General features: G+C 42.3%; 2 protein-coding genes across 2 annotated transcripts in view; one reads left to right on the top strand and one right to left on the bottom strand.

The window, feature by feature from the left end:
• LOC106571552 (opsin-5) overlaps positions 1 to 6,075 on the top strand; it is a 15,789-nt gene extending 9,714 nt beyond the window's left edge. The window contains exons 3-6 of the mRNA XM_014144706.3: positions 2,835 to 3,005; positions 3,182 to 3,516; positions 3,702 to 3,946; positions 4,154 to 6,075. Coding sequence (XP_014000181.1) covers positions 2,835 to 3,005; positions 3,182 to 3,516; positions 3,702 to 3,946; positions 4,154 to 4,220 — 818 coding nt within the window. The 3' untranslated portion in view covers positions 4,221 to 6,075. The remainder of the gene's footprint in view (positions 1 to 2,834; positions 3,006 to 3,181; positions 3,517 to 3,701; positions 3,947 to 4,153) is intronic.
• A 22,103-nt stretch (positions 6,076 to 28,178) lies between these two features.
• On the bottom strand, positions 28,179 to 69,602 carry ptchd4 (patched domain containing 4). The gene is made up of 3 exons (XM_014144588.3): positions 68,778 to 69,602; positions 65,878 to 66,358; positions 28,179 to 33,840 (listed from the first exon to the last, which is right to left on the bottom strand). The coding sequence occupies exons 1-3, from the start codon at positions 69,375 to 69,377 to the stop codon at positions 32,159 to 32,161; spliced, it is 2,763 nt and encodes a 920-aa protein (XP_014000063.1). The 5' UTR covers positions 69,378 to 69,602; the 3' UTR covers positions 28,179 to 32,158.
• Between the last annotated feature and the right edge of the window lie 2,487 nt (positions 69,603 to 72,089).

Here is a 72,089-nt window from a genome sequence, read left to right as displayed (position 1 = left end):
AAGTGTGTGCGAGCAAGGCCTACCAACCTGATTCAGTTACACCAGCTCTGTCAGGAGAAATGGGCCAAAATTCACCCAATTTATTGTGGGAAGCTTGTGGAAGGCTACCTGCAACATTTGACCCAAGTTAAGCAATTTAAAGGCAATGCTACCAAATACTAATTGAGTGTATGTAAACTTCTGACCCACTGGGAATGTGATGAAAGAAATAAAAGCTGAAATAAATCATTCTCTCTACTATTATTCTGACAATTCACATTCTTAAAATAAAGTGGTGATCCTAACTGCAGGGAATGTTTACTATGATTAAATGTCTGGAATTGTGAAAAACTGAGTTTAAATGTATTTGGCTAAGGTGTATGTAAACTTCTGACTTCAACTGTATTACTTCAATTAGCCCAACTAACCGGTGCCTGTATATAGCCTTGCTACTTTTATATCCTCGCTACTGTATATAGCTTTGCTGCTATTATTTTTCACTGTCTTTTTACTGTTGTTTTTATTTCTTTACTTATCTATTGTTCACCTAATACCTCTTTTTTACTTAAAAGTTGCACTGTTGGTTAGTAAGTAAGCATTTCACCGTAAGGTCTACACCTGTTGTATTCGGTGCACGTGACAAATAACCTTTGATTTGATTTGATCATTGAGGGATCTGAAAAAACAGCACTTGTTTCCTGTGAAGTGGATGAAGGCGATGGTTTTCATTGTAATTCTCATACATTCTTATGACTACTACATAACTGTACATGCATACTATACAGTACCAGTCAAAAGTTTGGACATACCTGCTCATTCAAGGCTATTTCTTTATTCTGTTTTCTGCATTGTAGAATAATACTGAAGACATTAAAACTTTGAAATAACACATATGGAATCATGTAGTAACCAAAAAAGTGTTAAGTGTTTTAAATTTGATATTCTTCAAAGTAGCCACCCTTTGCCTTGATGACAGCTTTGCACACTCTTGGCATTTTCTCAACCAGCTTCATCAGGTAGTCACTTGGAATGCATTTCAATTAACAGGTGTGCCTTGTTAAATGTTAATTTGTGGAATTTCTTTCCTTCTTCATGCATTTGAGCCAATCAGTTGTGTTGTGACAAGGTAGGGGTGGTATACAGAAGATAGCTCTATTTGGTAGAAGACCAAGTCCTTATTATGGCAAGAACAGCTCAAATAAGCAAAAGGAAATGACAGTCCATCATTACTTTACGACATGAAGGTCAGGCAATCCCGAAAATGTCAAGAACTTTGAAAGTTTCTTCAAGTGCAGTCGTAAAAACCATCAAGTGCTATGATGAAACTGGCTCTCATGAGGACCACCACAGGAAAGGAAGACCCAGAGTTGCAGAAGATAAGTTAATTGGAGTTACCAGCCTCAGAAATTGCAACCCAAATAAATGCTTCACATAGTTCAAGTAACAGACACATCTCAACATCAACCTGTTCAGAGGATACTGCGTAAATCAGGCCTTCATGTTCGAATTGCTGTAAAGAAACCACCACTAAAGGACATCAATAAGAAGAAGAGACTTGCTTGGGCCAAGAAACACGAGCAATGGACATTAGACTGGTGGAAATCTGTCCTTTGTTCTGATGAATCCAAATTTGAGATTTTGGGTTCCAACTGCCGTGTCTTTGTGAGACGCAGAGTAGTTGAACGGATGATCTCTGCATGTGTGGTTCACACCGTGAAGCATCAAGGAGGGGGGGTGATGGTGTGGAGGTGCTTTGCTGGTTACACTGTCTGTGATTTATTTAGAGTTCAAGGCACACTTCACCAGCAAGGCTACCACAGCAATCTGCAGCCATCCCATCTGGTTTGCACTTAGTGGGACTATCATTTGTTTTTCAACAGGACAAGGACCCAACATGCCTCCAGGCTGTGTAAGGGCTATTTGACCAAGAAGGAGAGTGATGGAGTGCTGCATCAGATGACCTGGCCTCCACAATCACCCGACCTCAACCCATTTGAGATGGTTTGGGATGATTTGGACCACAGATTGAATGAAAAGCAGCCAACAAGTGCTCAGCATATGTGGAAACCCCCTCAAGACTGTTGGAAAAGCATTCCAGGTGAAGCTGTTTGAGAGAATGCCAAGAGTGTGCAAAGCTGTCATCAAGGCAAAGGGTGGCTACTTTGTAGAATCTAAAACATAAAATATATTTTGATTTGTTTAACCTGTTGGGGCTAGGGGGCAGTATTTTCACGGCTGGATAAAAAACGTACCCGATTTAATCTGGTTACTACTCCTGCCCAGTAACTAGAATATGCATATAATTATTGGCTTTGGATAGACAACACCCTAAAGTTTCTAAAACTGTTTGAATGGTGTCTGTGAGTATAACAGAACTCATATGGCAGGCAAAAACCTGAGAGGATTCTATATGGGAAGTGGCCTGTCTGACAAGTTGTTGTTCATCTTGGCTCTTTTTATTGAAGACTGAGGATCTTTGCTCTAACGTGACACTTCCTACGGCTCCCATAGGTTCTCAGAGCCCGGGAAAAAGCTGATCGATATCGAGGCAGCCTCTGGCTGAAACACATTATCGCTTTTGGCAAGTGGCCGATCAGAGTACTATGGGCTTAGGTGCGTGTCCGAGTCGACCCCATGCTTTATTTTCTTTCGTCTGTTTACCTAAATGCAGATTCCCGGTCGGAATATTATCGGTTTTTACGAGAAAAATTGCATAAAAATGGATTTTAAACAGCGGTTGACATGCTTCGAAGTACGGTAATGGAATATTTAGAATTTTTTACTGTACATTCTCATGTCTTTACAGCACACAGTGATCATCTGAGGTGGTAACGTCTCTGTGTTTGCTCTTGAAGTCACAGGGAAACCGTTCTTTGTGGCGTCCAGTTTCTCCCACCGCTGGCTGTTTGGCTGGGAGGGCTGTCGTTTCTATGGCTGGGCTGGCTTCTTCTTCGGTGTTGGCAGCCTCATCACCATGACCGTAGTTAGCCTAGACCGATACCTCAAGATCTGTCATCTCAGATACGGTACAGTGGGCTATGCTCTCAGTTTGTGTTAGATTTACAGTAACACAAGACCTTTATTAGAATGAATAATTAGCACTTTTGAGTGATCTGTGATATCTGAACGGTTTGAATTAACACTTTATTGTAATAATGAACCAATAAATGATCAATCCCTCTGCCCATAATTCTGCCCACAGGTACGTGGCTGATGAGGCACCATGCCTTCCTGTGTCTGGTGTTTGTCTGGCTCTATGCAGGCTTCTGGGCCACCATGCCCCTGGTGGGCTGGGGCAGCTACGCTCCAGAGCCGTTTGGCACCTCCTGTACCCTGGACTGGTGGTTGGCCCAGACCTCCGTGGCGGGCCAGAGCTTTGTCATGGCCATCCTCTTCTTCTGCCTTATCTTCCCTACCGGCATCATCGTCTTCTCCTATGTTATGATAATCTTCAAGGTCAACTCCTCAGCTAAAGAGATCTCCCACTTTGACTCGAGGAACAAGAACAGCCATAGCCTGGAGATGAAACTGACCAAGGTGTGTGTGTGTGTGTGTGTGTGTGTGTGTGTGTGTGTGTGTGTGTGTGTGTGTGTGTGTGTGTGTGTGTGTGTGTGTGTGTGTGTGTGTGTGTGTGTGGTATGTTTGTACACGGAACCTCACCTCAGAGATGCTTTTACTATTGTGAAACAGACCTGTGATGTGGTTCTACTTGTGTCCTCCAGGTGGCGATGTTGATCTGTGCTGGTTTCTTGATAGCGTGGATCCCGTATGCAGTGGTCTCAGTGGTGTCTGCGTTTGGCGAGCCCGACTCAGTGCCTATCTCTGTCTCTGTGATCCCCACTCTGCTGGCTAAGTCCTCTGCCATGTACAACCCCATCATCTACCAAGTTATTAACCTGAAACGCTCCTGTGAAAAATCCTCCTGTTTCCAAGGCCTGAAGAAGTGTACACATTTTAAAAAGTCAAGGTATTATTATTTTCTCTTCTACTTTCTATTCCTCTGAACAGATTGTAGAACAACAGTTAAAACGGTATAGTTTACATCTATTTTGTTTCACTGGTTAGTAGTTTGAGGTTAAACTGCATAGTTAAACATTTATCTTGTTTAACAGGTTACTAGATCAAGAGTTAAAACGGCATAGTTGAACTTTTTCTCTCGTCGTATCTCCCATAGGTTTTACACCATTTCTGGCTCACATAAAGACAGACCATCCGTAAAAGAGTCTCACAGTGAAATGTGAGAAAAAGACAGTGATTCTCTCCTGTGAAATGGCTCTTGGTCTTTCCCCTCACCAATCCAATCACAACCCTGCTATCAACTGCTAAGACATTGACCACCGCTCACCACCCAGACCTACGCAACCCAGCCTTGCTGTATCTATGTTCCTGCTGCAGCAGCTCTCTGTACTCTCCTAACTCATGTCTCTCTCTGTGTTTACAGCTCAAGGCTGGCGCCAAGATGTTTTTTTACACTTTGTACAGATTATTTTGTACCGTGTACTCTTGCACCGGTGGCTTGCATAGTTTGAAGACATTTAAACCTTTATGTGCAGCTGTAAGATCTAAAGCGCTGTTCAGAAAGAGGTATGATATACTCTAAAGAGAGCTGGAGGGACTGTGGTGTTGGCGTTTAGCGTTGTCCCCTGCTTCAGGCAGGTCTGACTGTAGCAGCACTTTTCATCAATGATCAAAGTCATCGTATGATTCTTACTGACCCTCTGTGCATGTTCACAGATGTCGTTGACATCACGAAACAAAATAACATTTTAGCTCATACACAAACTGCACGGTCCACTGCTACATAACAGCCAGTGGATGAAGTGGTTGGACCAAATAATCAAGGCAAACAGCACAACAAAGTCTGTTAAAGTAGTTATGACTTATGTCTTACAGCACTATGTTTCTGTCATTGTTAACCATTCTGTATGCACTGATGTCAGTCTTTACGTCTTAGTTGAGAGCAATGTTGGTAGTAAAGGTTTAACCTATTCAAAGAGAAGTATATTCACACACAAGTAGTCAGAAATCCTTCACGAACAACAGTTACCAAAAACGTACATACAGCACCTTAGCTGGAATCCTTAATGGTGACATTGCCACGTCCGTTTGCGATATTTAAAGAAAGAAGTTACTGCAAACCACAAACACCGTTTTTTAATTCTCTCTGACATGATTGCACATGCAATAGAACGGCAAACTATGTACTGCAATTTGTTTTACCACGTTGGCCGACGCTCCTAACCCCCACTTTGTCAACAAAACAAAAACAAATATACCTAAGAGCAGCAATGAACAGGGTTCACAAGATTACAGAAAGGACACAAGATCAGTTGGATAGCAACCCAATGAAATTACATTGAACCAACATGGAATAGATATTGAATTGACGTCTGTGACCAGTAGGAAAACAAGCACTCTAGCATGTTGGAACTATTTCACATTGTCTAATGCAAATGAATGCAGACGAACCAGACGAACCAAGTTATTGCTCTAGTATCCTATGGTGCTACTGGTGCCAATGACATCTATAGTCCCACCAACTGGCCTGGTGCAGCCATTTAAAGTTGCAGTGACTTTATATAGAGCCCCACAGTGGAGGTGTCATAATACCCATAAAACCTACAGGGAAATGGTTTCAATCGTTGTCACAGGTGTTGTCATGGAGAGAAGACCAAGGCGCAGCGGGTATGTGGATACTCATGGTTTTAATTTCAAAAGAGTAAAGTATTCACTGACAAAACAATAAAGATGACAACAGCAACAGTTTTACAGGCTATACAAACGCAGTGCAAAAACAACTACCCACCACCCCAAAGAAAAACACACACACCTATATAGGACTTCCAATCAAAGGCAACTCAACACACCTGCCTTCAATTGGAAGTCCCAATCACCAACACAGACATTCACACACACAAAACTGCCACTTCCTGACCCCAAAACTAATACAATAGCTCCATCTGCTGGTCAGGACGTGACAGTACCCCCCCCTCAAGGTGCAGACCCCGGAATGCACCTAAAAAAAAAACTAAAAAAAAAACAAAAAAAAATATCCCCCTAAACAATAAGGGAGGGAAGGGAGGGTGGCTGCCGTCAACGACGGCACTGTGCTACACCCTCCCTCCCCCAACCCACCTATCCTGGAGGTGGCTCAGGTGCGGGACGTAAACCACGCTCCACCTTTGGTGTCGTCCACTTTGGCGGCGCCGATAGCTGCGCCGGGCAGACAGGCCACTCGGGCTGACCCTGGCAGACGGGCCACTCGGGCTGGCCCGGAGGACAGGCGTGCCACTCGGGCTGGCCCGGAGGACAGGCGGGCCACTCGGGCTGGGCCGGAGGACAGGCGGGCCACTCGGGCTGGGCCGGAGGACAGGCGGGCCACTCGGGCTGGGCCGGAGGACAGGCGGGCCACTCGGGCTGGGCCGGAGGACAGGCAGGGCACCCTGGCAGATCCGAGCAGGCGGGCACCTCTGGCAGACCCAGGCAGTCGGGCCACTCTGGCAGACCCGGGCAGTCGGGCCACTCTGGCAGACCCGGGCAGTCGGGCCACTCTGGCAGACCCGGGCAGTCGGGCCACCCTGGCAGACCCGAGCAGTCGGGCCACCCTGGCAGCTCCGGGCAGACGGGCCACCCTGGCAGCTCCGGGCAGACGGGCCACCCTGGCATCTCCGGGCAGACGGGCCACTCTGGCATCTCCGGGCAGACAGGCCACTCTGGCATCTCCGGGCAGACGGGCCACTCTGGCATCTCCGGGCAGACGGGCCACTCTGGCATCTCCGGGCAGACGGGCCACTCTGGCATCTCCGGGCAGACGGGCCACTCTGGCGGCTCCTGACTAGCGGGCGGCTCTGGCGGCTCCTGACTAGCGGGCAGCTCTGGTGACTCCTGATTGGCGGGCGGCTCTGGTGACTGTTGACTGGCGAGGCTGGGCTGACGCACTAGACTCCTGATGCGTGGGGCTGGTACTGGACGTGCCAGCCTGGAGACACGCACCTCAATGCTAGTGCGTTTAGCGGGAAACACCGGACCGTAGAGGCGCACTGGCGGTCTTTAGCGCAGGGTTGGCATCACCCCTTCAGGCTCGATGCTCACACTCCCCTGGCACATACGGGGCGCTGCTACTGCGCTTACCGGCCTGAAAATGCCAGGCCTCACCACAGCACCTACCCCAAAGCATGGGACCTGTCCAGTGTGTTTTCTTCCAAAAAGGGTACGGGGAGCTGGCCTGGGTCTCCCATCTCGCCACGCCAAACAGCCCTTGTGCCCCCCCCCAAAAAAATTATTGGGGCTGCCTCTCGGGCTCTACCTGCCTCCCAGGCAGGTTGACGCAGTGCACCCACAATTGCTCCCATGTCCAGTCAATCCTCTCCTCCAGTATTTCCAGCGACCAGGAATCCATCACCTCCCGAGCGCGCTGCTCCCAACTTTCCTCCTTCACTTGCCTCTGTCCTCTTCTCCGCTGCTTGGTCCTTTGGTGGTGGGTAGTTCTGTCACAGGTGTTGTCATGGAGAGAAGACCAAGGGGCAGCGGGTATGTGGATACTCATGGTTTTAATTTCAAAAGAGTAAAGTATTCACTGACAAAACAATAAAGATGACAACAGCAACAGTTTTACAGGCTATACAAACGCAGTGCAAAAACAACTACCCACCACCCCAAAGAAAAACACACACACCTATATAGGACTTCCAATCAAAGGCAACTCAACACACCTGCCTTCAATTGGAAGTCCCAATCACCAACACAGACATTCACACACACAAAACTGCCACGTCCTGACCCCGAAACTAATACAATAGCTCCATCTGCTGGTCAGGACGTGACAATCGTTTTTCCACCATTCACTACACAAAACACAGCCCTTGTTTGAAGTGTTTCTAAAATCCCCTATGGGAAAAATGAATGGTGGAAAAATTATTGGAACCATTTCCCTGTTTGACCGCTAGGTTTTATGGGTATTATGACTTATACTGTGGTACTCTATTCACACAGCTTCTAAGGGCACATACATAATGTTTACATACCAAATTGTATGGCCCCATGTTCATCGGTTCAGTTCTTATAGCCTCTAGTGGTGTAGCATGGCTGACTTTGAATGCAGAAAGTAATCATTCTCAAATTCATTACAGGTTAATTAATTGAGTGTATATACCAAATCTGGAGTCAATCTGATTCATGAGCATAAGATTTGTAAAATATTTGAAGCATTAGCATCTGTACTAACATGCATCTATATGTACAGTGCGTCCATATTTGAATGCAGCAACATTTCAAAACCATTAACATTAAAGACTGATGTAATGAGTCTAAATACAAAATCTGGAGTAATTGTGAGATATAGTTCACAAGGAGAAGACAATTGCAGATCATTTTGAGCATTAGTGTTACATATGCAAAGAATGAGTTGTTAACCGTTTCCTTGTATTTGGAGATAGCAATTCCAAATTCTGTTTAGTTCATCTTAGGAGTGTCTTAGAGGAGATGACAAATTTGAAGTTTATAGGCCACTGTGGAGTGGATTTACAATGGTTTAAATGGACACATGAAATCAGATGTTTGTACATTCCACATTTTCTGTCATTTTACCATATGTGCTAAAATGCCATATGTGCTAAAATGCATCTACTGGTATAGTGGGGCCATCTTTGAAAGAGTTCAAATACCAAATTTTGAGTAAATCTGACTTTTATTCCATGAGAAGAATACATTTTTATGATTATATTAAGCATTAGCTTTACGAAGTCAAAAAAAGTGAATTGTTCATAGTTTTGTTATTGTTTAAGATATCAATGCCAAATTTAACATGGTTCATCATGGTAATGTCTTTGATGAGTATAAAAGACAGGCCATTGTGAAGGGGATTTACAAAGGATTTAAATGGACACGTAAAATCTGATTTCCTGATTATCAATAACTCAGCCATCTCTTAACCAATCCCTTAGCCTTCCTCAAACTAAGTTATGCGATGTACCATGGGCCTACATACCGAAGTTGGTGTTATTTGGTTCATGAGAATACGTTTTTCAAAGGTTTTCCAAAATGTCTAAGATGGCAGAAAATCTATGGACGTCATGGGTCCTTGAGGCAAATTTGTTCAGCATGAGAAAAGACACCTCATTCCAAGGTTTCTCTAGGTCAAACATGGTGGAGGATATGAGGGTTTAAGTGAGATTGCTTATAACAGCGACATCTATAGGCCATCAGAACCCTTCTTTTGGACCAAGTTACTCAAGGCATTTAGTTTCTGTGCACCAAATTAGAAAGAAAGTTACCAATCCATGTTTGAGTTATTTGGCCATCTAAAAAAAAGATCTAAGAATAACGATAGCTAATAACAATGGCTTTGGGGCGGACAGTGGCGCTGTTTCCCCTACTGTGTATTCCATCTTTAACTCACATTGAGACAGGCCACAGGGCAACTTCTGAGAGTGTTCTCTTAGTCTACTCAAGAGCTGGAACTCTGATTAAAGTGTTTACATGTTCTAATAAATTGAAAGATTGCTCAGAAGTCCAAGTGTTTTAATCAGTATATGCTTACTTCAATTATGACCTTACGCCAATTAAGATAAGCAGAGTAAGGTGTTTACATGATAATGCCTTACTCTGCCTACTGCTGTAATCAGTTTAATATCACATTTATTAGTGTGCATATAAACATCCTAATTTAATCATTCACAATAATGTTTATCAAAAGTATTTTGCATGATACTGTGTGCACTTGTGTATGGGGTCCGGGCATTGAGATATATGCAAGAAAACAATCTTTAGAAAAACATCTAAATATTCAGTGGAAATAATTATCTTATTGGTTATTATAAAATGTCATACTGTCAATTTTTGTATTTTGAACCCTTCATCTCTACTCTAACTGAGATCTAACTCAGCATTCACCACACTGTAAAAACAAAAGCATGGCTGTGTCGGGATGTCCTGTCAAGGCCTGAAACATCCACAGACAGTGGGTGAAAGCAGTTGATGTGTTGAGAGGACCAGGTCTCACTGACCTCTTCAGAACAATGTAAAGGCAGAAGGATCAACACACCTGCACTCAGCCCAAGGGGCCTAACATTAGCAAGAGGCGTCAACAATATTTATTTGACAGTATTTATTCAAAAGCAATATCTCCTCTCTCAGTGTCTTAGTAGAGTTGTGTTTTTGTTGTTTGTATTCTTTTCGGTTTGTACTCTTTCACTGTTTTACTGATAATCTGATTTGATTTGTTTATTATTTTATTATGTTACATTTTGAATGATAGTATTAGGAAAGTTGAGTGATGTCACATGTTCTATAATGTTAAGTAATTTTCTTAAATGTTTGAGATGTTAATCTGTAAAAAAATACATGTCAACCAAGAGGTTCATATTGATGTCAAAGAGGTAATACGTGTATTTGCATATTTCCCATAGAGTCAACTGTAATGCTTACCTGTTATCACATCTTGTTAACGCACAAAAATGATGAATGAGGAAGGAGATAGCTAAGATGTCGTTATTTGATCTCAGGTATAGGTCAGTTTCTTTCCTTAGTGGGCTCTCTGTCCGTCTCCACTTCACAGTATTAGTTTATCTGCCTCTATTTTAATGAGGATGGTTTAATGAGGATGCCCTACTGTACTTCAACAGGGTTTGATTGTGTCTCGGGAAAGAAGGCTCTAATTCATTGTATTTTCCAAACAAAATATTTGAAACAGTTTTATTTTAATGTTTTATCATGAAGAACATGGTCTGAAGCAGCAAGGATAGTTGTCCTGGAGGAATATGTATCATTGCTTATTGTCATACTCTTTGTGTTTCCTATGAGCATGTGTAATATTACTACTTTCATACTACCTGTAGTTTGCTTTCAAGTACCATATGTCGCACCTTATACTTCATTCCACATTCTTTATTGAGGAATGAGTTTTTGTTCCTTTATTTGTAAAGAAAAGTACAGCATTCGATAGCAAATCTGTTGTGTTGAATAAAGATATAAGTGCAAATAAAGGTGCAGTTATGCACATATATTTAGTTGGTATATATATTTTATTCATTTTTGAAAAGGCAGCCTCATGAGGCAACCTACACCCTCATTAGGAGTGAGTAGAATGGTGCACAAATACTAAATAATCTGGCTCCTATGTAACTGAGTCCCATGACACTTCTACTGGAAAATCTGATTCAATCATCATGAATTACAATACACATTACCCGACAACAAATTTAACCTAAAATGTATAATGTCTATATAATATTAATGTAAAGCATATATATTTTGCAGCATTTTAACGGAACATTTATAAGGGCACAAGGTGAGACAAAATGCAGACACAGGAGACAGATGGTTGAGCTCCGATATTTATTATAACAAAAGGGTAGGCAAAAGGCAGGTCGGGGACAGGCGTGAGTTCATAAACCAGGTCAGAGTCCAAACAGTACCAGGCGATAGGCAGGTTTGAGGTCAGGACAGGCAGCGGTTCAGTGATAAGGTCCGAGTCCAAACAGTACAAGGGCATAGGCATGCTCGAGGTCAGAACAGGCAGAGTGGTCAGGTAGGTGGATTCGGCGTCAGGACAGGAAAGGGTCAAAACCAGGAGTGCTAGGAAAAAACAGAGACTGGGAAAAAGGAGCTAGGAAAAACTGGTTGACTTTGGAAAACAAGACAAACTGGCACAGAGAGACAGGAAACACAGGGATAAATACACCAGGGATAATAAGTGACACCTGGAGGGGGTGGAGACAAGCACAAGGACAGGTGAAACAGATCAGAGCGTGACAACATTTCTATGCTTTTGAGCGAGCATGGACCAAACATTTTATTGTCGTATTTAGTGGCTGACAATAGCACTTAACAGTATTTGATTTAATTTGGTAAACTCTCAAGATCTTGCTGTAGAAATGGATATGCAGTACAAGATTGCAGATTTTCCTCAATTTTAATTTCATGCTTTGGTCTACCATAATCAGATAGTCAACACAATCCATAGAGTTCCTTCTTGTTCAGGAGGAGATTAAATCTTTTAATTTCATCATTAGTTAGGAATCATAGCCTTTTTGCATCATACCCTTTAAATGCCATGCTTAAATGATCTCTGATGATCTGAGGAGATTGTGACATTAAAAGATTGGGTCTCCCCAAATTAAAACTCTTCTAAAGTAATTGTGACCTACTGTTATACTTGGCCTGCAGCGGATGGAGACTGGGTCACTATGGGTGAATATGCACAGATTATGTGATTTTGTGTAGACATTCTACGAATATGAATACAAGGAAGTAGCCAAACTCTGAATATGGCTGTAATGTTGGTCCTTGGGATCCTATTGTTTTGTAAAGTCTATTCCCTGTGGCTCACTGGTGATTTTATCAAGACGTGTACCAATTTAAGATTTTTATCCCGGATTGAGTTTGTGAACGTTGATGTGATAATATTAAGACAATCCCCATATTGCAAAAAAGTACACACATTTATTAAAAACCTTTATGTTATCAATTCTACTGTGTCTTAGCATCCTGACTCATCATCATCAATCATCAAATACATTTTATTCTTATAGCACTTAATGCAAAGTAATTAGTCATAAATCAACTTAAAAGCCCAAACAAAACCCAAGATAGCAAAAACTGACAATGAAAAACTCCCTTAGTAAGGAATAATCTTTCAGGCCCTATAGAGGGAGCCATCCTTCTAGGCTTTGAAGTAACTGAACACAAGCACTGCTTTTCACTCTGACTTGATGAGATGCATTGCTATTCCAATTATTCCAAACTTTTAGATTTCATCATTCAATTCCGCATGGTGGTGTGTTAAAAACATGTGGTGTTAAATAAAGAAATATATAGTGTTTTGTAGAAACAGCCAAGTGACATTTACCTCCAAATCTCCAGTGCACTGCTACTAGGAATAGCTGGCTCCCCCTCAGCATCAGACGCCTGCATAAGGACATCACTGGCATGGCCTTATTTCTATTACAGCATATTGGATGACTGTCATTGATATTCCATTCACCCAGCTCAATGTAACATTGATAGGTTTAGGCTACTACATGATACTGTAATTTTCCCTATATCCCATCATGAGGTTGCTACAACCTAGCCTTCGAATGAAAGAATACAATGTAGGTGCACAAGTCGAGAAAAAAATTGGAGTAAACAAGGTGACAGACAGTGAGTGACACATTCAATACCGACTTGCACACTCTTGCCTGTATCTACCTGATCTAAGGCGTGATCATTAGTCCAACAGCTGCAAACGAGAGTTTCTATTGGACAAACTCAGGTATGTTTATCCCAATTTATGTTCCGTTTGCTTTCGTTTAAGAAACGAAAGCAATTCAACAGAATTGGCGGAATTCAACAGAATTGGCGGAATCACCTGCACTTTTATAGCAGCCACAAACAAACAGCATGATAATTTCGCTCGTTGAAGAATTCCTTCTTGCATCTACGTGCTATCCTCCTCTCACCTTTTCCCTTCACAACACAACAGCTGTCTGTGAACAAGCCAAACCTTCATACCATAAGTGCTAACAACTACACACAGCCTACATCGTTGTCATCATGTTAGCTAACGTCATAGTCAACATAGCTACTACAACTAACACGTTAGTAAACCCGCTACAAACATGCAGTACAGTGTACAGCAAGCAGTTTAGCGGTTCCACCAGCAGGCCCCGGTGGCAGTAAATTAATTAAACCAAAAGCTTACCTTGACTTGGAAGAAATCCAGTGTTGAATAGCCATAGCCAGCTAGATAACATAGCATCTCTCTCTGTTTGAACCAGTTGGCTAAACTAGCCAGCTGCATTCGCTAGTTAAGTAAGTAAAAGCTTCTCCTTAATTTTTTAAGGAATGCATTTGTTCAAAACTGTTCAACTATTGTCTTTCTCTCTCTTTGAGTCAACAACTCATCACATTTCATGCACTGCATTGCTAGCTAGCTGTAGCTAATGCTTTCAGTACTAGGTTCATTTTGTTATCCTTTGATTGGGTGCACAACATGTCAGTTCATGCGGTAAGAGTTCTGAAGCTCTGATAGGTTTGAGGACATCCTCCCGAAGTTGTCATAATTACTGTGTTATAGTCTATGGAAATGGTTGAGAACCATGAGCCTCCTAGGTTTTTTATTGAAGTCAATGTACCCAGATGAGGATGGAAGCTAGCTATCCTCCGGCTACACCATGGTGCTACCCTACAGAGTCCTGTTGAGGCTACTGTAGACCTTCATTGTAAAACATTGTGTTTTACTAAATGATTTTGTGATGTGAATATATTTAGTATAATTGTAATGCTTTTCTATTTTTATTTTTATGATATTCACTGAGGAGGATGGTCCTCCCACTTCTCCTTTGAGGAGCCTCCACTGCTGGGCATGCATTCATTCATTAGCTGTTTCCCTGAGACACTTTTGCATTTATTCTGGTCGATTGATGGAGGGAGGATAAAGGTTGCCATTGCCAGGGCCCTGTGTGAACTCAGAGGGGCACGGCTTTATCAAATCCTGGGATTCATTCAGTTCACTTGAATGTTTGCTACGTTGCGGAAGGGTTTGTACTGAACTAGGTTTTCCCAAAACATTCTTGTATGTTCTTGAACAGACTTTGCTCCGTTCAGTCGGGATGCTGCTTGCAATGAGTGACATATTTAAAGGGCAGCAGTGCATTTTGAACGCCGTTTTTCAACTGGTCGTTCAGTTCAGCACCGCTTCCGTTCAATTGAACGTTCTACGTACTGAACGTAGCCCAGGTCTTTCATGAATTTTTCATTCCTTGAGAGACGGTGGAGTGGAGTGGGTGAGGAGTAGAGCTGAAAGAGAGAGAGAGAGAGGGAGAGAGAGAGAGAGAGAGAAAAAGAGAGAGAACAGCAAAGCTGATGAGAGATACTAAATGTCCAGGCCACAGAGCTCCCTGCCTATTTTTGCCTCCCCTCTCTTTCGCTGAGCCAAATGCACTGTTTTTAATATCTGATGGGGTTTTATAATTAGCACAGATATAGCATAATACATTTTGAAATTGTCATTATTCTCTGTGTAACCGGTGTGAAATTTACATTTACATTTACATTTAAGTCATTTAGCAGACGCTCTTATCCAGAGCGACTTACAAATTGGTGCAGTCACCTTATGATATCCAGTGGAACAACCACTTTACAATAGTGCATCTAAATCTTATAAGGGGGGGGGGGGTTAGAAGGATTACTTTATCCTATCCTAGGTATTCCTTAAAGAGGTGGGGTTTCAGGTGTCTCCGGAAGGTGGTGATTGACTCCGCTGTCCTGGCGTCGTGAGGGAGCTTGTTCCACCATTGGGGTGCCAGAGCAGCGAACAGTTTTGACTGGGCTGAGCGGGAACTGTGCTTCCTCAGAGGTAGGGGGGCCAGCAGGCCAGAGGTGGATGAACGCAGTGCCCTTGTTTGGGTGTAGGGCCTGATCAGAGTCTGAAGGTATGGAGGTGCCGTTCCCTTCACAGCTCCGTAGGCAATCACCATGGTCTTGTAGCGGATGCGAGCTTCAACTGGAAGCCAGTGGAGAGAGCGGAGGAGCGGGGTGACGTGAGAGAACTTGGGAAGGTTGAACACCAGACGTGCTGCGGCGTTCTGGATGAGTTGTAGGGGTTTAATGGCACAGGCAGGGAGCCCAGCCAACAGCGAGTTGCAGTAATCTAGATGGGAGATGACAAGTGCCTGGATTAGGACCTGCGCCGCTTCCTGTGTGAGGCAGGGTCGTACTCTGCGAATGTTGTAGAGCATGAACCTACAGGATCGGGTCACCGCCTTGATGTTAGTGGAGAACGACAGGGTGTTGTCCAGGATCACGCCAATGTTCTTAGCACTCTGGGAGGAGGACACAAGGGAGTTGTCAACCGTGATGGCGAGATCATGGAACGGGCAGTCCTTCCCCGGGAGGAAGAGCAGCTCCGTCTTGCCGAGGTTCAGCTTGAGGTGGTGATCCGTCATCCACACTGATATGTCTGACAGACATGCAGAGATGCGATTCGCCGCCTGGTTATCAGAAGGGGGAAAGGAGAAGATTAATTGTGTGTCGTCTGCATAGCAATGATAGGAGAGACCATGTGAGGATATGACAGAGCCAAGTGACTTGGTGTATAGCGAGAATAGGAGAGGGCCTAGAACAGAGCCCTGGGGGACACCAGTGGTGAGAGCGCATGGTGCGGAGACAGATTCTCGCCACGCCACCTGGTAGGAGCGACCTGTCAGGTAGGACGCAATCCAAGCGTGGGCCGCGCCGGAGATGCCCAACTCGGAGAGGGTGGAGAGGAGGATCTGATGGTTCACAGTATCAAAGGCAGCAGATAGGTCTAGAAGGATGAGAGCAGAGGAGAGAGAGTTAGCTTTAGCAGTGCGGCGAGCCTCCGTGACACAGAGAAGAGCAGTCTCAGTTGAATGCCCAGTCTTGAAACCTGACTGATTAGGATCAAGAAGGTCATTCTGAGAGAGATAGCAGGAGAGCTGGCCAAGGACGGCACGTTCAAGAGTTTTGGAGAGAAAAGAAAGAAGGCATACTGGTCTGTAGTTGTTGACATCGGAGGGATCGAGTGTAGGTTTTTTCAGAAGGGGTGCAACTCTCGCTCTCTTGAAGACAGAAGGGACGTAGCCAGCGGTCAAGGATGAGTTGATAAGCGAGGTGAGGTAGGGGAGAAGGTCTCCGGAAATGGTCTGGAGAAATGAAAATTGTGAAATCACTAGTTAGCGGTGATGTCATTTACTCTAAGACCTTGAAGTAGCTGTTTCCCTTGCCCTGCAAGAACTGTGGCTTTAGTGGAGTGATAGGTAACGATGCTTCAAGAGTGACTGTGGTCAATGTGTTCAGAGGGTCCCTGGTTTGAGCCCAGGTTGGGGCTAGGAGAGAGACAGAAGCAATATTGTTGCATTGGTGCCAAGACCCAGATCACTCAGTTGGGCTCTGACCTGTGGAAAAGGAGAAGAAGAAGGTCAAAGGGGGTGATTGTAACCGATGTGAAATGGCTAGCGTAGTTAGCGATGTGTGCTAGTAGGGTTTTAATTGGTGACGTCACTCGCTTTTGTGGAGCAATAGGTAATGATGTTTCGGGGGTGACTGTTGTCGATGAGTTCAGAGGGTGCCTGGTTGGGGCAAGGAGAGGGACGCAAGCAATACTGTTACATCTGTATGGCTAGATGTGCCAGGGAGATTATTTGCTGTCAGTCTTATTGGTGTAGCAGGGATCTGGTGGCCGATCTGGTTCATTGGAATGCACTAGTGTTTGTGTGGAGTAGCTCAAATATCGGGTCCTGTCAGTTGATTAATAAAAAAATTATAGCCGTGATCCCCATGTTAATTAAATATAGAGAGGAATAACATGCTTCAGCATGGAAAATGATTGATAAATGGATTGATAATAAACCATTCATTTCCTCTGCACTTCCACTGGCTTAATGGTAAGCGAGGGGGAATGATTTTGTAAATAAAGATATTGGATAATGAATCTGGCAGGTTTGATTGAATCCCACCTTCACAATTCCATTTGAAATATTATTTCAACGATAGTGCCATTAAATATGAATTCATCCAAGCCCTCATTGTAGCTACACACACAATGAATGGGAGGCAAACTGAACTGTAGGAGTGCTATGCATTGGGAATTGATTGAAGTTATAAATATTCCCCACCTTAGGCAATGCTAGTTCACATACATCAGAGGTGTGGGCCAACCGCAGCCTGTCATCACATCCACAGGACAGACAGACTGACAGATTGACGTGTTGGTTTGGACCACACGATGAACAAACAAGGACACAGAGACTCCGGGGTTTGTTTGAGTGTATGTGTGTGGGGGTGTCTGTGTGTGTGTCCTCGAGGCAATGGGTCCATTTGTGTGTACATGCAGCACATGTTTATCCCCAGTCTAAGACCTTTTTAACAGTATGCGTACGTGCATGTGTGCGTGTCTGCGTGTGTGAATTCAGTCAGTCCCCTCCATACTCTGCGATGCTGTTAATTTAAGGATCGAAGCCTTTTTTTTACATTTTCACCTAAAATCACATACCCAAATCTAACTGTCTGTAGCTCAGGACCTGAAGCAAGGATATGCACATACTTGATACCATTTGAAAGGAAACACTTTGAAGTTTGTTGAAATTAAAGTAGGAGAATATAACACATTAGATCTGGTAAAAGATAATACAAACATAAACGCATGCATTTTCTATATTTTGGGGGGTTCCATCATCTTTGAAATGCAAGACAAAGGCCATGATATCATATAGGAGTTTAGGCGCAATTTAGATTTTGGCCTCCAGATGGCAGCAGTGTGTGTGTGCAAAGTTTCAGACTGATCTAGTGAAGCATTGCAATACTGCACAATATTTTCTATCAAGTCTGCCCAAATGTGACGAATTGGTCAGTTGATACATTTTCAAGTACATAACTATAAAGAACATACAAAAATGATATGGCAATACAAAATGTAAGTTTACACACTCCCAGGAATGTCATAGATGATATATAATTAGCTTCCCTACAGAAAAAATACTAACCTTCACACATCTATATGGCCTGGGTGTGGGGCCAGAGACAGCAGGGGTTCAAACTGTAGAACCCAGTTCCTACATTTGAATATAAAAATGGATTTTATCAAAACAAAACTATGTTACATTTTATCTCTGGGACCCTCAGGATGACAAATCAGAGCAAGATTACTGAATATAAGTACATTATTTACCATCAGAGGGGAATGTATCAAACCAGCTGCCGTGATAAAAGTTTTTTTGTTGTTGTGCACTCTCCTCAAACAATAGCATGGTATTCTTTCACTGTAATAGCTACTGTAAATTGGACAGTGCAGTTAGATTAACAAGAATTGAAGCTTACTGCCCATATAAGACATGTCTATGTCCTGGAAAGTTCGCTGTTACTTACAATGTCATTCTAGTCACATTAGTGCACGTTAGCAACAACCGTCCCGGTATAGGGATACCAATCTTATGGGATCCTTATGAGGTTTTTAATACACACACATTGTTCAGAAGAGCAGAGTTACTGTCTGGGTTACTGGTACAGCTCCAGTCTGGAACAGAGACTGATGTGGAAATGTTCTGGAAATGGTTTTGTTGTCCTGTAACGTTATAAAAATGATATAAAGGCAAAAGGGTGAGTCAGGCAGTACGTGTGCAGTGCATACGGGCTAATTACTCAGAGCAGAAACTGGTCTATCAAATGAGAACTAAATTATTTGTGTGAGGGACCTTGTTGTCTGCTGTGTAATAGGAGAAGATTGTTGACAAATACTAAAGATTAATAATTTTCACTTGTAGTTTAGGAGAAATAAAGTTAGGTTGAGAGTAAAGAATCACAGTAAGTAGAAAAAGACCAAGGTCTTAAATAGACAGTGTTTCATAGACAAATGTTTTAATAAAAATTGTATTTTTCTGTTGTATAAAAATGTCACATATGCATACTATTTATAGCTTCAACATAGCAGGCAGTAGAAAATAGCTTACATTGAAAATATTCATAGCATTGAAAAGCATACTTCTAATAAAATCAGACTGAAACATTCCTTTACATAATCAATTCACTATGTTTCTATTTTTGGCTGGTCAGGTTATTATACTGTTCCTCGCAACAATTTAAATGTAAAGATGGTCCTGGAGTTTGATCCCTTCAATTCAGCCAGACGCCTGCATACTGTATCTAAACGTTTGTACGTCACAGTACGTCAGGTGAGATGAATGTATGCTGTCCTAGATGTATTTTCTGCCATTTATTACGCTGATTTATGGAAGACTGTTGTTCATTTGGTGCTATAACCATTTGTAGTATTTTGCTGAAGCACATGTATCGTTGAAGAGTAATGCCACATGTTTTCAAAAACATCAAATATCACCTATACTCTTAAAGTAGTTATTCAACCACCACAGTACAGAATGTGACCTTGAATATCAGGTGAACGAACACAAACACACACACACCCACTGCACAAGCTGAGATGTCATAGACAAAAACGTTTGTTAACTCATGATTAGTTTAAATGCAACTCACTCTAACTACTGTCATCATCCAGCCATAGTACCAACACAGCATAGTGAAACATAAATCAGAACATTGTCTGACCACAACAAGGCTCACTCATACTATATTCTCTATACACTCCTAAACGGTCCATTCTCTGCCCAGAAACACAGTGTTCGGGTGTATTGACACCCAGTGGTGGACTTACCATTAGGCAGAAGAGGTAACTGCTTCAGGCCTCACCTCATCATGGGGCCTCATGAGCTGGTCATAATTAAAACAAATAATACTAGTAATAATTTTAAAAATATGTATAATTTCTCCCTTTGAGGCTCCGCTCCCCCAACAAATGACCCACTGTCGTGGGCTGCTCAGCTCATCGCTCTCATTCTGTCCTGCTTCAGCATGTTGGTTCAGCAACAGCAAAATCTGAGGGAAGCTTCAAAGTTACAAAAGAAATGGGGAGGGAAGGGGGTTTTGCCTGGCTACTGTGCCCAGGTTAATGAGGCCACATTGTTCATAATAGATCAATTATTTATTTCCATAAATACAGTGAGCTCCAAAAGTATTGGGACTGTGACACATTTTTTGTTATTTTGAAGTACAATGACTATGAGGTTAAAGTGCAGACTGTCAGCTTTAATTTGAAGGTATTTTCTTCCATAATCGGGTGAACCGTTTAGAAATATCATCACTTTTAGTACATAGTCCCTCCATTTTAGGGGACCAAAAGTATTGGGACAAATTCACTTATACAGTATGTGTATTAAAGTAACCAAAGTTAAGTATTTGGTCCCATATTCATAGCATGCAATGATTACGTCAAGCTTGTGACTCTACACATTTGTTGAATGCATTTGCTGTTTGTTTTGGTTGTGTTTCAGATGATTTGGTGCCCAATAGAAATTAATGGTAAATCATGTATTGCGTCAGTTTGGAGTCACTTTTATTGTAAATAAGAATAGAATATGTTTCTAAACAGTTCTACATTAATGTGGATGCTACCATGATTACGGATAATCCTGAATTAATTGTGAATAATGATGAGTGAGAAAGTTACAAAGAAATAAATATCAGTAGAAGCGTTTAGAAACATATTATATTCTTATTTACAATAAAATAAACTCCAAAATGACGCAATACAATATTTACCATTCATTCAACACAACTGAAACAAAACAGCAAATGCATCCAACAAGTTTGTAGAGTCGCAAGCTTGATGTAATCATTGTGTGCTAGGAATATGGGACCAAATACTAAATAAACTTTGGACTACTTTAATACACAAGGGAATTTGTCCCAATAGTTTTGGTCTCTTAAAATGGGGGGACTATGTACAAAAGTGCTAGAATTTCTAAACAGTTCACCTGATATTGATGAAGATATCCTCAAATGAAAGCTGACAGCACTTTAACCTCATAGTCATTGTATCATTTCAAATCCAAAGTGCTGGATTACAGCGCCAAAACAACAACACAATTGTCACTGTCCCAATACTTTTGGACTTTACAGTGCCTTTGTAAAGTATTCAGACCCCTTGACTTTTTCCACATTTTGTTAGGTTACAGCCTTATTCTAAAATATATATATTTTTAAATTCCCCTCATCAGTCTACACACAATACCTCATACTGACAAAGCAAAAACAATCTTAGAATTTTTTGCTAATTTAAAAAAAATAAAACTGAAATATCACATTTACTTAAGTATTCAGACCCTTTACTCTACTTTGTTGAAGCACCTTTGGCAGTGATTACAGCCTTGAGTCTTCTTAAGTATGACGCTACAAGCTTGGCACACCTGTATTTGAGTTTCTTCTAAACAGATACTCTCAAGCTCTGTCAGGTTGGATGGGGAGAGTTGCTGAACAGCTATTTTCAGGTCTCTCCAGAGATGTTTGATTGGGTTTAAGTCCGGGCTCTGGCTGGGCCACTGAAGGACATTCAGAGACTTGTCCCAAAGCCACTCCTGCGTTGTCTTGGCTGTGTGCTTAGGGTCATTGTCCTGTTGGAAGGTGAACCTTCGCCTCAGCCTGAGGTCCTAAGCGCTCTGGAGCAGGTTTTCATCAAGGATCTCTCTGTACTTTGCTCCGTTCATCTTTGCCTCGATCCTGACTAGTCTCCCAGTCCCTGCCGCTGAAAAACATCCCCACAGCATAATGCTACATTTTTACATTTACATTTTAGACGCTCTTATCCAGAGCGACTTACAGTAGTGAATGCATACATTTCATACATTTTTTTCCCCTGTACTGGTCCCCTGTGGGAATCGAACCCACAACCCTGGCGTTGCAAACACCATGCTCTACCAACTGAGCCACACGGGACCATAGGTATGGTGCCAGGTTTCATCAAGACGTGACACTTTGCATTCAGGCCAAAGAGTTCAATCTTGGTTTCATCAGACCAGAGAATCTTGTTTATCATGGTCTGAGAGTCTTCAGGTGCCTTTTGGCAAACTCCAAGCAGGCTGTCATGTGTCTTTTACTGAGGAGTGGCTTCCGTCTGGTCACTCTACCATAAAGGCCTGATTGGTGGAGTTCTGCAGAGATGGTTGTCCTTGTGGAAGGTTCTCCCATCTCCACAGAGGAACTCAGAGTGACCATCGGGTTCTAGGTCACCTCCCTGACCAAGACCCTTCACCCGATTGCTCAGTTTGGCCAGGCGACCAGCTCTAGGAATAGTCTTGATGGTTCTAAACTTCTTCCATTTAAGAATGATGGAGGCCACTGTGTTCTTGGGGACCTTCAATGCTGCCAAAAAAAATTGGTACCCGTCCCTAAATCTGTGCCTCGACACAATCCTGTCTCGGAGCTCTATGGACAATTATTTTGACCTCATGGCTTGGGTTTACCATTGACATGCACTGTCAACTGTGGGACCTTATATACAGTGGGGAGAAGAAGTATTTGATACACTGCCGATTTTGCAGGTTTTCAAAAAATCCAGAAAATTACATTGAATGATTTTTAAGTAATTCATTTGCATTTTATTGCATGACATAAGTATTTGATACATCAGAAAAGCAGAACTTAATATTTGGTACAGAAACCTTTGTTTGCAATTACAGAGATCATAAGTTTCCTGTAGTTCTTGACCAGGTTTGCACACACTGCAGCAGGGATTTTGGCCCAGTGCTCCATACAGACCTTCTCCAGGACCTTGAGATGCTTCTTACGGAGCCACTCCTTAGTTGCCCTGGCTGTGTGTTTCGGGTTGTTATGCTGGAAGACCCAGCCACGACCCATCTTCAATGCTCTGAGGGAAGGAGGATGTTGGCCAAGATCTCGCGATACATGGCCCCATCCATCCTCCCCTCAATACGGTGCAGTCGTCCTGTCCCCTTTGCAGAAAAGCATCCCCAAAGAATTCAGTTTCCACCTCCATGCTTCACGGTTGGGATGGTGTTCTTGGGGTTGTACTCATCCTTCTTCTTCCTCCAAACACGGCGAGTGGAGTTTAGACCAAAAAGCTCTAATTTTGTCTCATCAGACCACATGACCTTCTCCCATTCCTCCTCTGGATCATCCAGATGGTCATTGGCAAACTTCAGACGGGCCTGGACATGCGCTGGCTTGAGCAGGGGGACCTTGTGTGCGCTGCAGGATTTTAATCCATGACGGCGTAGTGTGTTACTAATGGTTTTCTTTGAGACTGTGGTCCCAGCTCTCTTCAGGTCATTGACCAGGTCCTGCCGTGTAGTTCTGGGCGGATCCCTCACCTTCCTCATGATCATTGATGCCCCACGAGGTGAGATCTTGCATGGAGCCCCAGATCGAGGGTGATTGAACTTCTTCCATTTTCTAATAATTGCGCCAACAGTTGTTGCCTTCTCACCAAGCTGCTTGCCTATTGTCCTGTAGCCCATCCCAGCCTTGTGCAGGTCTACAATTTTATCCCTGATGTCCTTACACAGCTCTCTGGTCTTGGCCATTGTGGAGAGGTTGGAGTCTGTTTGATTGAGTGTGTGGACAGGTGTCTTTTATACAGGTAACGAGTTCAAACAGGTGCTGTTAATACAGGTAATGAGTGGAGAACAGGAGGGCTTCTTAAAGAAAAACGAACATGTCTGTGAGAGCCAGAATTCTTACTGGTTGGTAGGTGATCAAATACTTATGTCATGCAATAAAATGCAAATTAATTACTTAAAAATCATACAATGTGATTTTCTGGATTTTTGTTTTAGATTCCGTCTCTCACAGTTGAAGTGTACCTATGATAAAAATTACAGACATGCTTTGTAAGTAGGAAAACCTGCAAAATCGGCAGTGTATCAAATACTTGTTCTCCCCACTGTAGACAGGTGTGTGCCTTTCCAAATCCTGTCCAATCAATTGAATGTGGACAGGTGGACTCCAATCAAGTTGTAGAAACATCTCAAGGATGATCACTGGAAACAGGATGCACCTGAGCTCAATTTCGAGTCTCATAGCAAAAGGTCTGAATACATCGTTTTTATTTTTAATACATTTGCAAACATTTCTAAAAACCTGTTTTCACTGTCATTATAGGGTATTGTGTGTAGATTGCTGAGGATTTTTTTTTATTTGATCCATTTTAGAATACGGCTGTAACGTAACAAAATGTGGAAAAAGTCAAGGCTCTGAAAACTGTATATATTTCATATCAATATTATTCACATTTTTCTCATAATAGTAGAAACAAGTGTCATTAATGATAATAATAGGCTATTCCACAATGACAGAGTTCCCATGCATTGTTTCATGCAAAATGATTGCAAACATTACTTTCATTGAAATTAGGCGCTTTCAGAGCAGGGCAGAGAAAAGAAAAAGATAGAAAGAAGATTTAATTTTAACAAAAAAATGTCCTAAGTCATTTCTTTAGTAAAAAGACAGGTGCTGCTGCTAATACTGCCATCGTCATTGAGGCAGAGGACATGTACTGTATGTGTACCCCATGTATCTGATGCTGTTTGGCCAAAAAGAGTATGGCATGTCATACACTTTTTGGCCAGACAGCATCAGATACATGGGCTACATATAGTAAGACAGAGGGGCGCTGTTTCGCTCGCTCTAATGCTTTCTCCGGTGAGATAGTTTCATCGACTTGCGATTAAAGTGAAGTTGGCGGGTGCACAGTGTACTGTTTATTTAGGAATTAATTATTTTGGCTGTACCCTATCTTTTTGAAGTTATTTGTTTGAGAATCAGATGAAAACATAATGACTGGTTGTGTTCATGGCACATTAAAAGGTAATACATTTTTACAATTAAATTACATCTTTACTATAAAAACAGACGAGCCTCTGTCCTGGGGCCCCCAAATCACTAAGTCCACCCCTGTTGACACCCTTTGAAGAAAGGGTGGAAGTGAGTGGGAAGAAATCACTGCAGATAGCTTATATAACTTGGTAGAAGCACTTCACCACCATCAGTGTGGGATCGGAGCAGTTCATTGAATCAGCAACCTACAAGCTGTAGAAGTCAGACCGGGCCCATGCAGACATATAGACAGACAGGCCAGTGATGAGGGAAAGAGAGCCAGAGACACAGCACAAATAAGCCCCAGCAGAATCAAGACAGGATTATGACATGGCAGAGGAGCCAAGAATATCCCTCTCAGAACAGTAAACAGACAAACCAAACACATAATACAAACCACCCTTCATTCTGCCAACTTCTCCCCTCAGATAAAGTCTATGGTAAAAAAACAAGAGTGTGTGGAAACTCTGGGTGTTTGGATACAACTCTACAACATTAGGAGTAAATATGTTGCGGGTTGAGAGTCATTCTGCAGCTGCAGTAATCAGACAGCTTGCAGTCATCTTCTGTAATGACTATCACAGTTTCTTGCCTGCTCTAGCTACTAAAATCTTTTGAGATTCAAATGAGGGCTTACCTCTCCAGTTATCTGAATATTTTAAATATTATCATGCTGCCACAGGATAAGGAAAGAGGGAAAGAGAGAGAGAGGATGGCTGCCAGCCCTAACAGCTATAGCTACCACAGCACTGGAGCCTAGGAAAGCCCATTCAGTCAGAAATGATGGTTCTACACTAATGGCCTGGTCTGAAGGCTCCCTTGCCTATACTACTTATTAGGAAGGAACATTGTGGTCATCACAGTGTCATTAGCCAGTGTTCCTACAGAATCGTTCACTTCACACCCCTGTTTCTCCCTCCTCCCTGCATCCTTCCCTCTGCGTTGGTCCGAGGCGCAGGTTGACGTTGATTGTCATGAATCTTGCCCTGAAGGCAGAACTAAGTGATTTCCGCTAGATGGGCCAAATGCAAAGACAATATTGGTTGTATCATAAAATGTAATGAAAACAAACGTTTCCTTTTTGGTCTTAATTTATGGTTAGGGTTAGGCATTAAGGTTAACAGTGCTGTTAAGATTAGGGTTAAGGTTGGGGTTAGGTTTAAACTAGGACTTTGTGGCTGTGCCAGCTAGTGACCAGTCTAAAGAGCTGCCTCCAGGGTAAGGCAAGACAATAAATGCCAACCTGCGTCCGAGGCAGGGAGTAAAGTTTCTCCGAACCATAAGAAGACCTAATGGGTGACAGGCCATTTTTGTACTACAGTACATTGATTACATTTGGGTTGATTATACATTGAGAAATCCCCTTAGTCCCTTTATACCATGATTTAAACAAAAATAATAGGATAAGTGAATTAGCTAAAATGTGCACTTAAAAAAAAAGTTACAAATAAATAAATAAAGTGTAATTTTATGGATTAGGGTGTGTTAACTACACAAACAAGAGTTGTTGTCATAACCACATCCTTACACTAGCTGCTTGATTAATTCAGGACCTAAATTCTATGTATCCTATCTATATATATCCAACATAATATTTAACCTTGACGGTCACAATCACAATCAAACTCCAAACAATATGTATTCATTGGTATACAGTCAGCTCAACTCACCACCAGTTCTCAACTCTGTCTGACAGTTGTTTGACAACAGCACCGACAGCACATTCAACACAATCCGAACAGTTTCTTTGTGTAAAAGACACATAAAGCATTGAAAAGTAAAGCAATGCAGCCAAGCCATTTTGTTAAATCAAGAGTAATTCCATTGTAGATGAATGGTGTGCATCTATCCTGGACCCCACAGCCTTATGAATTTGCACACATAGCCATGTTATTTAGAGATTATGACACATACAGATGTAGGATCTTAATTCGGTCACTCTGTTGCACAGAAACCTCCATACAATGCAGGAAAAGTAAATCTTGTAGTGTATTTTAGGTTTAAAAAGGCTTCTGAAGTTTGTAATTTCCACATTCAAATTTCAGACTTGATTTTCCCTTAACCTTAAGAAAAAAATGATCAACCCCTACAAAAATGTTCATTAATTATAATCCACAAAATAACTGACATTTCCTGCTGTTGCAGGATTATGTTCCTGCTGTAGCAAACTGGCTCAAATTAAGTTCCTACATCTGTACATAGCCACAGTACTTAGGGCTCAGACCTTGGCATTTTCAAACCTAATCCAGACACTTCTCCCAAATACATCCTCATAAATCATTCTCCCAATACTTTCTATCTTTCACACTGAGCACTTTGTCTCCATGCAGTCTCTGAAAGATGCCTTACATGCATGTTCGCTATGTTGGTAGCATTGTTGTTAAGCTGGCCTAGCACCAAACGACACAAGTCCTTATGCAATAGTTTTATTTTTCCTTCTCTCTCAATGTAAGGGGGGAAATCCTACTGCGGTAGTCAAATGTTGACATTGTTGTGTGGTGTTGAAATGCTGTATGATAATTGCAAATATAAAAGGGGATGACTACAGAATTGTTAAGTCGCTCTGGATAAGAGCGTCTGCTAAATGACTTAAATGTAAATGTTGAATGAGCAGAAATTGTCTGGGCTACAACCATTGTAGAAATGGATAACAGACAATACGCCATGGGTGTATTCTTGCTGTATTGACATTTCTGATGTGTGGTTTTGGAACAGTATACCTGTTCAACCACAGTTTAGAATTGCATAATCTTATTGCACTGTGTGTATGTTGTTGTGTTGTGGTAAACCTGAACACGCAAACTTAACTATGCTGGTGTATCAAGGGGGAGACTTTAGTTAATCTGCTGCTTGAGTTATTCTGACTTCGCTATGCAATATTCTAAATCAGTCATCATGTTCATTGGTTGTTTCACACATATTCTTATTACATTGTTTTCCTGGCGACTGTATCAGGTTTGAAGCCCATCCTTAGTATAAAAGTGAGGTGAAATAAGAAAAAGTCACCTATCACCTGCTACTCGTTAACAGTGTTTGGGTTTTTATATTCACACACAGAGCATCAGACACCACATCAATACCAAACCTCAGATAATGACCTCATCACTGATGTCATCAATCAATGACCATGTTCTGATCTGAACAGTGAGTTGACACTCAAACTCACTGACAAAATTACAACCTACCACACATACAATAAGCATCAACAAACCACTGCATCAGACAGCCTGATTTAAGAGTTAGACAAAACCATAAGCAAGGGGTTTGGTAAATTAAACATTGGTGGAGGTAATGACTTTCTCAGTGGAGCAGACAGTGAAGTGGTTAGACAAGTGATGATCATTTGCACATTAGAACACATACTAGACTCAGAAAGACAGCATTAAACGTAGCTTCATCAGAGATGACTTGTATACAGTAAGTACAGCAAGCTGAGTGTTTCAAAAGATGAATCGACTATCCTGTATCATGAGTGTCTAGCAAAAAAAACCATTGAAAGTTATTGGAGGGTTAAGCATGTTCATGGATCATATATAATGGCATTGTAATCTGAATATTCAACAGTAGTTATGTAAGTACGGGTCAGTCTTAGACGTGTTCTGCATATACCATTGCAATTCTTTGTCATTATTGTTTGTTGTTTTGCATACTATTCTGATAGAAACAAAATAACTACAACCAAGCTAGATAAAATTGCAGTGTAGTAAAAAGAGGCTGTAATATCTCCCTGTAATATAATGGCCAAGTAGTGAGGAATAAACAAACAAAGAAACAAACAATGAAAACAAGCAGAATCCACAGTCTCCCCATAGAGAACGTGTTACATTTGTTGATGCACCACAAACATATAGGTCCACTGTAGGTGTAACAGGTTGATCTACTCAGTTGTTGACATTCCACAGTTTATTACTGGCCTACTGTGTTCAACCCTTTTTTCCTTTATTGCTTTTTTTATAAGAACATTTCAGCTTTAAAAAATGTAATATCATAGAGTTTTTTCATAGAAAATCCTTTAAAAAAAATAATATACAGTTATATTACACATATGATCCTCTGGCTTTTGTTTTGTTGAACATAAAGGACATTTTGTTATTTTGTTGCACAAAATGTTATAGAATATGCATTTAAACAACAAACATATGTTAACACAGCGTTGCAAAATAAGGATACACAGATTAAATATACAGAAATGAAATACATGCATCAATACATTACAGTGCCATGCGTACACAGTCATTTTGGGAAGTCAATGATTTCAATTGGCATTTGTCACCATTATATTAAATGTTCAAACCTTCTTACTATACATATACAAAATGCAGTGACACCAACAGTTGCAGGTTTTGTAGCTAGCCTATACCCATCACTTTGGAGTAAACTATGTCTGGTTAAAAGTTATGAGATTCTCTTGCTATTTAGGCTTTAACGCTTAGGATTAATCATCACCACGGATAAGAGATTTGAGAATGAAATTAGGGATTTACATTATCATCATTTTTAACGTGAGAGATTCATTCATTGCTAACTTTCAGACAAAATGGCCGTCTTTAGTCTTTTGTGAGGAGGGTGATTTCTTGCATGAGGGAGAGGATCCGTTTCATCCCATTTATTTTACTAAAGGAGGAGTGTGAAAGCCCATGAGCAGGTAAAGGCATTATCTTGATAACTAGCGAGCTACTGTTTCATACAGAAGCAGAAACTGCTTTTCGCTTCTTAACTTCAATATGTTGCTTTCAAGATGGTTAATTGTACTGACCATTTTACTCCTGTAAGCTTCTCTAACTTTTGGTCCAAAAACACATAAAGTTGCTTCAGGTGCCCTCATAGCTTTAATTGCCCTTTTTGAGAGGTACGTTGGCCCTTTCAAGCAACATATAAAGACAGCAATGCCCTCTCAAGGTCATAACTTTCAATTAAGAATAACCTACGGAGAGCCACATCCTTTTACATGAGAGGCATTCTGTTACATGCCACAAACCACCCTAAGGTGACGTACCAGAGGTCAGTGATGATTATCTCCTGCATTCTGACCTTGAGAGTGTCTGTCCTTACAGAGATCTTATCCAGCATCATCAGACTTAGCTTGATAATGCGCTTGGTTTTCCGACAGGGAGAGGGACTCCACTCTGGCCATTCTGGATAGTAGAGAAGCTACTAGAGGAGAATACTGATGTTCTCTGGAGATTTCTAAAGTACATCAAGCAATGGACCATGAAAGCCATTGGAATGCTAATATACATCACCAATGGCTGTTTAAACAAGCATCATTGTGATGTATGGCATTACTTTGAGGTTTGAACCAATAGGATGTCTATTACATCATGATTTGATTTGACAGAATATCCACATGTACCAACAAATCGACACCCATATTTTTTCCCCGCTCTAATTATTTGGCACCATAGTCTTTCACACAAACAAAAAGAAACGATGTATCTCTGATTAAATTATGACCTGTCGTGTCCAACCCACCCAATCATTTATTTTGTTCATGATGATCCATAATCACCTCTTAATCATGGGACATTGAAACGTGTGACACTGAAACGTGTTAAACACTGAAGATGCCTTGCCAACCATGACGTTCAGATGATTTCTCGAGACACCTCATATCTTAGCCCAGTTAGAAAGGCAGTATGATCTTCAACCTCTGCAGTACTTCCTCCTTTTGGTTTTACTAGTTCAAAGTTGCCTTTTCCCTCCTAGTTAAGTCATCTGCTATGATTTCCTGAACATGCCCAACTCTATTAAGGGATCTGTTCAATCCGTATCGCAGAAGTTACAGCGTGATTGAAATTGAAAGTCAATGTTACCGCGTTAGCGGAGACTGCATTCACGGTAAACACTGCATATGTCAGCTCAATCTGAAATGACCTTTACATTTCTATGGTGCAATCTGTAACACTTCAGGGATACAGACTGAATGAAGCCCTAGATTATGTACCTTGCTGCAGTTCTACTCTAATTGTTGGCTAAGAACAGATGTGAGAATGGAAATAAAGCAGATATATCTGTCTTCCTGTAAAATTAACCTTGACAATTGTATCCGCACAATGCAATGTGCAGGATAATTCTTCATAATGGACACAGTGTACGCCATCTGCCCAGTTCAGCTGTTCGCTCGAGTGTTTACCGGAAAGAAAGAATGGTATCTACTGTGGGTATGCTTTATTTCTGTGTACTCTCAAACAAATTCAAATGTATACATCCTTCTGTCTGTCTGTCTGTCTGTCTGTCTGTCTGTCTGTCTGTCTGTCTGTCTGTCTGTCTGTCTGTCTGTCTGTCTGTCTGTCTGTCTGTCTGTCTGTCTGTCTGTCTGTCTGTCTGTCTGTCTGTCTGTCTGTCTGTCTGTCTGTCTGTCTGTCTGTCTGTCTGTCTGTCTGTCATACTAATCATACTATAATGGGGTCTTTGTGATGGGGGTAGTATAAGCCTGTGTAGATGATAAAAGGATTTAATATGACAAATTGTAGAAAACAATTTAGATAACTTTGACCACCATCCTAGAGGTAGACATTGCTCTCATTCTTATGCTACCATACTTTGCTCACGATACTGTAGATTTACAATTGTTAGAATAAGATATATTATCCCCTTACACATTACACTGTAAGTAAATGTATGATATTGTAGTTTCATCCTGGTTGTGTGCAAGAGTCTGTATGAACAGCAGAGGGAACCGTTTGCAGACTGTGCAGATAAGATACACTGTCCCGTCCAGACTGAAGGAGTAGCTGATCTATGGGTCTGATCTGGTCTGGTCTCTACTCTAGACAGCATGGCCGCTGGCTGTCTAGCTGGGTCATGGCTGCTGGTCTATCTCTACCTCCCTCCCTCCTCCTTCTGAGGACTGGTCAGCTTTGACCTCTCTGGCCCTTTGAGGGGCTACAACACATGGCCATCCTCGCTTTAGGACATGCTTCCAACACCTCACCTAACAATCACTGAAGACTGTCCCGCTGCCGCTCACTGCTCGCGCTCACTGACACACGGCTTCTCAGACGTTAGTCACATGATCAGGGTTCTCCCTGACTTCAATGCACTCTATCTCCTCCCTCTCCCTTACTCTCTCCCTCTCTATCATCTCCCGCTCCCTCTCCCGCTCTTTCCGTTTTGCCCGTTTCTTCTTCTTGTGCCTTTTTTTTGATGGGGGAAAAAACGTTAGAAACACAGGCAGGATGACAAAACAGTGCAGCACTGTGCAGCCTGCAGTGAGGAGGGAGCACTTGAACAGCGTGTAGGTCAGATTGGAAGGCACAAACACCAAGGGCAACATCCCGATAACGAAACAGCAGGCGTTTTGTAAAATGGCCGCCCCGTGCTCCTCTAACGAGATTTTAATGCACTGGGTCCTGGTGTGCTCTGTGGCCAGTACAAAGGTGTACAGGTGGGGTGCACAGTGATCCATGGCAAAGTTGAGAGTATAAATAAGGCACAGGATAGAGATGCTGTCCATATGTACATTCCAGAGGGTCATGAGGCCCAGGACCCCCAGCTCTACGGAGGTGACGGTCAGGATCAACCAGAAGTTCCCCAGAGGGTTGATGACCAGGAAGAAGGTGAGGATGAGAATGGTGAGCACGCTGAAGGCCGATGTGAGGATGGGTGAGACCACAGAGGAGCTGTAACGGTCCATGTAGACGAAGGTGGGGTTGAAGACGATGAACTTGATGTTGTTGATGAGCGAAAGGGGGCGGAGCCTCTCCAGCAGTTCCACCACCTCCTCCCGTGTCTTCTCCGTGGTCCGCGCCACCAGGTACATCCTGGATGCGATGATCTCCATTTCATCTCCATCTGTCTTGGACAGAATGATGTCCTCCATGAAGTGCTGATACTCCGGGCTGCGCAGGAAGGAGCCCTGCAGGATGGTGATGAAATCACTTTTGGTCGAGGCGCTCACATTCACCACCTTCAGATACTGAAAGTAGTTATCCATCCAGGAGATTTTGTTGAAGCCGTGGCTCAGCGTTGTGAGGTGCTCCTGCACCGTGGAGTTCCAATACTCGATGGGCTCATAGATGTAGAAGCCGATCACAGGGCTGTAGTTACTGAAGTACTTCTGCTGGGTCGTGGCGTAGGACACACTGGGCGTGTTGCTGGCTAGGAGGTTGACGATGTTGGATCCATCACTGATTTGTAAACATCCCATGAAGGAGAAGGAGGCGTAGATCAGGTAGAGGATGACCACAAAGGGCTTGACGTAGGTGTTGGTGATCCACTCGGTGTAGTGCTCTCTCAGGAAGTGCTGGATGAAGTGGTTTTGGTAGGGCACGACCTCGTGGTGCGTGACGTGGTCATGGCCATCGCTCATCATGGTCTTGAACCAGGTGGGCTGACGGTCCAGGTACTCCACTGAGGGGATCTTACAGCAGAACACACTGTGGTAGCGGTTCTGCTCCAGTTGACCAGCGAACACCAAGCAGGAACCGTAGAAGGAGAACACGTAGAAGTAGTTGACCAGGACGGCCACGCACATGCTCTGGCAGAAGATCTTCACCGACTCGATGTTGGTGAAGGGGCTGGCACCCATGCCGAAAGTGATGATATAGAGGGAACTGGTCATGGTATAGCACACCATCACGTCGGCGAAGGCGTCTGCCACGCGCTCCTTGAAGGGAAGGCTTTCTCGAGTTCTTCTCCAGCCCGCCAGGAGCTCAAACACTCCTTTGGTTCCATGACCTGAAATGACAGGAACACATACTTTGTCAATGCCAATGCCAGTGAATACACATTAGTCAATTTCTGTTTATCAGTTTTAAAATGATACCATATGCATTTTAATACTGAAGTAAAATATTTAAAGCAGCAATCAGCAGATAAAACAATTACAAAGCGTTATTTCGTTCCTGTTTCGGTAAAAAGCAGATGGATGGGGCTGGAGATATGTAACCACTCTCAAATTCTTAGACACAGCTATGGATGCAAGAATTAACTATCCACGATATCAAAATTATAGTTTTAACCATGTTTTGATGCTCTAAAGCATTTGTTTACATTTACTTTTGTAGGCTCGACTCTAAATTCTGTTACCTGGTGATACATGGCAAATGGTCCAGGAACAAGGAAAACATAACGGACAATGCCCAAGGACTAGTCAGCCTTTCCACCTCTGAGGGGCCACAATGTATCTCTCTGTTTCAATAGTCAGTCCTCTGGATACTGTATGTGTGATAGAAAAGTACTACAGTATTCATGTCTGGTATCTATCTGAAACGTGTTCACTGAGGATAACTCTGATGCTATGTATGATCTCTGTGGTAACTTATATTTCTGTACAGGGCGAACTCTAAATGAGTCTATAAAAAAGGAATCCTGTCTTATTTACATTGGTCTCATCCCCCACACAAGCCTTTAGATGGTGTGACACCCTGTGGAGATTGGGCCTTGGTGGTCAGGTTTAACTTTATATTGTTTGATTGGTCAATGGTTGTTGGTTTTGGGTTGAAAAGGTTACACCTTTAGATGTTATAAATGGAATGAAATGCCTTTGTTCTGTCTCTTATACTGTATCAAGTACATGGAGGAAGGTTGTATGATCAATTCTCATTTCCTCGGCTTCTAGGCCTCTGGCCTAGTAGGCATCTCTCTGATCATTCTTAGAATAATGCCTAGTAATGCTTGTTAATGCTTTGTAACTTAATCTTTATGCCTTGTATGTGAATCCATTCATTTTACAAATTAATTAAAGACACTTGTATTTAGAATAAAATTTTCAGACATTTCTTGATTGATTGCCTATTACTGTAACTCAACGATAGTCTCCTTGCATTTTCCTATTTATTTTATGGAATCGGATAAACATTTCAATAGGCTAATTGCTTAGTCTTATTATGAGCCGCATGTGAGGTGTATAAAATATGAATATATGATCATTATTACCCCCACTGCTCTTTGTTTACAAATATTGGAGCAAAACAAGCTTATATTTGGGGTTCTGATGGGGTACGACAGTTGAACTTAGCTCATGAGACATTTCTAAGTTATATTCTTAAAAAATCAATTGGTACATATCATTAATTAACAAATCCAAAAAATGATGTAGCAACTGCAGATTGCCTCTTTAAATGCAAAAATACACAAGTTAAATCTGTGGGATCGCTCATGAGCTATAAAAAGAGCCATAAATAGACGCACTCAGGGGATATGCTCCATATTCTCACACACACACACACACACACACACACACACACACACACACACACACACACACACACACACACACCACACACACACACACACACACACACACACACACACACACACACACACACACACACCCCCCCCCCCTCTGTAGTGACGGGTCACAGCCATATTACTATCTGGGAGCTGCCTGCCGTGAATGTGTTGGCTTTTGAACAATATAATAAATGTAACACTTTTCCATCTCCTAAATATTTCAGTGGGAGTGGTGGATTTGGCCCATCTACATGATGTGTTCCACACTGTTTTAAATATTTCCTTAAAAATCTCCATGGTTGGGTCCTTGCTCTCAACGGTGTTATACATTTTGACTAATTTGACAAGGAAAAAAAAAATACTGAACTATAAAGGATTACGCCGAAATAATGAGTGAGGTGGATTGAATTTGCTTGCTTTTAGATTTACTAAGCTGTGGTACAAGTCAATTAGTTATTGTCAGTTCATTTAGAAGGTGTGTGTGGGAAATTCAGGCTGCATACAGTACATGCAGCAGTTAACCAAAAAATAAATAAAGGGGCTGTGTCAATGCAAATAGCCCGGGTGGCCTTCCCACGAGGTAGCAGAGAGAACAGTCTGTGACTTGGGTGACTGGAGTGTTTGACAATTTTTTGGGCCTTCCTCTGACACCACCTAGTATATAGGTCCTGGATGGCAGGAGGATTTGCCTCAGTGATGTACTGGGCTGTATGCACTACCCACTGTAGAGCCTTATGGTCGGATGCCGAGCAGTTGCCATACCAGGAGGTGATGCAGCTGGTCAGGATGCTCTCAATGGTGCAGCTGTAGAACTTTTTGAGGATCTGGGGACCCATGCCAAATCTTTTCAGTCTCCTGCGGGGAAAAGGCGTTGTCATGCCCTCTTCAGGACTTTCTTGGTGTGTTTGGACCATGATAGTTTGTTGGTGATGTGGACACCAAGGAACTTGAAACTCTCGACTCGCTCCACTACAGCCATGTCGATGTGAATGGGGGTGTGTTCGGCCATCCTTTTCCTGTAGTTCACGATCAGCTCCTTTGTCTTGCTCACATTAAGAGAGAGGTTGTTGTCCTGGGACCACACCAGGTCTCTGACCTCCTCCCTATAGGCTGCCTCATCGATAGTGTTGGAGTCGCGCTTGGCCACACAGTCATGGGTGAACAGTGAGTACAGGAGGGGACTAAGCATGCAGCCCCGAGGAGCCCTTATGTTGAGAATCAGTGTGGCAGATGTGTTGTTGCCTACCCTTACAAACTGGGGGCGGCCCGTCAGGAAGTCCAGGATCCAGTTGCAGGGGGAGGTGTTTAGTCCCAATGTCCTTAGCTTAGTGATGAGCTTTGAGGGCACTATGGTGTTGAACGCTGAGCTGTAGTCAATGAACAGCATTCTCGCATAGCTGTTACTTTTGTCCAGGTGTGAAAGGGCAGTGTGGAGTCTGATTAAGATTGCGTCATCTGTGGATCTGTTGGGGCGGTATGCAAATTGAAGTGGGTCTAGGGTTTCCCAGATGATCGTGTTGATGTGAGCCATGACCAGCCTTTGAAAGATCTTCATGGCTACCAACGTGAGTGCTATGAGGAGGTAGTCATTTAGGCAGGTTACCGTTGCATTATTGGGCACAGGGACTATGGTGGTCTGCTTGCCTTGAAGCGAACATAAAAGGCATTTAGCCCATCTGGTAGGCTTGCGTCACTGGGCAGCTCGCGGCTGGGCTTCCCTTTCATTATTTAATAGTTTGTAAGCCCTGCCACATCCGACAAGCGGCAGAGCCGGTGTAGTAGGATTCAATATTAGTCCTGTACTGAAGCTTTGCCTGTTTGATTGTTCGTCTGAGGGCATAGTAGGATTTTTTATAAGCGCCCGGATTAGTGTTCCGCTCCTTGAAAGTGGCAGCTCTAGCCTTTAGCTTGGTGCGGATGTTGCCTGTAATCCATTGCTTCTGATTGGAATATGTACGTACGGTCACTTTGGGGACGACGTTGTTGATGCACTTATTGATGAAGCCGGTGACTGAAGTGGTATACTCCTCATTTCCATTGGATGAATCCCGGAAAATATTCCAGTTTGTGCTAGCAAAACAGTTCGGTCGCGTAGCATCTGCATCATCTGACCACTTCCGTACTGAGCGAGCAACTGGTACTTCCTGCTTTAGTTTTTGCTTATAAGCAGGAATCAGGAGGATGAAATTATGGTCAGATTTTCCAAATGGAGGGCAGGGGAGAGCTTTGTATGCGTCTCTGTGTTTGGAGTAAAGGCGGTCTAGAGTTTTTTGCCTCTGGTTGCACATGTGACATGCTGGTAAAAATGAGGTAAAACAGATTTAAGTTTGCCTGCATTAAAGTCTCCAGACACTAGGAGCACCGCTTCTGGATAAGCATTTTCTTATTTGCTTATGGCTTTATATAGCTTGTTGAGTGCGGTCTTAGTGCCAGCGTCGGTTTGTGGTGGTAAATAGACAGCTACAAAAAATATAGATGAAAACTCTCTTGGTAGATAGTGTGCTCTACAGCTTATCATGAAATGCTCTACCTCAGGTGAGAAAAACATTAAGACTAACTTAATATAAGACATTGCGCACCAGCTGTTATTGACAAATAGATCCCCACCCCTCGCCTAACCGGACATAGCTGTTCTGTCCTGCCAATGCACAGAAAACCCAACCAACTGTATATTATCCGTGTCGTTGTTCAGCCACGATTCAGTGAAACATAAGATAATACACTTTTTAATGTCCTGTTGGTAGGATAGTCTCGAATGGAGCTGATCCAGTTTATTCACCAGTGATTGCACTTTGGCCCACTCGCCAACGAATTCTCACAAGGCACCCTGATCTCCGCCCACTGTATTTCCTTATTTTCTTCATGCAAATGACAGGGATTTGGGCCTTGTCTGGGAGCAACATCATATCCTTTGCGTCAGACTCATAAAAAAAAACATCTTTGTCCAGTTCGAGGTGAGTGATCGCTGTACTGCTATCCAGAAGCACTTTTCGGTCATAAGAGAAGGTAGCATCAAGATTATATACAAAATAAGTTACATTCAAAGCGAAAAGACACAAAATAGCACAATTGGTTAGGAACGCGTAAATCGGCAACCATCCCATCCAGCGCCATTCTTCATTTCCTGCATATCTGGTAAAATATCCCCAGATAATATCGCCACTAGAATGACTGTGAAAACAAATTCTGTTACCAAAGCCTTGGTCTGATGTCACCAAAGACCTGCCAGAAAAATACATTATTTATTTGTAAAAAAATTACAGCATCTTTGAGATTCTCTTTGTAATGAAAAGCACTATCTAAAATAAATATATTATTATTATGTGCATATACAACATCAGTCAGGCTGACAGGGACAGGGTTTCCACTCAGACACAATAAAAATTGATATAGTTAGGGCTATTTTGAATTCGAGCTGTACAGCACAGAAATTCATGCCTACCATGAATATATGAATACTAGGTATATACTGTACATTGAGATTACATGACAGATTTGTAGGCTAGAGACTCTGAGGCCTAATACCCAGGAAATAGCCTGCAGGTACAGACAGGATCTGACTCTATAGGACTTCTGGCTAATCCTCCGCATCATCATCAGGGGCATCCCTGGGCTCTCGCTCTCTCTCTCTCTCTTAACAGAAATGGGACTGAATGAGCCTCCAACACAGACCAAAGTGACACACTTTCCACTCCACTGAACCCCTGACAGGTCCGTTATCATTAAACTCCAGTTACATGAATGATTGGGTTAAATAATACACATGCAGAGAGGCATTAGAAGGGCAGGCGCAGTATAAAATGGTGCTTGTGACTCAGCCGGTCGGTCCTATGCAACAACAACATCAGTCAGAAACAGCAGCGGCTCTGATAAATACAGTGTATGTTATCACTCCCCTCAGATGCTGCTAAAATGCTTTATTCGTTAGCTACTGTAAATGTGAAGTAGGCCATAAGTAGGCTTGAGGACACAAATGTGTTTGTCTCCTGCATGGATCTATGAATCACTGTTGCATTCTACATTTACATTTACGTCATTTAGCAGACGCTCTTATCCAGAGCGACTTACAAATTGGTGCATTCACCTTATGATATCCAGTGGAACAACCACTTTACAATAGTACATCTATATTTTTTTTTTGGGGGGGGGGGGGGGTTAGAAGGATTACTTAATCCTATCCTAGGTATTCCTTAAAGCGGTGGGGTTTTAGGTGTCTCCGGAAGGTGGTGATTGACTCCGCTGTCCTGGCGTCGTGAGGGAGCTTGTTCCACCATTAGGGTGCCAGAGCAGCGAACAGTTTTGACTGGGCTGAGCGGGAACTGTGCTTCCGCAGAGGTAGGGAGGCGAGCAGGCCAGAGGTGGATGAACGCAGTGCCCTTCTTTGGGTGTAGGGACTGATCAGAGCCTGAAAGTACGGAGGTGCCGTTCCCCTCACAGCTCCGTAGGCAAGCACCATGGTCTTGTAGCAGATGCGAGCTTCAACTGGAAGCCAGTGGAGTGTGCGGAGGAGCGGGGTGACGTGAGAGAACTTGGGAAGGTTGAATACCAGACGGGCTGCGGCGTTCTGGATGAGTTGTAGGGGTTTGATGGCACAGGCAGGGAGCCCCGCCAACAGCGAGTTGCAGTAATCCAGACGGGAGATGACAAGTGCCTGGATTAGGACCTGCGCCGCTTCCTGTGTGAGGCAGGGTCATACTCTGCGAATGTTGTAGAGCATGAACCTACAGGATCGGGTCACCGCCTTGATGTTAGCGAAGAACGACAGGGTGTTGTCCAGGGTCACGCCAAGGCTCTTAGCACTCTGGGAGGAGGACACAATGGAGTTGTCAACCGTGATGGCGAGATCATGGAACGGGCAGTCCTTCCCCGGGAGGCTGGCCGAAGTCAGGAGCACTGCTGGCTGCTTGATTCATACAAGTCTGCTGCTCTGCCTCCTTCTGACACCATGCCTGCCTGCTCACTGGGGCTGCTGCATGTGGAACGAGATGAAGCTTGAGGGAGGACAATGCGCATGCCTGTGTTGCAGTAACTGAAACGAGGGAAAGCACCAGGAAGAATAAGCAGGGAGGGTGGATGGGGAAAGGAGAGGAGGGAAGGGTATCCACCCTCCCAGTAAGGAAGATGCTCAATAATATATTTATCTAGTTTTCTGTTTATAAAGTGACTTGCTCTGAGGTATGGTGGTATCTGTCTTTGCTGTTTGAAACACAGAATGCAGGACTATGGAAGCTGGTACAAGCATTTCGCTACACTCGCAATAACATCTGCTAACCATGTCTGTGTGACCAATACAATTTGATTTGATTTGGTAGCTCACCTGTAACATAGGTTGTAGGCAAAATATAATAAATAATTGAGCACATGAGGAATAGCTCTTCTTTTGTTTCTCATCATTCTGTACAGGTAGACTTATGAACAAAGTGAAGAACAAGACCGTTTTGGGATTGCATTCGATCCATTTCTGCCTCTGGGCAAAAACTTGATACTGATATAATATTGTTTAATGAATACACACTTGGAAGATTACAGTTTCACCTTGATTACGTTGAGGCTTACTTTGAGGCTACTTAAACCCTTTACACTTGTGGGAATTGGCCTATATGGATAGGGATAAATGGAAATATCTCTTACAGAAGAAATCTGAAAAGCATATGCATAACCATGGTATCAATTGAAAGGGAAAAGTTTGGAGATTATAGAGAAATTATTAGACCAAAGTTGAGGATACAACAGTTCACCTGACACAAGATCCAAACATTACACTGTTGATTTTATGTGTATTTTACATTTACTGTACTTTACACCACATTAGATAACAAAATCTGATACATTCAGTAATATGATGAGAATATTCCCTGGAAAAAGTGGGGTAGGTGCAACATAAGACAAAACAATGACAAGGGGTTGAGTGAGAGGTCTAACTGGTGTCTCCAACTGGCTACACACCTCTCCAAAGTGTGCACAGTTCCTAAGTCATTTCAATGCACTTTTATGACTCAAAGAAGAGTCTTCCACTATAAGGTTATTTTTGGATCTCTCCAACTGTGCCGTTGAGGAACTACAACAAGCACACTTGTAGTTGTTTTGTTAGGAAGACAACTCTGCTGCATCCACTTCTGTTGTTTACGCAATCCAAACACTGCCCATTATAAATTGCAATCTGTGTGACGTGGGCATCATTTGAAAGCTTGTTCGATTGTCAACATGACTAGCTAAGTTATAAAATACAATCTGACAGTGTTAGTCTTACACAGGGCAATTCAGAGAAAAAGATCTTCATGTTGGAGCACATAGAAAGGAGTGCATTCAGGTGCGCGTTCCGCTGAGAATTCTCTTCAGAATAGACAAACATAAGCTCATTCTGTCATATCATCCAGGGTATGATGCCATGTTATCTTGTTGACACTGTATATGACATGAGTTTTATGATATGGAAATGTGAAGTGCACATTTGGACTCAAGGGCGTTTGGCTTGCTTGTATGACATCGAAGCGATATGTATTATAATCCTCAAAGTCTAATCTTTCAAAAGTTAATATCCAGCATTTCCCTTACTCAGACAACAAAAAATGTGTGAAAGTTGCCCAATTACCGAGAGGGATGGGGGCAACCTCTTCTCGCACGCGGTGCTCAAGTTCAAAACGGCTGTCAGTCAAAACCCATACAGCACTGTGAAGTGTAGAGCCAGAGCTCTGACGTCATTTATAGCCACTGCGTTCCAATTTAGGTGCTTATCAGTGCCAAAATCTGCCATTTTCAACCAGAATTCGGTTACGAGTGTAAAGGGCTAGTGAGAAACAACAAAGTAAAGCAGGGAATGTAACAGAATTCAAATTAAGGGATGAGAGAACTTTCAGAAACAACATATTCATGACTTCATTCAGGCAGAGCAACCTCAAATAGTTCAGGAGACACTGTCACATCCAATATGCAAACGATGTCTGACAAGCAACGTCTGAAAGAACCCAAACTCCTCAATCAAACATGAGGTGAAAAACCAAATACACAAGTCTGAAACCATGACTGTTCAATGCTAAATCAGCTTTCGCCTAGACAGAGAATGTTATTCTCAGACTGTTCAAAACTGAAAAGCCAAATTGTAGCTTACAGCACACTTGCAACTGCATAAGCTTCAGAGAGAGGAGTTGATTTGCAGTCCACAGGCCTTCCCAGCCATGTCCCTCGTGGGCTGTAGAGCCATACTGTTGGCAGAACATACAGTACAGTATGTGTGGAAAGCCTAGCATGGCTTCTGCCAATAAAACAATAAAGCAAAACCAGTGCCTCTTGATCCTTCACAATCTCATTTTAATGACTGTCCTATGGCCATAGGGACAGACAACCGTTAGCCATACAGTCGGACACATTGTGACCGTCAGGACAGCCATCTCAGTACATTTAGAGTCAAGAGGAATAGGCTACAGCAGGGATGGGCAACCCTTTTGTAGGCCTGCGGACCAATACAATTTACTGTTGAGAGTTAGAATAATAGAATACACAAGGTTCAATTTCAAAATTTGGTCGTGCATCATCAGTCACTTAATTAGCTTATGTCAGCAAAAACATTTCATATTGGTAAGTAAGTCTAGCGGCCAGCTATCTAAACTTTTAGTAAGCATGGTCGAACTACCAACCGGGGTGGGGCCCATTGATCATCAGTTATCATATTAAAAACTGCAAACATTTGCCTCCACCCTATGGCAAAATGTGTAGAATTGCAGGAAATATGCTGTAAAACTGGCTCCCACCCCCATCAAAGTTGCCATTCCCTGGGCTATAGGGAGGCACACCTGCCATGCTCTCTCAGGACGAGAGAGGCACTTTATGTTGTAATCCCAGACATTATCTAAACATCCCATTCTCACGATGCTGCCTGCCACCGTACGTTCTGTTCCGGATGGAGAGAGGACATTCATGTTAAGAATAAGATCACTTTATTGGTCAATTGTCAGTTCAAACCGAAATGTGACTTCCACTTTTAGCCCAACACCTTGGAAAGACATATACAGGTTTTTGGAGAGGTGCTAGGGGCAGCTACACGGGGCAACCAGGGATTTAAAAAAAAATGATTTAACCTTTATTTAACTAGGCAAGTCAGTTAAGAACAAATTCTCATTTACAATGACGGCCTACCCCGGCCAAACCTGGGCGACGCTGGGCCATTTGTGCGCCACCCGATGGGACTCCCAATCACGGCCGGATGTGATACAGCCTTATCTGTTGAGGGGAGGCCCAATCAGAGCTGTTGTTGTTGTGGAGAGGGTGGGGGGAGTTTGCTCAACTGCAAAACTTCAGGCAATGGTATCTAGGATTTGATACTTGCATCCCTCTGGTTGCCAGCTCACTTCCTGACAGAATGTTCCTTCCAGGCGCAGGATTCGAACTGGCAACCCTTTGCTGGCTTGCCTCTCTAACCACTAGGCTACCTGCCGTCCCCGATCTCCGAAGCGGAGCAGCGTGCCATGCGGCAGTAGCCAATGGTGTCTCAGGAGGAGGCGGTTAGATGAAAGGTTGTACCTCATTTCCACTGCAGCTCCCAGACAGGTACAACATCCCACTGAGCTTGAGGGGGCAGTTTGTCAAAGGCCTCTGGTGGACCATTTCAGGCACGACAAAGGACTTGGAACAATTATTGGCAGGAGGGAGGCCTCATCCCCGAGCCTGAGTCGCATCGGCCCGAGTCATTAAACCAAATTACAGCTCTTAAACTTCAATGGCACACAGGCAGAAAACACATCAATCTCAGATGAGGAAAACACCTCGCCATTGATTTTTCATTCGCATACATTTTTCACAGGTGATGTGACAGAGCAAATATTGGAAAGATAGTTCTGTTTTCTTCGAGAATGTATCAAACTTGATAAAAAGACAGATGAGTAGTGGTATGTAACAAAGAATGTGGCTTTGCGGAGTATAGCTTACCTACATCAAAGTAAACTAACGTCAAATCAATATCCTGACAAAATCTAAAATAAAACCAGGTGTTTAGATAATGACCGACTTTATAATCTGTTTGTATCATTTTATTTCCCTCTGAGCAACAAACTAGCTCTTGCTAGACTTTTGAAACATGTCTTTCAATAGGAATTCGTTAAACTACAGATACTGATTTGCCAACGCTGTCTACTCTGAAATATGCCTTTTTTCCAAATCCTGGCCTAGTTAGCAGCAGTCGTTCTCTCTGTAGGTGAGCTAATCCCTCTGCAGTGGATTACAGATGCAAGGAGTATAGCTTACAATACTGTATAAATGAGAGAGGGAAGCCCTGATAACAGACACACAAACACAAGGCAGCCTAGCTAGCCTACACATGGGCATCACATGTGGTTCCAGACAGCATAGTACAGCACAGCCTAATCTACCCACTGCCTGCCCTGAGGCATGGAGAGGGGAGGCCCAGCCATCTGGAGAAACTCACCGCTAATGGTCCGAGGTGGAAGGATGTGAGAGACACACACACACACATATAGGTACTAATACCAGTCTATTCCTTAAACATGCAGCATGGTGGAAAACACATGAAAGATATGAAAACATGTGTCACCCGCTGACTGTAACACAGCCACCATGGGTAAATAAAGATATGAGCTTTCGCTGCATTTGGTTCGTCAATCATCTACAATTCCCAATTCCTTTGCTAAAATGTACAAGACACAAAAGACAATCTGAGAATATTGTTTTATTTTTGTGGCTCTTTTTGTTTCTTTCTGTTCGTCCGTCGAGAGCTAATCTAAAAACCCAAAGGTGGCCAAGTTTTCTCAGCTGGAGACCGTGTTTCTGCAGTGGATCTTCAGATTCCTAATAGGAGTGTGACGGGTCCTCATGAGTCTGTCCCTGTGTGACGGGTCCTCATGAGTCTGTCCCTGTGTGACGGGTCCTCATGAGTCTGTCCCTGTGTGACGGGGAAGATAGAACTGCATATGATACTTCAGGAATTACTGTTGGAGTTTAAATGGGAGACGAATAAAAACAAATGAAACGGAAGAGAGGGAATAAATAGGACCCCGGGAAAACGGCACGAGTTGGCTATGAGTGAGAAACAACATTAGAAATGTATGGTATTCATCAAAGTGTTGAACTGGGGTGTTAATTAACAAGGCAGAACAAAATACAAATAGTAACTGTCTCATTGTAATCAATGAATTAGTTCTATTGATCTGACTGAGACTGCTTTCGATGAACATAGAACTGCTCTATAACATAACGTACTGTATATGGGGCAGAATGGTGGATCTCTTATGCATATCTACATGTATCTGTCAAACATAGATACATTTATATTCATTATTTCTCTGGATGGATCGAATCCATTTCATACTTCTGTGACTCTGATCCATACCCAGATCATCCTAAATCAATTACTCTGACTTGTGTCTCTGAGTTTGATTAAGGGTGATAAATGATTGTTACAAATGTGAGCACACACATGAGCCAGATCAATCCGGTAAAGCCAGTTATGTCATTTCAGTAATACCACCAGGAGTGGCGTTCTGCAGAAATGGATTCTGAAACATTCCAAGAGGAATGGAACAGCTAATTTAGTCATTTGCATTTTGAAGTTTCTCTTCCTGGAAGAACACTACTTAACATTAATTGTTTAAGCCTTGTGTTCCTGGCTGCTGAATTAGAAATTCACAGGAGAAGAAACCCTCTTTACTTTGGGTCTGTGTATTTGTGTGCAATTAGAAAATATCTCAGTATCTGTGCAGTGGGTTATTACATTCCTGAGGGAATACAAGGTATATCAGTTTCTATTTAAGCAATAAGGCCCGGGGTGTGGTATATGGCCAATATACCACGGCTAAGGGTTGCTCTTAGTGACGACGCAACGCGGAATCCCTGGACACAGCCCTTAGCCGTGGTATATTGGCCATATATCACAAACCCCCGAGGTGCCTTATTGCTATTATAAACTGTTTACCAACATAATTAGAGCGGTAAAATTAAGTGTTTTGTCATACCCATGGTATACGGTCTGATATACCACGGCTGTCAGCCAATCAGCATTCAGGGCTCGAACCACCCAGTTTATAATGGACATTTGATTCCGGTAATTTCATTCCAGCCATACACCAATCCATTAACACTTGAATTGTGAGAGTGAGTGAGTGAGTGAGTGAGTGAGTGAGTGAGTGAGTGAGTGAGTGAGTGAGTGAGTGTGCCTGCGTGCCTGTGTAAATGACCTATCTGATAATTTTATGGTAAGACAGACAATCACCTTAAATGTGCAACTATGGGTCATAAGATTGCATTACAGTAACGGTGACAATATCAGCTAAGCATCAAACCTGATTAGGATAATGGACTATAACACTCAAAACAGTTTCTCACTTGCATACATTTTATGGAGCTACTGAAAAAAGTAGTCCAGTTATGGGCCATTGGACAGAGTGTTTGGGTCATAAAAATGTAAGAGCAATTTATTGGATGCAGTTTTATTGAAACTGGTGCTCTAAGATGTCATACTGTACTGCATGGGATGGAGAGTCTTAATGATTGTCTCAGCAGTCTCTGGTTAAATTACTGCTTTTAATTTAAAGCTTTCACTTCTGAGATGACCAAATAAAGGAGCTATTCAGACATATCCACAAGAGATTACATGATTTTACCACAGCAAGTGACATGTGGGAACAATGGGGGATTTAAGATTACTTGTTCGAAACGTTCTCATAAAGTAATTGGTGAAACGGACTATAAAACTTACAGTATCAACACAGTTACTTGTCTAGAATAGAATGGAACAGAATATAACTTTATTATCCATTGACATCTAGACACAAAACATGGAAGCTGTTCTCTTATTATGAACTTGGCAATCTGTCTTGAGAGGCCAATAGAACTATAGACCTGGAAGGAACAGATCTGTGAAGTCAAAGCACATTTCCTGCTAATAGTTCAATTAAAGATGGATTACCCTAACATACCACTGCATTGATTCTCATCTATAAAGTGGCTTCCTCCCCAGTCAATACTTGTCTTCTCACTTACCACAAAGCAGATGACTTAAAACAGCATCTGGCTAATTCTTACTGCTGTAAACTAGAGTAAATGGTAAGAACATACAGAAAAGAGACATTTGACAAAATGCTCCTCTCTCTGAGTTTATTATGTTTTTAGACAGACATAAAACCAAAGTTAAGATAGATGACGTGAATGAATTTGGGCAAAACATACAGACCCAAGTACTGTATTGGCAGAAGTTCAGGTAGAGGAAAGTATGCATCATCTAACCATATTGCATGGTGAGTGGTTTCTCTCTCTGCCTGGGTGAACATGGAAATGCCATTCTAACTTAGGCTGCTGCCGCATTGCCCTGAAATCTCTCTGCTTCCTGGTCCAACACGGCAATGGGAAATTAAATAGCTGCTAGCTTAATGACATGTAATATGTCATGCTTGAGGACATTAGTGATAAGCAGCTCTATCAGAATGTATCTAATGTCTTCCTGAATATTTTTCGCTCTCCTTGGAGCAGATCAATAGGTTTTATTCAACACATACACTTTTCTATCCACTAAATGTATATATTTTGGTTTGTGTAAATCTTTCTCTCTGTGTGTGTGTGTGTGTGTGTGTTTGTGAGAGTGAGAGTGGAAGAGAAAGAGAGAGAGTGTGTTCATTGGTTTATTCGGATCCCCAGCTTTTGCAAAAGCAGACGCTATTCTTCCTGGGGTCCACACAAAACATAAAACATGACAAGTAACAAAACACTGATATACTGAGACAAGGACAGTCACACACATTTTTTAATAGAACACTATAAAAACAATACAACAACAACAGAAATAATAATAGTACAAACAATACAACAACAGCAAAAGAATGTGTGTGTTGGAGTGTCTGTATGTGTGTGTGTGTGTGTGTGTGTGTGTGTGTGTGTGTGTGTGTGTGTGGTGTGTGTGTGTGTGTGTGTGTGTGTGTGTGTGTGTGTGTGTGTCCTCACAGTCCCTGCCGTTCCATGAAATGTTGTTTAATCTTTTTTTTAAGGCAATTTTGCTGTTTTCCTGAGTAATTGGAGATGGAAGGATCTGTATAATACTGTGCGTTCCCGTGAATTCCTTTTGGACTTGGGGACTGTGAAGAATCCCTGGTGGCATATGTATGGTTGTCTGAGCTGAATTTTATTTGATTATGACAATCTGGAAATTTCATTAGAGCAATACTTCTGATGAAAACTAGAAGAGAACAGTTCATCTCTCGTCAACCCTCAACCAGGAAAGACTGGCATGCATGTTGTTGATGTTAGTTCTGCACGTGCAGTTAAAGGCAAGGCGTGCTGCCCTCTATTTGAGGCAGCTGCAGCTAGGTCTATTCTTTGTTGCACTTGACCATATTACTGGACAGTAATCAAGATGGGACAAGACCAGAGCCTGAATAACAGACATACCCCTCCCAATCTTCACCACAACCTTGTCAATATGACTTGACCATAATAATTGATCATCCAATGTTGTAGCTAGGTGTTTAGCTTCCCCAACTTGATCAATGCTCACACCCTTTATGTACAACTCCAGCTGAGGTTTGGGTCTTAGAGAATGTTTTGAACCAAATAGAATGCTTTTCGTTTTAGATGTATTTAAGACCAGTTTATTATTAATCACCCATTCTGATACTGACTGTAACTCCTTATTTAGAATTTCAGTTAGCACACTGGCTTGGGTGCTGACATGTAGAGTGTGGAATCATCCGTATACAGTATACACACTATATATACTTATGTGGACATCCCTTCAAATGAATGGGATTCGCTATTTCAGCCACTCCCATTGTTGACAGGTGTATAAAATTGAGCACACAGTCATGCAATCTCCATAGACAAACATTGGCAGTAGAATGGCCTTACTGAAGAGTTCAGTGACTTTCAACGTGGCACAGTCATAGGATGCCACCTTTCCAACAAGTCAGTTCGTCAAATTTCTGCCCTGCTAGAGCTGTCCCGGTCAACTGTAAGTGCTGTTGTTATGAAGTGGAAGCGCCTAGGAGCAACAACGGCTCAGCTGTGAAGTGGTAGGGCACTCAAGCTCACAAAATAGGACCGCCGAGTGCTGAAGGGGATTGTGCGTAAAAATCGTCTGTCCTCGGTTGCAACACTCACTACCGAGTTCCAAACTGCCTCTGGAAGCAACTTCAGCACAATAACTGTTTGCCGGGAGCATCATGAAATGGGTTTCCATGGCCAAGCAGCCGTACACAAGCCTAAGATCACCATGCACAATGCCAAGCTTCAGCTGGAATGCTGTAAAGTTCACCGCCATTGAACTCTGGAACAGTGGAAACGCGTTCTCTGGAGAGATGAATCACGCTTCATCATCTGGCAGACCAATAGACAAATCTGGGGTTGGCAGATGCCAGGAGAACGCTACCTGCCCCAATGCATAGTGCCAACTGTAAAGTTTGGTGGAGGAGGAAAAATGGTCTCGGGCTGTTTTTCATGGTTCGGACTAGGCCCCTTTGTTCCAGTGAAGGGAAATCTTAACGCTACTGCATACAATGACATTCTAGACAATTCTGTGCTTCCAAATTTGTGGCAACAGTTTGGTGAAGGCCCTTTCCTGTTTCAGCATGACAATGCCCCCGTGCACAAAGGGAGGTCCATAAAGAAATGGCTTCGAGATTAGTGTGGAAGAATTTGACTGGCCTGCACAGAGCCCTGACCTCAACCCCATTGAACAACTTTGGGATAAATTGGAAAACCGACTGCGAGCCAGGCCTAATCGGCTGACATCAGGGCCCCGATCTAACTAATGCTCTTGTGGCTGAATGGAAGCAAGTCCCCGCAGCAATGTTCCAACATCTAGTGGAAAGCCTTCCCAGAAGAGTGGAGGCTGTTATACCAGCAAAGGGGAATCAACTTCCATAATGCCCATGATTTAGGAATGAGATGTTAGACGAGCAAGTGTGCACATTCTTTTGGTCATGTGGTGTAGTCATTCTAGTTTTGTGTATGACCAGTGGCAAATAATTTGTAAAAAATAGAGAAGAGTAACGCCCAAGGCAACTTCGCTGATGGACATCCCACTGTATCTATCTGATGTTAGAGAAACTGTGTGTGTATATTCGGTATGTACAGAGCCTTCTAGCGGAAAATCTGTCAGCCAGCGCTTTTATAAGCCCAGTCATTGCGCAGTCATTCTTAATGCAATCATGTGTTCAAAATATTTCTGGGGCCTCGATTAATAGCTAATATTTGTATTTCTCAACTGGTAATTGGAGGCAGTATGCTTGAGGCAGTATGCATTTTGAAAACATATAGCTACTTAATTGTTTGAAACCTGAATGTTTTGCTACATATTATGAGTCATGTTTTACCTTACATCAAAGTCGCCTAGGCAAAATCCTACAATATCCGTGGAGGCAATTATTTATACAGACGTCCATATGCCATTGAAACCAGTAGCTTATTTAGCTCATGTTCTATTGGTTTTCACGATTCTTTCATTGTCCGGTAGCCAAATGCACATTCCTTCGTAGCCTACTACCTTGTGCGCATTGCTGCGCTAAGAATGTTAAGAAATAATAGTTTATCTGTTGCATCAGATTCATTGATTTTTAATGTTTTCGTTTATGTAGCCTAGGCCTACTGGTTGTATGAATTTGGGATCTATTGTTCTGTTTGGGATATTTCTTTCTCAAAAAGCTGACCAATAAAATAGGTCAACTTTTCTACTATGGGGTATAGCAGATTGACATAGGCTCATTGGCGGCGTGTCTATAAGGCTAGGGGAAGCTAAGCTTTCCCTAAGTAAATTAAATTGCCAAAATTATATAGCCTAATTAGCCTACTCCTGGCTATACATAAATTAATACAATCATTCAAAATAGGCTACTAAAGCATGATTTGGCCACAGAGGATCGTTAGCTTCCCCTAGCCTTAAAACATTGCATTGTATTAAATCAATCACATTGCCGACAGTCAGAAGGAAAGGCTGCATGAAGCAAATACCAATGAGATTAGTGTTGAGTTGCTACTGTCAGTGAAAAGTACAGTCCCAGGTATTTTGCAATATTTCAAAATAAGAGAAGACAATGAAAAATAAGAGAAGCAATGAAAAGACTCTAATCTGTCTTTTAGTTATCAAAATGCTCACCTTAATTGAGTGAACAGCACTAGGCATATGGCCTATCTTATTGGTACCAACGGAGCTCATCGGCGATGTCCCCAGTGAGTGCGCACCACGCATATTCACTTTGTCATTGTTGGGTCAGTGCCACTTAAAAGTTTGTTTTTGGACAATAATTTCCTTTTCCAGTTTAGATGGATATCATATTCTATATTCTATACCCTTCTCGTAGGCCTATTATATGGACAATGTCGTTTTTATTGATTGTTTGTCAATATCAGGAGAGTAGGCTACCCTGTAATTTGTTGTGTTAAAAAATATTCTGCTAATGTCTCCAGTCATATAAAGTGCAGTAAAATTGCATAAAATGTGTTTTTCCAGTGCTAAGAAAGAATAAACATATCTGATATTGCCTATATCATCTTACACCCATAACAGCCTCTACACTATACTCAGCCATGCATTGAACGGTCTTTCTGCGAACAAAGATTGAGTTGTATTACTATCCTAAATTATGACTATCCAATCTACTCATCACATTACGAATACTGGGCTATTTTACATAAATCTGAAAATGTGATGCATGGAATGCTTTATTATAAAGGAGGATTTTTATGGTGAAAATGTGCTTCCTCAAACTTGAAACACGCTCTGCCTATGCATAGGCTAGTGATTTTGCTGTTCGTTAGACGTCTTCTTGGATGAGGAAAAGTGCGCGGTAAAACCACACATCATTGCCTCTTCGACTTGCATGTTCTGCTAAGATTAATGACCATAATCTAAATGTTATTTCTGTCATTCTGAGCATCGTGGGTGGACGCCCTAATCAGGTTATGCACCCAATGCATATGGGTCCGGTACATTTCTCAAATGTCTGCTAAATGTAAATGCTGCCGGTCAAATGTCCCGCCACATTTTCATAACGGAAACCCTGCTCCAAAGTCTTTTCCCATTGTTTTATGACATGTATCTTGGATTGGGAATGTATTTTATCCAATTTAGTCAGTATGTCAACAGTATGTCAACCAATCAACTGAGCAGCCTGACTTGTTTGCATAATTTCTTTGAACCATACAATTTGTATATTTATCATCAATCAAGGGGGCTCTAACTGTTCTCACAGTTAATTTCTTAACAGGCGCTAACTTGGCAACAATTGTCATGAATAATTTTAGAAATTCTTCCAGTGCTGCATCTGGATTCACTTCCTCATACACATCAGAACAACATACATTTTTTACATCTTCAACAAAAGAGTCTCGAGAAAACATTTCATATGAACTCTTATAAATGATTTTAGGCCCAATCTTTGTCACTTTGGCTTTCCTTGTTATTGCCACAATGTTATGGTCACTACAGCCAATAGGAACTGATATTGCTTTAGAGCTAAGCTCTGCAGCATTAGTGAAGATATGATCAATACAAGTGGATGTCAAAGATCCAAAAGTATTGGTAAGCACTCTAGTTGGATGAGTGATAAGTGTTAGCACTTACATTTACATTACATTTAAGTCATTTAGCAGACGCTCTTATCCAGAGCGACTTACAAATTGGTGCATTCACCTTATGATATCCAGTGGAACAACCACTTTACAATAGTGCATCTAAATCTTTTAAGGGGGGGTTAGAAGGATTACTTTATCCTATCCCAGATATTCCACTTGGTGGCATATAGCAAAACCCTCAAATAATAGGCTTTAGATGAGGCAGGTGAACCTGCAACTAAAACACTTGAATAACACTTGACATGAGATCTTCTAGTATGAGCTATTTTTTGTAATTTCCTGGGAGATAGACATAACATTATTCACAGTCCATCAACCAGTTGATTCCATTCCTTTACTTAGATTTGTGTGGATTTGGTATATGTTGTGAAATTGTTAGATATTACTTGTTAGATATTTAAATGTAATTTTAAAAAATGGAACTTTTATTTAACTAGGCAAGTCTGATTTACAATGATGGCCTAATCCAGGCACTTGTCATCTCCTGTCTGAAACACGCTGTTGGCTGGGCTCCCCACTTGTGCCATCAAACCCTTGTAATTTATCCAGAATGTTGAAGCCTGCCTGGTATTTAACCTTCTCAAGTTCTCCCATGTCACCCTGCTCCTCCGCACACTCCCCTCACATCCAGTCAAATCTTGCATCCACAACAAGATCATGGTACTTGCCTACAGAGCAACAAGAGGAACTGCCCCTCCCTACCTTCAGGCTATGCTCAAACCCTACACCCCACTCCGTTCTGCCACCTCCGGTCTGTTGGCCCTCCCACCCCAGCAGAGGACAGCTCCGCTCAGCACACTCCAAACTCTTCTCTGACCTGACACCCCAATTGTGGAACCAACTTCTCCCTGAAGCTAGGACCCCCCCCCCAGATGGGTCACGACTGGTGTGTATGTGTTTGTGGGTGTCTGTGTGTCTCTGTGTCTCTCTCTCTGTGTGTGTGTGTGTGTGTGTGTGTGTGTGTGTGTGTGTGTGTGTGTGTGTGTGTGTGTGTGTGTGTGTGTGTGTGTGTGTGTGTGTGTGTGTGTGTGTGTGTGTGTGTGTGTGTGTGTGTGTGTGTGTGTGTGTGTGTGTGTGCGTGTGTGTGTCCTCGAGGCAATAGGTCCATTTGTGTGTACATGCAGCACACGTTCATCCCCAGACTAAGGCCTGTAACTGTAATGAGTTGGATCAATGAGCTGACGTACTGAGGAAGAGCTATCTGGACAGTCTATACTAGCACAATACACCCACCAAGTGTCTGTCTGTTTCACACATCCTGGATGAGGCGACTGACTCAAGGTTGGTGGCAGCAGTAGCACAGCAGTGAATACGAATGACTCGTCTTTGACGCAACAGCACTGACAAATTAGCCCAAGAAGTGAAATAGCTGCCTATAAACCTACATTATTCTATTGCTTCGACTGCTCTTAGGAATGAATGTGTTTATGTGGAATGAGTAAATGTGGTGGCTCTCTTTAGTGGTGTATTGATATAGGACATCTATTCATTCATTCCATGGACTTTTTGATCATGAATGATAATAACCACCACACTACTAATAAAAATCAATCCTCAGCCAGACATGCGACAGTGTTATTCCCTCTACTCTGTAAATCCCACTTTCACTCATGGTAATTAATCAGTGTGATCATTAGGAACCAAACACATTAGCTATAGCATTTCCCACTGCTTCCTTCTACATTCTCATTGGTCCTGGTGGACTGGCTTTTCCCAACAAAACATATATCTTCAGTGTCGCTACTCGAAAATTAAAATGATTCTAACTTGACTATATACTGTAGATAGAACAACCAACTGTCTCCATTGACATACATTACTTAAATAAATGACCATCCCCTCATCTTGAAGTTATTCACCATGGGGTTCTCTCAGAATGTTTCTCATACCTATTTCACTATCTCTGATTGGACATCTGTTCCGGGACACTCATCTGAGCACAATTAATTGGTTCTTGTTAATCAAGGCCTAAATCATATCTTATTCCCTATGGCAATAATCACAATGGCTATGAAGTTGTCACATGTCACATCATAATAATCATCCTACGTTCATGACAATTATATTTATGAATGTGTCATCAGTTGTTCCAGTCCATCAGAGGCCGGCTGGGTCCCAGAAGAGCCCTGTTCACCACGTTGTGTGAAGCCTATGAACAGCCGTGTCCAGTGTCACTATTCTTCTTAGCCTGCGGGATAAAATCAATGCCTCCAGAATGGTGTTGCCCAGAAAGGAAAATGCAAAACACTGTAAATCAGAAAGGACCTCCTGTAGAGAACTATTAACTGTGATTGATCTGACTGTGGACAGGAAGCATGGCGTGTGCAGGGGAGCACTTTCAAAATGAAGATGGGAATGAGATACGAGTAGGGCTGCGGTGGTCATGAAATTTTGTCAGCTGGTGATTGTCAAGCAAATAACTGCCGGTCTCACAGTAATTGACTGTTAATTAACATAAACTTATTTAGCATCTCCTTGCTTCCATGCATAGCCTACAAGCCACTGATGCAGACTTTTGGAACATCTACATTTGTGACCGAAAGCCTCGATTTGGTCTTATGTAGCAAAATTTGAAGTTGTGTTTTTTTACAATGGATAAAAGTAGAGACTCAGAGCTAGAAAATGGTATAACATACACTGCAGTTGAGGAACAATGGAAAAGTAATTCTGCTTTGAAAGTTGGCCCTTGAATGTTTTGGTACACCTACTGGAGAGCTCTTCTTTGTCTACACCCATTCAGAATTGTTCACACCCTCTTAAGCATTAGCCCCAACCATCTCTTTAAGGATTCACATGTGAGGCCATGTGGTAAACACACCCTATATCAAATAAAATCTAAGTTTATTTATCACATGCACAGGATACAGAAGGTGTAAATGGTACAGTGAAGTGGTTACTTGCATATTAGCAATATCAAAAAAAGAAAGTGTAGAGATAAAAATATTTTATAAATATTTAATAATTATTAGATGACGCTTACCCAACACACTTGTCTAAATTGATGGTTAATGTGAAAGAAATTCTATAACCACCCCCAATTCTATAACCACCCTCTAGCTAACATTAGGCTATAACTAGCAATGCAAATGGATTTCTGATTCAAATAATATTACTACACAGATCATACATGTAACGTTAGCTAGCAAGCCAGCAAGCTAACGTTTGCTAGCTAACTAATAGTATGCTTTAACCTGTTGGGTCTAGGGGGCAGCATTTGCACGTCTGGATAAAAAAAATGTACCCGATTTAATCTGGTTACTAATCCTACCCAGTAACTAGAATATGCATATACTTATTATATATGGATAGAAAACACTCTAAAGTTTCCAAAACTGTTTGAATGGTGTCTGTGAGTATAACAGAACTCATTTGGCAGGCAAAACCCTGAGACATTTTCTGACAGGAAGTGGATACCTGATGTGTTGTATTGACTTTAAACCTATCCCATTGAAAAACACAGGGGTTTAGGAATATTTTGGCACTTCCTATTGCTTCCACTAGATGTCACCAGCCTTTACAAAGTGTTTTGAGTCTTCTGGAGGGAGATCTGACCGAACAAGAGCCATGGAACGGTGATGTCCCATTAGACACCTGGCGCGCTAGTTCATGTTGGGTACCCTCGTTCCAATATGTTATAAAAGAGTATGCATTCGTCCACCTTGAATATTATTCATGTTCTGGTTAAAAAAGGCCCTAATGATTTATGCTATACAACGTTTGACATGTTTGAACGAACGGAAATATATTTTTTCCCCTCGTTCATGACGAGAAGTCCGGCTGGCTTACATCATGTGCTAACGAGACGGAGATTTTTGGACATAAATGATGAGCTTTTTTGAACAAAACTACATTCGTTATGGACCTGTGATACCTGGAAGTGACATCTGATGAAGAGAATCAAAGGTAATGGATTATTTACATAGTATTTTCGATTTTAGATCTCCCCAACATGACGTCTAGTCTGTATCGCAACGCGTATTTTTCTGGGCGCAGTGCTCAGATTATTGCAAAGTGTGATTTCCCAGTAAGGTTATTTTTAAATCTGGCAAGTTGATTGCGTTCAAGAGATGTAAATCTATAATTCTTTAAATGACAATATAATATTTTACCAATGTTTTCTAATTTTAATTATTTAATTTCTGACGCTGACTTGACTGCCGGTTATTGGAGGGAAACGATTTCCTCAACATCAATGCCATAGTAAAACGCTGTTTTTGTATATAAATATGAACTTGATAGAACTAAAAATGCATGCATTGTCTAACATAATGTCCTAGGAGTGTCATCTGATGGAGATTGTAAAAGGTTAGTGCATCATTTTAGCTGGTTTTATGGTTTTGGTGACCCTGTCTTTGACTTGACAAAACATTACACACAACTCTTGTAAATGTACTGTCCTAACATACTCTAAATTTATGCTTTCGCCGTAAAACCTTTTTGAAATCGTAAAACGTGGTTAGATTAAGGAGATGTTTATCTTTCAAATGGTGTAACATAGTTGTATTTTTGAAAAATTTGAATTTTGACATTTATTTGGATTCAAATTTGCCGCTCTTGAAATGCACCTGCTGTTGATGGAGTGCACCACGGGTGGCACGCTAGCGTCCCACCTAGCCCCAAGAGGTTAACTTGCAATAATAACGACTTTCTGACAAAATTAAAATCATAAATCTGAAAATGTAGCTACTGTAGACTCTCACCCGTATAAATGGATGAACGCTTCACGGCAGACTGGAACCATTTAACTCAGTTTTGTTTGTAGCTATAGTTCATCTTGTTTTGCCAGCGTTGTGACAAGTCACTCCGGTTCACACTGCGCAGAAAGTAGCCCGTTCAATTTCTCAAACTGATCTGTCGACAGCGCCTGCTAAATTCAAGGTATCAATGTTGTTGAGAAAAGTAGCACAATTTTTGTATATCTCGATGGCTAATGTTATATCTTTCAAAAACATCACGGTAGAAAGGACTGTCAACACATACCGAACAGCTCACGTTATAGAGAGAAGCATGTTACACGGCAGACTAATCCAAACTTATCTCCCAGCATGTCCAGACCATCCATTATCTCAGCCAATCATGGCTAGCGGGAAGGTTCCTGTCTTTTTCCATGGCTAAACTAACTAGTCTTGAAATGTAAGAATTGTATTAGTATTTATGGATGGGATACATGTTTGATATTAAGGCACCCTAAAATGTACATGTTCCAGAAAGTATATTGATAAAAAATAAATGTTTATGTTTAAATGCTGCTCCTGTGATGTAGTGACGTGCAACATTCGCCTAGTTTCCTGAAATTAGGCACATTTTAAAAAGCCTAATAAATCCATTTGATATAGCCTAGACAGGTCTAAAGAAACATGATATGAAGAAAATGTAGTCTATTTCAGAAGAACAGAAGAACAGAATAGCATACTCTGAGTTATGTTAGGCCCTGATCTGGCAATGCCATATGGCTGTAGACTACACTAGTTAATTTAGCAGACAAGATTTGCTTTGAATTCCGTAGCATTATTTTTTTTATTATTTTGTAGGATGAAGAATACAATTGAACATAGCTGAATAAAATAGAAAGGATATTTTCTCCAAACGATTTCCAAGGAAGTGCATACATGCGGGTATTCTGTGTTGAGCAGTTATCAAAGGAACAGGTCCTCCTATATGCCTAATTTAGAGTTATTTATGCAATTTTAGTTGTGATACAAAAGTTGGGCTATATGTTTATATTTTTAATACATTCCAAGGCTGCATGATGAAACTCTAATGATGATTTGAAAAAATATGCATGAAAGGCATGAGCTCTGATTTGATTCTGGTGCATGCTGCACACACTTCATCAGTCTCTCATTCACAATTTGACAAGGCTACATGAGCTCTGCAACTATGATTTGAAAAAGTTGCAAAAAAAGGCATGCGCTGTTTCTTGCCTTACTGCACACGAAGGTCATCATTCACAAGTGATAATACATATTTCACAGCGATATTGTCACCCATCAGACTATTCTTGTCTTTACATATACTAAATAGTTGTCAAGCCTGCTCCCGCTCCCCCTATCTGGTGCTCGAGGGTGCCAGGCGGCCCATCATTACGCACACCTGTCACCATCGTTACACGCATGAGCGCTTCATGAGACTCACCTGGACTCTATTACTTTATTGATTGCCTCCCCTAGAGGTCAACCGATTAGTCGCGAGTGCAGCAAGTAGCCAAGGTAAGTTGCTAGCTAGCATTAAACTTATCTTATCAAAAACAATCTATCTTAACATAATCACTAATTAACTACATATGGTTGGTGATATTACTCATTTAACTAGCTTGTCCTGCGTTGCATATAATCAATGCGGTGCCTGTTAAGTTATCATAGAATCACAGCCTACTTCGCCAAACAGGTGATGATTTAACAAGCGCATTCGTGAAAAAAGCACTATCGTTGCACCAATGTACCTAACCATGAACATCAATGCCTTTCTTAAAATCAACACAAGTATATTTTTTTAAACCTGCATATTTAGTTAAAATAAATTCATGTTAGCAGGCAATATTAACTAGGGAAATTGTGTTACTTCTCTTGCGTTCTGTGCAAGCAGAGTCAGGATATATGCAGCAGTTTGGGCCGCCTGGCTCATTGCGAACTGTGTGAAGACCATTTCTTCCTAACAAAGACAGTAGTTAATTTTGCAGAATTTTACATAATTATGACATAACATTGAAGGTTGTGCAATGTAACAGCAATATTTAGACTTAGGGATGCCACCCGTTCGATAAAATATGGAACGGTTCCATATTTCACTGAATGAATAAACGTTTTGTTTTCAAAATGATAGTTTCCGGATTATGACCATATTAATGACCTAAGGCTCGTATTTCTGTGTGTTTATTATATTATAATTAAGTCTATGATTTGATAGAGCAGTCTGACTGAGCGGTGGTAGGCAGCAGCAGGCTCGTAAGCATTCATTCAAACTGCACTTTCCTACATTTTCCAGCAGCTCTTCGCTGTGCTTCAAGCATTGCGCTGTTAATGACTTCAAGCCTATCAACTCCCCAGATTAGGCTGGCAATACTATAGTGCCTATAAGAACATCCAGTAGTCAAAGGTAAATTAAATACAAATGGTATAGAGAGAAATAGTACAATAATTTCTATAATAACTACAACCTAAACTTCTTAACTGGGAATATTGAAGACATGTTAAAAGGAACCACCAGCTTTCATATGTTCTCATGTTCTGAGCTTATTTACATGGTACATATTGCACTTTTATTTTGTTCTCCAACACTGTGTTTTTGCATTATATAAAACAAATTGAACATGTTTCATTATTTATTTGAGACTAAATTGATTTTATTGATGTATTATATTAAGCTAAAATAAAAGCGTTCATTCAGTATTGTTGTAATTGTCATTATTACAAATACATATATATAAAAGTCGGCAGATTAATTGGTATCGGCTTTTTTGTGGTCCTCCAATAATCGGTATCGGCGTTGAAAATCATAATCGGTCAACCTCTAGCCTCACCTATATCTGTAACTTCCTGATATTTCTTCCCTGTGTCTGCATTCATGTCGTTTTGCTCCCACTGTTCAGACGCTGTTTTTGTTTTGCTATATGCCTGTTTATCCATTAAATCTTCACTCCCTGTACTTGCTTCTCGTCTCCCAGCGTCTGTCCTCACAGAATGCAGACACCAATATTGGAAGCATCAGGGAGGTTTTTTTGTTTTTTTGTTGGGGTTGGTGACGTCGGGTCCGGGTGCCGCTGCCGAAGGAACTGGGGGTGCCTCAGCTGACTTGTCGGGCTTCCATGCCTTAGCTGGCTCGAGAGTTTTTCTTGCCTCGGTTGGCTTGGCAGGCTCCCATCCCATGTCATGCCTCAGCCGGCTCGTCGGGCTCCCACGCCTCAGCCGGCTCGTCGGGCTCCCACGCCTCAGCCGGCCTCCAAGTTTCAGCCGGCTCGTTAGGCTTCCATGCTTCAGCTGGCTTGTCCGGCTCCCACGCCTCAGCCGGCCCGTCAGGCTCGCCCAGGTGTCACGCCTGCTCCCGCTCCCCTTCTCTGGCGCTCGAGGACGCCAGGAGGCCAATCATTACGCACACCTGTCACCATCGTCTCCCAGTGTCTGTCCTCACAATAATATACTATATGTGTGAAATTTGTTTGATTTAGAATGGACCATTCTCATGCAACTGTCTCGGAACAGGAGCATTGGAAAAAAATATGTCTATGCACTTAAATAGCAAAATGGAGGACCTTTTCCCTTGGTTCATTTTCATGCCAGCCAGGTAGACTATACTCCTGTTGTAAAGCAAAGCAATGTGCTTAAAACCTCTTGGGGCTAGGGGCAGTATTTTCACGGCCGGATGAAAAACGTACCCAATTTAAACAGGTTACTACTCTGGGCCAGAAAATAGAATATGCATTGGATAGAAAACACTCTGAAGTTTCTAAAACTGTTTGAATTGTGTCTGTGAGTATAACAGAACGCATATGGCAGGCAAAAACCTGAGAAAATTTGAATCAGGAAGTGGGAGAAATTAGAAATGTAGTTTTTCTTTTGAATCCCTTGAAAAACTACAGTGACATAGGATTTACGTTGCACCTCCTAACTCTTCCATTGGCTGTCAACAATCTTTAGGAACTGGTTTCATCCGTCACCTGTTACCGGGCAGAAAATTGTGGCTCAGTCAATCACTGGCCAGTCTGAGGACAGGTGTCTCGTGACGCGCATGCACGTGCCTTCGCTGTTTGTTATTATCCTTCTGGGATGAATACCTATTGCCCGGTTGTAAAATTATCGCAAATTTACGTTAAAAAACACCCTAAAGGATTGATTGTAAACATCGTTTGACATATTTCTACAAACGGTAATGGAACTTTTGAACATTTTGTCTATGGATTTGCGTCCACGCCACATGGCATTGTAAAGTGTTCTGGATGGGTCAACAAAACGGATGTATTTGGACATAAATGATGGACTTTGCAGAACAAATGAACATTTCTTGTGGAAGTGGGTGCCCTTCCGAGTGCATTCCGCCGAAGATCAGCAAAGGTAAGAAAATATTTCTAACATATTTTTTGAGATTTGTCGACGCCGTGGTTGTAGGCTGACTGTATAGCTTAGCATTGAAGGCTAAGTTCTGTACTCAGAATATTGAACAATGTGCTTTTTCCGTAAAGTTATTTTCAAATCTGACAAAGTGGTTGCATAAAGGAGTAGATTATCTCTAATTCTTTAAATAATTGTTATACATTTTGTCAACGTTTATGAGTTCTTCTGTAAATGAATGTGCCTATTCATCGAAAGTTATGGGGAGAAAACATTTTCTGAACGTCACGCGCCAATGTAAAAATTGGGTTTTTGGATATAAATATGAACTTGATCGAACAGAAAAATGCATGTATTGTCTAACATGATGTCCTAGGAGTGTCATCTGATGAAGATTGTCAAAGGTTAGTGCTTAATTATAGATGTATATCTGGTTTTGTGACAGCTATCCGTGCTTGGAAAATGTCTTTTTTTTTTTTTTTTTTGCTAATGTGCTATCCTAAAATAATCTAATGTTTTGCTTTCACCGTAAAGCCTTTTTGAAATCGGACAATGTGATTGGATTAACGAGTGGAGTATCTTTAAAATTGTAATTTTGAGATATATATTTTTTTAATTTCGTGCCGTGCAATCTCACTGGTTGTTGTCCAACCAATCCCGTTAACCTGTTATGGCTAGGGGGCAGTATTTTCACGGCTGGATAAAAAACGTACCCGATTTAATCTGGTTACTACTCCTGCCCAGTAACTAGAATATGCATATAATTATTGGCTTTGGATAGAAAACACTCCAAAGTTTCTAAAACTGTTTGAATGGTGTCTGTGAGTATAACAGAACTCAAATGGCAGGTCAAAACCTGAGAGATTCCTTTACAGGAAGTGGCCTGTCTGACCATTTCTTGAACTTCTTTGCCATCTCTATCTTTTACAAAGGATCTCTGCTCTAACGTGACACTTCCTACGTCTTCCATGTGTGAGCCCGGGAAAAACCTGAATGTCGTCATCCCAGCCCCAGGCTGAAACACATTATCGCCTTTCTCAAGTGGCCGATCAAGGGACTGTGGGCTTAGGCGCGTGCCCTGGCCGCCCCCGCCTTGTGATTTTTCCTCTGTTTGCCGAAAAGGATATTCCCGGTCGGAATATTATCGCTTTTTTACGATAAATTGAACAAAACATGCATGTATTGTATAACATAATGTCCTAGGTGTGTCATCTGATGAAGATCATCAAAGGTTAGTGCTGCATTTAGCTGTCTTCTGGGTTTTTGTGACATTATATGCTAGCTTGAAAAATGGGTGTCTGATTATTTCTGGCTTGGTACTCTGCTGACATAATCTAATGTTTTGCTTTCGCTGTAAAGCCTTTTTGAAATCGGACAGTGTGGTTAGATAAAGGAGAGTCTTGTCTTTAAAATGCTGTGAAATAGTCATATGTTTGAAAAATTGAAGTTTTTGTATTTTTGAGGAGTTTGTAATTCGCGCCACGCCTATCATTGGATATTGGAGCAGGTGTTCCGCTAGCGGAACGTCTAGATGTAAGAGGTTAACAGGATTTTATCTCGAAGGGGTCCTCAAGAAGTTAATATTAGGAAAGTTGATAAATAAATACAGGATCCCACAAGCTGATGGGATCCTCCTCTTTTTAATAGAGGCCATCACTGTTTTCTCACGCAATTGCATAGCCTATAGAAATGTTGCGCAACATGAGCTCATGAGCTGTCATGAAGTGTTTGAATTGATTTTCGAAAACATTTGCATTGCTATCAGAGTGACCAGAGGGACAATAGAGTGCTGAGTACCCAGCAGTTTAAAGTTTGGTTGGCTACGAATGACCATCAGCAGTATCAGAACTTGAAAAAGCCTATTTACCATGACTAAACAGTCACGTGGAATTTGACTGTGGTAATGACTCGTGACTACCGGTGTGGCGGTAATACAGTCACCGAAACAGCCCAAGATACAAGTACTAGGTTTAGGCATTTACTAAGGCCCAATTTTTCCAGGGTGGTGTTCAGTAGTCATGAAACGGGAGAAATTACTTTGAAATGGAGTGAAACTCCCACAAAGGCCACTGTGCCTGCCTGCAGAACAATTCTGTTTAGCATACACACAGCGTCAACATATTTTAATTTGCTCCATTAAAAAAAACATTCTTGACATGATTTATGTTCTAGGATTGTGAGTCAACTCTTTCTGGGATAAAGAATTCCATATTTTCCAACACAGAGGAATCATTAGAAGAACTGCAGAAAGTAAGTACTCATTTACAGTGCAGTAAAGTAAATAGTATGTGGGTGAGGTACAGAGTACAGTAGGTGAGGTCGATATCCACAGCTCATTTGGAGCAGAGAGATAGAATGGCAGGCAGTGCCCTGCCAATGTGTCTGTGTCATATATGTTTCATTAGTCCTGGTACAAAGCCCCCTCCCTTTTTTCCTCCAGCTACCCAGGGAGAGGAGAACTGACAAGCTCAGCGCTACAGTAATTGGCTTCACTAAGATGACATCCCAGATATACATAGTTGGGGAAAGACATGAAAAGGTGCACTATGTTAAGACTGTCCGGCTGTCTCATCTTACGGTTGTCCACTGACGTGGTGAGAGTTAACTGCCAACCTGTAGGTTTTATCCCAGTCCAAAAAGTATTGTTGAATGGTTGAGGTCTGATTTTCTCTAAGAGAAAGTGAAATTGGTTCTAGTACAGTTTGTCAGATGATTTAATATTACAGAATTAAAAGATCATTTTGGACTTTGAGTCTGGTGACAATGAAGTTTTATTCATTTTGAGGATAACTACAGGATGGACTCAAGTACAGTCTTTACACTATAGTGTCATTCCAGGAGGTGGGTGGTGGACATCTGTTGTCTCGGAGGATCTGTCACATGTATTTAAGTTCCTCCCTGCCTATGTTCGTCCTCCTCCATTCCTCCCTGACTCTGTCTCTCCTTCCCTGGTGAGACACAACCGAGGTCACCAAGATGCTTTTGCCTCCTGTTCCTGCTTCTTACTTAAACTTTATTTACTTCAAACTAGAGTAGTCTCAGCCTACAGGGCTTGACTGACCTCTGAACCTTTCAGACTGGGAAAATAGGTTATAGGGCAGTAAGCCACGTACACAGGAGATCTCCTCGTGATACTGTGGCTTAGAACGGTTTGAGTAGAAATTAGAGGACAACTCTGCTGGGAAATGTTTATACCCTCCACCGACAATGGGACAAGTATGACAGTGATGTTTGTAGATGTAACGGGTTTGAACTGTTGAGATTTGTTGTTCTTGAACGTATTTTCCTCTCTGCAAGTCCCAGGTTTGCCTCGTTGTAATTAAGGGCATAGCATGGGTATAAAGGCTTGTCTATTTCATTCAGGGGATCCCCCTACTACAGTATGTGCAGGCTGGGATTCCTTGGGAGGACGGGTGTGGTGACTGTGGCCTAGATCAAAGTGATGACAATGGATTGTGAGTATGTTTATGGCAAGGTTGCCCGTAACCGCTGGTACCGTTCCCCTTCTCCCATGGCATGCTTCCCTAGGTATGTATTTTGTGTGTTGGCCAGAAATGATAAGAATATTGATTAAAACGTAATACATTGATTGATGATTGAATGCTTAAGTGCTGATGAAACTCTAAGGATGATAGCAGTAATTGTACGGAGTGCTGGGAGCTGAAGATGGTGTCCATGAGAAGCTTTCTGATTATTTGGGAAATATCAAGCATTGTTGTACTGTCCTGAAGGACGTGCTGTAAGACAGACACATATGCACGCACACACACACACTTGCACATTTACAACACACTGCCACAACAAACCGAAAACAATCAGCGTAGCACGGGGCGCCCCTCTTTGAGGAAGCCCACAACAGCCAATTACCCTAATCCCCTCCCCAATAGGCAACACGGCCACTGCTGATAAGGCTAAGCAGCTCCACACTCACCCATGGAGAAGAATGGGATCCCCAGCAGCGTGGAGTTAAACTTCCCGTCGGAGATGAAGAAGATGCCAGCGGAGGTCACGTTGGCGATGGCTATTGTGAGCACACCCAGCAGACCCAGGAAGGGCTTTCCCCTCAGGCAGTCCCTCATTGAGCTGGAGATGGTGGCTGCCAGAAGAAGGAGCACTAGGCTGACCAGCACCTCCCCTTTAGCCAGCACGCCCGTCTGGTGGAAGTCCCTCCACAGGCTGAAGGAGGTGAGAGACTGGATGTGCAGGTCCTCGCTGAGCGTGGACAGGCGCGTGATGAGGGTGCAGAAGGCATTCTCCCACTTCTCTGCGATGACGTCCTGCACCACGGGGCCATGGTTGCGAAGGTAGTAGGTGATCTGGATGGCCCGGGCAAACTTCACCTGCTGGTCTCGGGTGTTGGGCGAGAAGGCCACTCCACCCAACTGGTGGCCGATGAAGGACACACGACCATCCTGGGGGAGGGAGCACAGCAGACAGGTTACTATCAGACACACTGAGAGAGGGATCTCAAGTCCCCACAGAGCATAGCTGGAGATATGCTGTTTGGTTTCTGTTACCTGATATTAGCAACAGTTGTAATTTGTAGTTCATTGTGGATTATGGTTAAATCTTGTAAATTATTTGAACACTGTGACCCACCAATCAACCATTACAATACGCATGAATTCCCATATTTGATACATTTTACGTTAAGATAAATGCTATATCATACTTACCAAGCAATAGTAAATGGGTGCTATGGCAAACTATTCCCATTATTTATACTATAGTAAGTTGAACTGTGTATCTTGGATTCATGCTTGAGAATGTCCCATTACTACGGCTACTAAAGAATCAGATGACATGCACTGTACTGTATGATTACTTAAACACTGTCAAACAAAAAATGCATTAAACCAATCACTGGCTGCCTAGTTGTTTTTAGACTGGCATATTGTAGGTGTCCTATTAGATCGGAGCCCCCGACGTATAGCGATACAGTGACAATAATTCTCCCAGAAGGTGACTGATATGTGGAGATGAGATATATGACACCACTTGACTGCCCTCCAGAGAAGATGGATCTCTTGGACAAGTGGATGAACAGCTATCTTGTCAGCCAATAGTGAAACGATGCAAATGTAATAAAGCATTGTTTGTTCATTTCAGACAAGGGCCCTAGCTGGTCTGATTTGATCAATGTTTGTAGCTATTGCACTGTACTGTAGCCTACTGTACTGTACAGCCAATCCTGAATCTCTTCAATGCAATGTGGTATGTTGATTGTACAATTGTAACATCAGCAAGTGAGGGATTCCATGGGTATTGTAATTAAATATCACTTGCACTGTCAGCACAATAGGGAATTGCATGATATCATTGCCATTTATTCCCTATCATTATCATGTAAATGCAATATTCAGTAACACTGGGCCTGAACATTCATAGTATCAACCCTACACCACAAGGACTCCTCATACAAGCAGAAGCTATGAAATTCTGACATACCATCTAGGGATTTAACATTAGTAGTGCAGCGCTGTCGCTTGGGTTAGCATCAGACTAGTAAACAAATGAATAAAGCCACCAGCTGACATCAAAGCACTGAATGAAGAGCAAAAAAACATGTCAAGACAATCTGCACAGACAGACGGGGAATATCAATGATGCAGGCGACCCAACACGGCGAATAAATGGCGCTGTAGAAGTATCTGCCAAGAGGGGTGGAAAAGAAGGTCCGTTTATTCTAACCTTAAAGCGGGAACTTGGGGGTTGGTGTCAAGGGGCGCACAAGGGCCAGAGCCATAGGGAATAAGGCAACTAACTGCCTGCAATCAGAGTGAGTGAAGACAGTGGCTTTGGATGTAGAGTAATGAACAGTGGTAGGATGTGCAATCTAGAAGTGATTTAGGGACAGCCCAGGTTGAATGAAAAAAGCAGGCCCAGTGCATTACTCACAGCTAGGCCTGGTGCAGGAGGATTAGCTACCTCCCACTAGAGATTCTCTAATTGGAGGATATACAACACTAGCTAGATTTGTGCCTTGCAATTTAAGATACTCTGTGAAGCATAGACCTAACTTAGTACAGAACAGTTTTCAACTCAGTAACGAGCCATGTCACCCACTATAGTGAGTCTTCCTCAAGGCAGATCATACACAATATTCTACTTTCTACACTCATCCATTACATGTGCTCAATGTGTCATGGTATTATCAACAGATCTGGTCACCTGTTGTAAAATTAGGCTACCTGTTGTAATTGTGTAACATCTGATTAAAACATTAACCTAATGTATAGCCTACTGTCTAAAATGACATGAGCAGAGGTAGCCTAGCTATACATCTGCAGAGGGCTGTACCACAGCACACACTTAGGAGGCATAGCAACATCTTACAGGGGACGAGAGGATGCAGGCTCCATACTAGTCGATCAGCAATGTCATTCTATATGTGCAGGAGAGGGAAAACTACACTGCATCAGAATAAGATGGGGTACATTCCCTCTATATTGGAGCAGTGCAGGGCAATGCAGCCAATTCACGACCTGCAGCTAACAACTAGCCTACATTGGCTGTTCAATCCATTCTGAGTATTTCCTTGCCTTGCCTGCCTGATACATGAAGACATCCGCAGTCTACATAATAGGCTGAGCGAATACAACCACTGCTCATTGAGAAATGAATGCAGGCTTCAGACAGTAGGTTATTGTCTCATTGCAGATACATTGTCCCACTGCTAATCCAGGTCATTCGGAGTTTGAAGCACGTCGGTCATGTTCTCTTTAAGGGTAACTGCCACCACATACGATACTCAAATCGGTAATTGATGCCCGCGGCCGGCGGAAACATAGTAGACTATCGTGTTATAAAACAAAATCCTCGCCGTCTTACCTTTAATGTTGTATTTGGATAGGTCACGGGCACCTTTGAAAAAGTGTGATTCGATAGAATGGCTAAGCGGATATCTTCGAATATCGTAATTATATCATCCAAGAGGCATCGCTTATCCCGATGGCTCAGGACACAGAGATGAGCAAAAGTGTAATTGAATCCCTTGTAATTAACCCGCAAATCCAGCACCTGCTTGTGAACCTGCAGGACCTGGTCGGCTAGCTCCAGTATATTTCCCCCAGACTTGGCCAGCAGAATCAGTCTCCCATATCTGCCGGGGGTGTGCAGGTCGGAATACAGCTTGTTTTTTGACTGGTCGATGGGGAAAAGGCTGTTCGCAAGACTCCGCTCTACTTTAGCAAAGCTGTGTGTCGGGGCAACCAGTATCTCGATGTCCGTTTCGGGCTTGAATCTGCTCAGGACGGTAGATCCGAAAATGATGGTTAAGACTGCGGGAACGGTGAGGAAAAAAACCGGATGCCTACTAACAAATAAGCCCAGCCAGTAGAAAGAAGCTTTGAGCCCTCTGTGTATCATTTGCCGCAGCATCCTCCTCCAGATCCAGCTTGCAGATGCCCAGCTTCTTCCTATGAAGCACATGTGACATGAGACTCCGTTGCCCAGTTTAGTCAATCCGAATGAGAATACACTACACCTATAAAAATAGCACTGCAGCAATTTGCAACAAGAACTGTCAGATACTTATCATCTCTGCGTTTTTTGTTTAATTTCAAGCCATTCCTCTCGTTTACTAACCGCGGACCAGTGACTATTCCTATTGCTCCTGCTGCAATAGCAGCAAGCCGCGGCCGTCTGATGTGCATGTGTGCCTAGTTCTAACTACACTATCGGTGGCGCCTGATTTATGTAGGCTACTTGACTGTAACCATGTGCTGGGATTAAGGGGGAAGACGGGGTAATGCTGATGGTGGGTTATTTTGGAAACACGCACAATAGCCATATGCGAGTCGTGAAATATTCACTGGTGGCACAATGGCCAAATGCACTTCCTGAAATCACTCCCACCTCATGAATGGGGAAACCATACAGTTGCGCGTAAATCTAATAGCCAGTAACTTAGATTAGCCTCTTGAGAGAAGGAGACAGCGGGTCCTACAAAGCCTTTCAAAGTCATGGGGAGTTTACTGATAAAGTACTTTTTGCACCTCAGGAGATTTATGCTTCAAAGTCAAGTAAAGAAACACTAGATTGCCTCTCAATGCGACACTTGTTTACATCTGCCACCCAACCTCATTGGGTTACAGTAGGCTAGCTCACTTTTATCTTTTTGGATTCAGTGACAAAGAGCCTCAAGTCATCGTCTGGGGTCACATTTCTACAGTAGCCTAGGTACTACACCAATGCAGCATTTATATATTGTAAGTATTTGTGTTGTTGGGAATTTTTGATGCCTCACAACAAGTATTGTCAATCGTCGGATGTTAAAAAACAAACAAACTAGCTAATAGAGGCGATTCGGAACCACTGAAGTGGACAGCAACGCAATCGGAATTCGGAAGTTCAGCACCAGGACAGCAACAGTCTCTTCGCTCATGGGGCGTTTAAGTCCTTAACAGAGCCTGACAGGCAGCTTGTCTCCCAGCCTGCATGCCGCCCCCAAGACCAGAGCCAAACGCATTTACAAGGAACAACTAGCCATCAAGCCACATTCAAACAGAGCCAGAAAGCCGAAGCCCAAAGGAAAAAGGTAATATAGCTACAGTGAGGGAAAAAAGTATTTGATCCCCTGCTGATTTTGTACGTTTGCCCAGTGACAAAGAAATGACCCGTCTATAATTTTAATGGTAGGTTTATTTGAACAGTGAGAGACAGAATAACAACAACAAAAATCCAGAAAAACGCATGTCAAAAATTTTATAAATTAATTTGCCTTTTAATGAGGGAAATAAGTATTTGACCCCTCTCTCAATCAGAAAGATTTCTGGCTCCCAGGTGTCTTTTATACAGGTAACAAGCTGAGATTAGGAGCACACTCTTAAAACCTCTTGGGGCTAGGGGGCAGTATTTTCACAGCCGGATGAAAAATGTACCCAATTTAAACAGGTTACTATTCTGGCCCAGAAAATAGAATATGCATATTATTAGTATATTTACATTTACATTTAAGTCATTTAGCAGACGCTCTTATCCAGAGCGACTTACAAATTGGTGCATTCACCTTATGATATCCAGTGGAACAACCACTTTACAATAGTGCATCTAAATCTTTTAAGGGGGGGGGGGGGGTTAGAAGGATTACTTTATCCTATCCTAGGTATTCCTTAAAGAGGTGGGGTTTCAGGTGTCTCCGGAAGGTGGTGATTGACTCCGCTGTCCTGGCGTCGTGAGGGAGCTTGTTCCACCATTGGGGTGCCAGAGCAGCGAACAGTTTTGACTGGGCTGAGCGGGAACTGTGCTTCCTCAGAGGTAGGGGGGCCAGCAGGCCAGAGGTGGATGAACGCAGTGCCCTTGTTTGGGTGTAGGGCCTGATCAGAGCCTGAAGGTATGGAGGTGCCGTTCCCTTCACAGCTCCGTAGGCAATCACCATGGTCTTGTAGCGGATGCGAGCTTCAACTGGAAGCCAGTGGAGAGAGCGGAGGAGCGGGGTGACGTGAGAGAACTTGGGAAGGTTGAACACCAGACGGGCTGCGGCGTTCTGGATGAGTTGTAGGGGTTTAATGGCACAGGCAGGGAGCCCAGCCAACAGCGAGTTGCAGTAATCCAGACGGGAGATGACAAGTGCCTGGATTAGGACCTGCGCCGCTTCCTGTGTGAGGCAGGGTCGTACTCTGCGAATGTTGTAGAGCATGAACCTACAGGATCGGGTCACCGCCTTGATGTTAGTGGAGAACGACAGGGTGTTGTCCAGGATCACGACAAGGTTCTTAGCACTCTGGGAGGAGGACACAAGGGAGTTGTCAACCGTGATGGCGTGATCATGGAACGGGCAGTCCTTCCCCGGGAGGAAGAGCAGCTCCGTCTTGCCGAGGTTCAGCTTGAGGTGGTGATCCGTCATCCACACTGATATGTCTGACAGACATGCAGAGATGCGATTCGCCGCCATATTTGGATGGTAAACACTCTGAAGTTTCTAAAACTGTTTGAATGGTGTCTGTGAGTATAACAGAACTCATATGGCACGCAAAAACCTGAGAAAAATTTAATCAGGAAGTGGGAGAAATTAGAAATGTAGTTTTTCTTTTGAATCCCTTGAAAACCTACAGTGACATAGGATTTACATTGCACCTCCTAAGGCTTCCATTGGCTTTCAACAATCTTTAGGAACTGGTTTCATCCGTCACCTGTTACCGG

The sequence above is a fragment of the Salmo salar genome, chromosome 15, assembly GCF_965601325.2.
Source record: "Salmo salar chromosome 15, fSalSal1, whole genome shotgun sequence".
Classification (NCBI taxonomy): domain Eukaryota; kingdom Metazoa; phylum Chordata; class Actinopteri; order Salmoniformes; family Salmonidae; genus Salmo; species Salmo salar.
This window is presented reverse-complemented; position numbering and strand designations above follow the sequence as displayed.

Bases quoted from the DNA above. Each gene is read 5' to 3' on its own strand.
- ptchd4 (XM_014144588.3), bottom strand. From the start codon at position 69,377: ATGTGCTTCATAGGAAGAAGCTGGGCATCTGCAAGCTGGATCTGGAGG. The intron at 66,359-68,777 runs GTAAGACGGCGA...TCCCTCCCCCAG, and splicing joins ATCCAAATACAACATTAAAG to GATGGTCGTGTGTCCTTCAT. The intron at 33,841-65,877 runs GTGAGTGTGGAG...CTGTCATTTCAG, and splicing joins GATCCCATTCTTCTCCATGG to GTCATGGAACCAAAGGAGTG.